We start from the raw sequence: 67,628 nt of genomic DNA on the forward strand, positions 1-67,628 counted from the left end.
ATACCAAAGTTTTTGTTTCATTCCCTACACATATTTTTTTTCATGTAAATACATGGCTCACCCCTTCATATGGTTACATTTCTCCAGTAATTAAGTAGCATAGACCAGCAACTTCAGAACAAACAACCAGTGTGCAGATCCTGGTTCTCCCCCTTACCAGTGTATGATCTGGGGAAAGTTCTGTAATCTCTCTAAGCTTTACATTTCCTTTTAAGATGCAAATCATCATTGATGACAATACAGAAAACTGTGAGAATTAAATGAATTAATATATGTACAGCTCTGAAAGTATCACCAAGCACATAGTAAATGCAATATAAATGTTGGCTATTGTTATTTTTCTTGGGGAAATGGGGAACAATGACTGTGTATCTATCTGTTCTATATGATATTTTGTCATGTGAATAATATTAACCTATAGAATACACAGCCATTTATATTCTATGCTAATAGATGTAAACTGAAAACTCCTTTGCAGTGATAGGTTAACATGACCTTCAGAGCAGTAAGGCACACAATTTCTACTAACACATGATGTCATACCACTACCCTTTCTTATTAGTGAAGTGTATTCTAGAAATAAGGAACAAAAGGGCACAGGACTCAAGGGATAAGACATGACACTATCAAAGTTCCCCCCTGACACTGTTCACAGGTAGAGCAAATATAAAACTTGACACATACTGTAATGATGAAAATACTTCAGTGATGCTCAACCCAAGGTATTGTTCACAAATACTGATTTTTGATGCTTACTTTTTTCCTTTCAGCATATACTACCAGTTTATCTCACCCAGGAAGTCAATTATGGGGGAAAATTATATATATATACATATACATATACATATATATGGCAAGGGAGATATAATACATTTTTTAAAATGACATCAAATCAGAAAAACAAATCATTTAGTGGCAATGAAATTTTTACAGTGTATCAGCCCTCTAAGCTTGATGGTTTTACTCTGGCTTCCACATCAGTGACAATTTGACATTTAGATCAAGACCTTGAGGACTGGGGGCGGGGGGGGGGGGTCTGAGACAGTCACTAACTCTTTATACCATGTCATATGAAATCAACTTTGACATGAAAGCATATGAAATCTAACTTTGACAGGTGGCAGAAACATTCACTTTGGCATTCTTAAGTATAGTGCTCAGTAATCTAAACAGAAATGTATTTTCTAAATCCACTGAAGGCAAGGATCCTTCCTTTAAAACATTAAAAAATAGCAGAGGAAAATTTTGAAAGTTCTATAGGATATGGAGTGAATTCCTAGAAGAGAAAAAAAAGAAAAAGAATACTAGTTAAAATAATAACATTGAGTTATTGCTACTTACAATTACTTTCTGCTTGCACAAAGTTCATCTGAGAAGTTGAGTAATTTAGAGTCCAATTAGGAAACTCATACAACCAGAAATCAAAGATTTTTAGCAGCATAATGAAACCTTCACTAAACACACTGAATGTGCTTTCATGATGTAATCCTGTTTTAAGAAACAAAAAGTTATATTTTCTGGGTTTTAAATAAATATGCTATTATAGTTCATTTCTGACAAAGCCACCAGGATATTTTAATTTATACTCAAATTTGATCCTTAAGGGAAATAAGTATTTTAAGGACAGATTCTACTTCCTCATTTTTTTTCTCAATAATTTTATAAATCAATCATTGCTCCAACTGGATGCCTAGAGGTTCTTATTACAACAAATGTTATTGCTGTAATCCTCACAAGCAGGTATCATGCTGACTTGAATTCTAATTAGCCTTTAAGCAAGAAGACTATTGTTTGGTTAATGCATTCAATGTCAAGACACATTAATCAAAATTATTGGTGATGCTTTTAGCACCCAGGCAACTCAGTACATATATGTCAAGCCCCGTTGGACTATTTTTTGGGCAATGAAAATAAAGTTGGATCTGCTTGGGAATAATAAATATCATGGAAAATCTGACTTGATTTAAGCTGGTATATTACAGAATTTTTCAGACAGGTTAAAAAATAATATTTTTTGATGGATATGGTAAATTCTTCTTGTAGCTTTCTATGTGTACATATTATCAACTAATAAAAGAAAAGGGAGACAGAAATAGAGATATACCCTAATGAAATACCCTAACTCACAATGAAACTATTTTTTGGTATGGACATAGAATTTTTAAAATACGGTACATATTAGTTACTGTGACTTACATTCACTGAGTTTAATACTACAAGGTGAAAGTAGTGGCTGCCCAGTTGGTTAGCTGTAGTTGATAAGACCAGTGTGAAACCAATAGGCCTTCCATGATTGGTCACATGAAGAGGCATCTCTAATTTCACTAATGTTTTAGGTTGTTGTTTTGTTTTGTGTTGTGTTTTAGACTTGGTTTGGTATTTTTACACATCTTGGCTATTAAAATTAGACTTGATTCAAATTAACACCCTGTGTCAAATCATCTTATTTCTTGCTGCTACTCCCAACAGTTGACTATCAGGCCTCTGTTGTGCATCAGCCTAAGTTAAGAGCATTTCCTCTGCTCTACCTTAACACCAGTTTAGATGCCAAAATCATAGCTACCTCATTATTCATCTTTTCTACCTGCTCAGCCCAAGGAAGTATGCTAATCTTGGTACTGAGACCTATTTTTTTAAGTGATTGATAGATAAAAACTCATGAAATAACTCGAGAAGAAATTAGGTGCAATATCCAGAACAAGACAGAAAGTTAGACCAAATTTTCTTTTATTTGGAATTTCCTGCCATATTAGTCCAATTGCACTAAAACCAGCAGAACTGAGATTTCTGATTCTCTGAGAGTCACTTAGTTATCTGTTAACATGTGGCTGAAGTAGCAGAACAGAGTATCATCTGTTCATTGTGGCTTAGGAATTAAAATTTTAGTTGTGTTAATGGTTCTGATAAATAATGTATATCTTTTATTCCCAGTTTGGTTAAATCAGTTCTCTGCTTACTTAGAGTTAGATAATATATTGTTTATATTTTTGTTTGATCCAAGAATAAATTCAACTGGACTTTTCCTGGACCATAAAACAGCAACATAAAAAGGAAGCAGATTAAATCTGGATTCCATGGTTATGGTAATGGAGAGAGGAACAGAAATCCTTAAGATGGAGAAGTTCCTTTCCACTTCTTCTCCCCCCTCTTCTCCTCTTTCACCTACCTTCCCTACATTCCTCCACTGCTCCTTCTCCTCTTCCTTCTCCCCTCTTTTTTCTGTTCTCTCCCCTTTTAGTTGGATGTGAAGTTTGCAAGCAAAGACTTTGAATTCGGTTTCCTTCACTCTTCCATTCCCCTCCACACGCAGTCAGCATCACCAGTGTAAGAATAGACCTCGTCCTCTTGTTAATCTCACTAGTAGCAAAAGTAAAAACCTCCAATGCTGCCTAATGTGAGAGGATGAGTTTATAGAAAGATGGAAAAAAGTGCAACAAATATGATGTCTGTAATCATATTTCTATTTATAAACACATATACCTCTCTGTGTGAAGCTAGAGGGAAATATATTAAAGAGGCTCTGAAAAAATTGGTACCCTGCTTATTCTGATGCTGTTTATTGTAACCCTGGTATGCATAACAGGCCAGATGTTTAAAACCTCTGCCTTTCCCCCATTTATCTTGAACATTTTTGTTATTTTCTTTTTAAAAAGAAAAAGCACTAAGAGATCATTAACTTAAAAAATTAATAATTTCAGAAAATATCATGTTCAGTTGTTTTATTTTAATGGTCGAGCTGTTGTGCTTACTGTTTGCTGTTTAAGTCTATACTTCCCTAATTAAGATTGCCAGCCCCTGTCCTCTTCAGAGGATCTTCACTTTAAGGTCCTATGTTATTCCTAAAATGATTAAGTGAAATTAGAAATTGGATTTTCTAATTCAGCAATTGCCTAGTTTGAAAAACCCTCTAATTTATATTTTTCTTCATTAAAAGTAATGTCAGAGTTTAATTCCATTATAGTTCGAATTTCCTCTGTTGTATTCTCCCCACTTTGTCTACTCAGATGAATACACGTGAATAAGTTTCAATTTAGCATTCTTCTATTTTGTGTTCATTCAATGAGATTAAATATGCAAAACAGCTTTTAGAATCATATATTCCAGTATAAATTGTTATTTTTCTTGTTTGTTGCTCTGCAGACATGTATGTAATATTGTTCTGGTATAGTCTGATTTTTCTCTAAATATGATTATTCCAAAGTGCTATGACTTTGAATCATTTCAGCTTCTTATTTTTTCCCCTGACCTTCTCCTTTGTCTATCCTGCAAATTAGGAATTGTGACTAGAGCAGAAGAGTCATTTGCTTAATTTTTATATCACAAGAGAGTATTTACATAATTTTAGATTGTCATTGTCCTTCTCTAGAGAGTTTAGAAAATTCTAGAACATTTACACTATACATCACTCCTCCACAAAGGAACAAGATTTGTTTGAAAGGATTACATTTATTTAGGGAAATTCAATGGGTATGATTCTTATCCTCCTGTATTAAAAGAAAGACAACTCACTCTTAGTAATCCTGTCTCTTCTACCTTACATGGTTCTGATATGTTTTAAACTTCTTTTGGTTTTGCAATCTTAAATGCCTTGGCAGGTGGGTTCTGTCTCATAAAATGGTATGTTCACATGAGAAAATTTAGGATTACTTCTTGAAAGAAATCGAAGAGGTATTGAGCATGTTCCTAGTATGGTTGAAGGTGTTAAGAGATTACTTTTAGGTGATGTACCAGTTAGGATACATAAATGTTGGAATATTAGCTAATATTAATGATAACTAACATATTTGAGCCCATAAAGAAAAAAAAATAATAGGTATATGATGTGCACTTTATTCTGGGGAGGATGCTGTGTTGTGCTCACATTATCCTACATTAAGTCTTGACTAAGCACCCTTTGGTGAAGCCAGAATCTTCCATTTCTTCGCTTCAAAGACTCCAGTTTGCAAACGTCAGACTTCATCTCTACGCTCCACTTCTGCACCTACAGTTCTCAAACACTCAGTCTGAGAACCCCTGTACTCTGCTAAAGAGCTTTTGTTTAGGTAGGTTTTATTTATTGAATTTCTGTTAGAAAATTTTATTATATTAAATAACATTTTATTAAATATAGCAGAATTTTTCAAAATGAGACTGAAAAATGTTTCTTAAGGAGAATAATGTTGGTATGCTTTTTTTTGAGGGGGACTGTCTGGCTTAATGGAATCTCACATCTGCTTCTACAGTCAGTCTGTTCAGTTAGCTGTTCTGGCTGATGTATATGAAGAAAAAACAGCCTCATAGTGATATGTAATTGGACACAAGAAGGTTATTTCAATAGCCTATTAGATTACTGTTGATATTCTTTGCTACTCCCAAACTCCATAGTGACAGTTTCTTAAACATTAAGTGCAGTATAAAATATAAAACCATATCATGAAATTTTCATAATTTGCATTCATAAGGGAATGAAAATAGAAAAGCAAATAATGTCTTTGTACTATTATGAAAATAGTTTGACCTTTAGGATTCCCTGAAAAGGTCCAGAGCATACTTTGAGAACCTCTGCTATAAGTTTAGGGAGGTAAGAAATAGTCCAAATGTCTCAAGATCACAAGTAGACATACTCATGCCATGTTTACATTAATAACTGTTTTTGAAGCCTGAGAGAGAAAAAGATACCAATAATTAGCTCCTTCCTGTCCCCCCAAGACACAGAGAAAATGGAGGGTATGTCCTTAAAGTGACTTAAAGCTCCGGAAATAACTGAACTTAAAACTGAGATCCTAAAAGTATGCTATTTGACTCCTTGAATAAAGTAATATAAGAATATGAATCTCAGAATATATCAATATGGAATAATCAGATAAAAATGGTCATAATCAAAGCCTATAAAATTAGCAAATATTAATAGTGATAAAATCGTCAGTACTATCAAATGCATCTAATTTTATATCTTGAAATAAAAATTTACTCCTGAACATTCTATTTATAGGAATTTTTTATATTCTAAGAAAAATTTAATATATGTTCTGTTTCCAAAAATGATGAAAAAACACTTGTCTCAGAACACTGAGGTCACAAAGCCTTACTTATTTGTGAATTATGTAACTGCATGCTTCATCTTTTTATAAACTAAACACTAACCTAAATGAGAAATATGTTTCCACAGCATTTACTTTTCTTCTTCTTTTCTATTAGTATGTGTTAAGGGGGCTACAACTATTTGATATGCTAAACAGATCATTTTATTTCTCCTTGAAGATATGTAAGGTTCCCTTCTAATCTGAAATTTTCAACCTATTAGAGTGTATAATTTTCAACCTATTAGATTGTATCACATGTTCATGACAGTAAGTCTTTATTAATGAATTTATTGTGGACTTCAGTGAGCATTTTTTTTAGAAAACGAGGGAATATTTATTTGTACATATCATTTTATTAGAAATATTTTACTTTTAAATGCATGTATTGTTTTTTGTTTGTGAAATAAGTTAAACTCTCTTAATAGAAGTATAATGGTAATCATTTATTTTTTTCTGAATAGAGTTTATATTTTTATTTTGAACTATGAAGAGATCCACCCAAAATGATTTGTTCTAGTTCTCCATTCCATTAGATGGAAGACAATGGGATACGTAGAGTAGTTGTAAAAGGTTTGTAGGCAATAAACCTAAAACATTAGTGTTCCACCTAATTTTCTTAGATTAGTACTAGGAGCACCTAGGTCAGAATAAATCTGTTTGAGCTGTGTATCAGCATGCATTTTGTGGCATGATAGCCTTTGTTCCCCACCCAGTACCCCACATTTTGCACAGTAGATTTTAAAATTTACTTGTTTGAAATATATTACATAACATTTTAACATGTCTTCTAGAACATCCTCTCAGTACTTTTATGCTTAGCTCCAAGTATCATAAGATCAAGGTTGAAATATTGCTGCATTAGGAAAACATCAAGTGTATCAAACAACATGAACAACTATTCCAGAACTAATCCAAGGGGCAGGGAGTAAATATGGGAACAAAGCCATTATAGGTTTGCTTGAAATTTTTGGTATAGGTTTTAGGTAGTTGGACCTTGAGCTTTCATAGTTAAAAAGAAAATAAAACTTAATATTTATTCAAGACAATGTGAATACTGGTTCAGGTTTTTGTTATTGTTCTTCTTCTCATTTTTGACACCAAATATGTGGTGTCTTTTCCAACACCAGTTTTCCAGCTTTCTGACATGAACAATTTGATCCTATTTTGACAATACTCTAATTAGTACCAGACCCCACACATCTAAGGACTCAGTCCCACAAGAGTGACCTCATTTCCCTTTGCCAGTAACAGGTATGAAATCCCCAGGTTACTGGCACTTACATCTGACTTACTGCAAACTTACAGGTTCTCACAATACCCCATTCAGTTTTGCTAATTTGCTAGAATGACTCACAGAACTGGGGAAAATGCTATACTTACTATTTCAGTTTATTATAAAGGGTAAAAGGAATAGCCAGGTGAATAGTACAGAAGCAAGGTCTAGAAGAGTCCTGAGCTCAAAAAGCCTCTTCCCTGTGGAGTTGGAATGGTCTACCCTCCTGGCATTAAATGTGTTCACCAGCTTGGAAGCTCTTAGGTCCCTGCTGTTTGGGGGTTTTAATGAGCTTCCATTAAATGGGCATGATCTATGAAGTCACTGGCCTTTGGTGATTAAACTCAATCTCCAGACATCTGCCCCTGATGGAGATCAGGAGGTACAGCAGTAAGTTCCAACCCTCTAATCACAGGGTTGGTTCCTCTGGCAGTCAAATCTCCATCTTGAAGCTAATTAAAGGCCCAACAAGAGTCATCTCATTTGCATAAAATCAGGTATAGTTGGAAGAGACTGTTAAGTGTAACAAATGTCCCTTGCCTCTATCATTAAGAATATCCACAGAATATTCTTAAATATTCACAGAATATTTAAGAGATCTGTGCCAAGAGTTGGGGACCAGGACTAAATGTAGGTCCAATTACACCACAACTGGAGTTTCTACAGATGATGGAAATAATGATTCTGTAGCTATGACAAGGAAGATTTTTATCTTTCATGCTCTCCATTCCTGAGTCTCTTCCCTAGCTATATATATCATGACAGTTATCTATTGCTGCCTACCTTCTTACCCTAAAATTTAGTACTTTAAAACAATGTATATTAATTATCTCACAGTTTCTGAGGGACTATAATTCAAGCACAGAATGGCTAGATGCCTTTGGCTCACTGTGAAGTTGCAGTGAAGTAGTCAGCAAGACTGTGTCTTACAGAATATTCTACAAGGCTGGGGCATCCTCGACCAAATTCGCATGTGTGGTTGTTGGCTGGTGTCATTCTATAGTGTGGGCCTCTCTAAAGGGCTGCTCACAATAAGGTAGCTTCCTTCCCCAAAGCAAGAGATCCAAGTGAGAAAAAACAAGAGAGGTTCCCCAAGTGGAAGCCACCTCTGTCTTTTTACAGCTTATACTATCCCATCACTTCTTCATGTTCATAGCTGTGAGTCAGTAAATCTGGTCATACTCAAGGGGAGGGAATTACACAAGGGCAGATACACAGGAGTGGGATCACTGAAGCCCATCTTAGAGGACACCTACCACATCCACCGAATCACAACAGGTCTTAATTTGGTAAGTGATTTAAAAAAAAAAAAAAACATTGGAAAACAGATGAGGGAAAATAAAAGGTGAAACAATTGATCTAATTTTCCAGAGTATTTCTCAAAGAGTTTTCATTAGATTAAAACCAGTTCTGATTAATTTTATAGACAATAACTTTATCTCAGCAAAACTGTGGTATACTTTCAAGGATACCAAAGGGAGGAAATGAATTTAGCTTTATTTACTGTCAAATTAACAATGATCTTGTATGCCCATCTTTTCAAAGGGAGAACCAGGTTTCATTGGTCCTCAGGGGGAACCAGGCTTACCAGGATTACCAGGAACAAAAGTAAGTGGAGTCTTTTCTTCTGCTGCTTTTTTTTTAAATTTTTGTCATACTTGTTGAAAGAGGTGACCAGATATTTCTGTCTTAAGAAATAAAGCAGTCTAATGTGCCATTAATGGCACTTCTAGAGAGATCACCATTACTAAATAGAGCAAAGGAAAGTTAATTCTAGTAACCCTTAAGCAAGACAACAGACTTATGGAATGTATTGTTAACTTGTCCTCCAGATCCCTCCTAAATTGTTATGATGCTATTAACCTTCTGGCCTTATGGAACAGTAGAGGAACTGTGAAGAGGAGGGAGATAACTCATTAACTCCTGCTGCTTATCACCCACTTTAGGATACACTTGTAAATCAAACATTATTACTATTCCCATCACTCCCTAGATTTCAGAGGCAAGTACAGATGTCATATAGATTTCTAAGTGCTTTTTTTCCAAAAGGCTCCACCCTGAATGATAACTGCAGAAATATTCTGTAATGAAAACCATCTCATGCTCCTTGACATGGCATCCATAGACAGGACTCTAAAAATCAAAAGGTTTATATGGTGCTGCAGAGACAATCAGACCCAGGATTCTCTTTATCTACCCAGTAAGACATGAAAAAAAGTTCAGCTCTGATGATAGAACTGGACTCATGACAGACCCATGAATCAAAAGGGAGGTGGGAAATGACATCAAACTACATTCTTTTATTTTTATACCACTTTTATATAGTCTTTGCCTCAATGAATATTGTGTTCCCCAGAAGTAAGACAGGGATGATTTCCAAGAGTTAAAGAAATATGTTCATGGTCTGTTCTGACAGGACTAGTCCTCATTTCCGCTGGTCAAGTAAAAATAACTCTAATCCTCATACATGGAAACTATATGTGGCCAAAGGGGGTCTGAAACTCAGTGGAATTATGCAAAATTGTTATTTTCTTAAGAAATTTTTTTTTGCCACATAATGAGCTGTAAGGCTTATTAGTGAAGTATGAGGAATGCCTGTTTTAGCCTGAACAGATTCACACAAGAAAAGCCTTTCTGAAGAAAAAGAGAGAAAGCAAGAGAATAATAAGCATTCCCTTTTGATCTAAGAACTGCTGTGTGTTAGGGGAGGAAAGGAAGCAGCCTTGAAGATGAGCAGGACACACACAGAGGAGGGCTGGTCACTGTAGGAGAAAACCAGAATGGACTGCATCTGTAAGTGCTGGTGCACTTTGTTTATATACATGAGAAAATTAAAGAAACCCAGGCAGTAGAGAGTGGAGTCGATCTCTAAGTATCTCTTCTTTACTTAACTGATCATAAATTACTCTACAGTTTCAAATTTTAAAAAAAAAGATCCAGACATTAAGAACCTAGCATGATTCTATAGACCATATACTTCATGACAGATACTACTCTGAACCCCAAGTAAAAGAATGTGCTGTCCTTGTTTGGGTTCACAAGCAGAGCTGTGGATAGGAAATTTCTTTCATTAGAAATATTTTGAAGTTAATTGACAACTGAAATACCTGTCTTGAGCTCAATATCAAGGGTAAGAGTCATGATTATGTTAAAATCTCAATCCAACAGTACTCTTTTCTACTCTTACAGCCAGTCTGGATTCAGACTTAAAAAATAAAATAAGATCGGATTTTTTACTCCAAACACCAGCAAAGAGAAATCATAGTGACTATTTTAGAATACTCTGAGTAAGATCGTGTATTTATTAAGTCAGTGAAGTTTTTCCAGAATTTTTTGTTTGTTTGTTTTTTTGGTATTGAGAAAGAGGAGTCAATGCAACAAAAACATTCTCTCCCCTCCTAAAGCTTGCATCCACTGTGGGTGAGGAAGGGGGCAGAAGGAGAAAAAGAAATAAACAAACAAATAGTATTTCAGGCAATGATGGGAAACTAGTTAGGGGCATTGTGATTTAAAAAAGAAAAAAAAGAAAAAAAAAAGTGATTCCATGTAAAGATATGTAGGCTTCGCTACCATAGGAAACTGCAAATGCATTGATTTTTTTTAGGTTTTTATTTTTCCATAAGATAATCTTATAGTTAATTTTTAAAGGGTTATTCTGTAATTTTTAAAGTAAAATATTGAGAAATATCAAATACTGTCATTTAAAAAAATAAAAATTCCATATGCTAAGAGAAGTCCTTCAGTCTCACTCTATTACAGAGGGATCAAAAAGAGAAAAACAGAAGGAAGTCCCTTGGCTTCTGAACCATCTTTGGTATCTTCTGTGTCCAGGCAAGCCCCCGGCCTTTTTCTCAGCCTCCCATCTTCACACCCTCCTCTGTTGCTGCTCAGACACCTACTGAGTCTTGCATTCCTGCCCCACATCACCTGCAAAACCACAAAGGCTTCCCAAAGTGGGCATGATGCAGAAAAGGATTTCTGAATTTGAAGCCCTGTGTTACTCATCCTGAATCCAATCCTTCTTTCTTATCCTTTCCAAAATGAATCAGTTTCTTCAGTGAGGAAGGCAACTCTTCCATAACACACCATCCACTCTCTGAATTCCAAGTCTGATTATTGAAATTCTACCCATCTTGTAGGAAACAAAACAGTCTCTAGCAAACATAAAATGGCACCATCTTTGGCAAGACTTAAAAACATTCATATTTTTAACCCAGGATTTCCCCAACTAGTAATTTATCTTATGAAAATGATTAGAGAATATACAAAAATTGGTATACAATTATGCAAAAATTGAAGATTGAGCGTAATCAGTTTTAAATTTCAGCTCTTCTTCTTTAACAGCTTTATTACTTTGGGCAACAGCTCTCATTTTTTGTTTCTTTGTAGAATGTGAATATCTATCTGTCTTGTTTGTCTTGAGAATTAAACAGGTTAATGCATGTAAAGTATTTTGTGCAGTTCCTGACCTCATCAGTGGTTATAGAGTAAGCCCTATTGACCCTTTAGGATGTGATTTGAGTCTTACCTCCAGAGAGCCAGTCAACTAAGGTTCAGTGATGTTTCCTCTTCTGTCACATAGAGCCTTGTATTACTCCTTAATTATTAATGGGTTTGTTCTTGTGGATCTTGTCTAATTAGGTCACTGGCTCCTAGAGGACAATAAGCATCTTTAGACTTCACAGAGCTACTAATATTTGAAAAAGCTAAAATTCTTCTGTCTTACACCATTCTGAAATTTTGAGATCATGGTAACTGAGGCCTGAAGAATTTAACAACCTTGTCCCAGAACACCAAGTTGGCAAATGACAGAGAATTAAAATCTTGCATGTTACAAAGCCTGAGAAATAACCACTATGTCATGCTTCTTGACAATAATACTTAAAAAGTGACTGCAGAATGAGAATTAATGTCAATTCCTGTCTTGAGATAGATGATAGCTTTTATCAATTCCCTTTAAAGGGCTTTCTATTTAACAACATAGTCATCTGACAGGCATTTGCCTAGCCATTTGATTATGTAATGGAAATGCTGCATAATTGTATGTTAGTTTGGAGTTCTCCTGAGAGACAGAACCAAGATAGATGGAGGGATAGGAATTTATTAGGGGAATGGACTACTGTAATAAGGAGGCTAAGAAGTCCCACAATAGGCCATCAGCAGGCAGGAGGGAGTCCAGAAAGGCCAATTCTTGTGACCCAGTCCAAGTCCAGAACCAGGGCAGCTGACTGTTTGATTCTTTAAGGCTCCAGGCCTGAGAACACAGAGAATATTGGTACATACCCTGGAGTCTGAAGGCTGAACTCTGGAGTTCTGATGTCCAAGGGCAAGAAAAGAAGGGTGTCCTTGGTCTAGGATTGGTAGCGGGAGATTTTGCCTTTTTGTTTTGCCTAGCCCCCAGCCAAGTTGATGATGGCCATCCACATGGAAGGTAGATCTTTCCCCCTATGTCCACTGACTTATATGCCAATCTCCTCTGGAAACCTTCTCAGACTCACCCAGAAATAATGCTTTACCAGATCTCTAGGTATTCCTTAATCCAGACACTTAAATTAACCAGCACAGATTGTTTTTTATTATTAAATGAGATAATTCAGTTAGGAGATGAGAACAGTGCTGAGTACATAGTTAAGTAAATGGTGACTCTCTGCTCATTTTTATTTTATTCAATTTATTTAGTATCCACACTGACCCATCTGGGCGTGTCATTTACCTGTCTTCTAATTTGTTACAGGGTGAACGTGGGGAGGCAGGGCCTCCTGGAAGAGGTGAGCGAGGGGATCCTGGAGCCCCTGGACCAAAGGTCAGTTATGCTTACATTGAAAGAGAATACTCTTTGATTTAGGAATGCCTGCCACTTGCCTGTAGAACATTTTGTAGAAAATTCCTCAACAGGTATTAAAACAGCTAAAATTAGAAATAACATATTGAAATGTATACTGATTGCTTGTTTTCAAAAGGGATTTTATAATTCAACTTTTCCTGTTTACTCTGTTCAGTTCAGTGAACAAATTTAATGACACATTCAAGTGTAAAGAGAGAATACTGTCATATTAACCTGTTATCCCTTGATGTGTATTAAAACCTACTGAGAAAAATCTCTGTTGGTAAGTGCTGTGCTCATTTCCATGGTAACTTGATGGAGTGTAAAACCTTGAAAATATTAGAGCTAAGGATTTGTTTACCTGTTCAATCTTGATTCATCTAAACTTCCTGCAAACTAATGTGGCCACACTTTATTTTAATAACCTATCTGAGAGCTATGGGAAACGATTTACTCTCTGATGAAAAGGAAATTTATGCAAACGAGCATTGTTGAGACTAATGAGAATTACTTACAGTACTCTTCCCATCCACTGATGGGGGAGGGCTGTTTTCAGAGTAATAATGGAATGAAGGCTGATGGAAAAACCAGGGAGCGAACTAATGATACGGTGATAATATGTGTGCTTAGTATTGTATTCACCAGCCATATACATATTGAGGCTGTTAAAATAAAGTGTTTCCCTGTTTCCTCATTATTCTGAGTCACTGCTAATTTCCTTTTCCTGTTCTTATCTCCTCTGTCATTTTCTCTTTTCATCTTCATCTTTTCCTGTCATAGGGGAAACAAGGTGAATCAGGAACTAGAGGCCCAAAGGGGTCCAAGGTCAGTAACTGGGTAACATTTTAATGTAACTTGAGACCTCATGATCTGTCCTTTTTGCCTTTTCCATGGAGAATCATGTTTTAGATTAAAATATTTCACACACAGAGATTGCAATAATTTTGTCCCTATGATAATATCAAAAAATTATTTTATCTTTTTGTTTTTGTATGTTCTTGTGCTGTAGGTCTTTCTTTGATAAGTTATATTTTCTTTTATTTTTAGCACTTCTTTGGGGGGAAAAGTACTTAATCATATAATCTTACTTTTCACTTCCTGCCTATATTTATGATAAATATTCAAGTTATAATTTGCCTTTAAATAAGGTGACTTCCTTCATTGCATTAAAATTTGCCCACCAATTAAATTGCTTTTCTTTGTCATGTTCTTTATCTTGTCTGCAAGAATATATGTGCTGTTGGCAGAATCATTAACAGTTAATTAAAGTACCACTGGCTGATAACATGGAAAAATGGGTACAAAATGAAGAAAGCAGGGATTAAAGATTATTAATTCTCCATTCACGCAAATTACATTATTATGAATGATGTTATTAGCATTATGTGGATGGGTAAATTTATAATCCTTTTCCTTTCTTACCTTTCTTACCCATTTCATAGAGATAGGTAGAAAGACAAAAATGTTTTGAATTCCATGTAGGAAAAGGTCTCTAAATTTAAGCTGTTTTCAAGAACCTTCAAATCCATACAGTTTGAAATGTTTTTCCCAAAGTTACAGTTTGGACTAATTTTGAGGGCTTAGACTATTCATAGTGTCTTCCCAAGTGGAGTTCTGACATCATAAATAAAATTTCAGAGATTTTTATATTGGATTGAAGGGGGACGGGGAGAAAGCACTGCCCTGCCCCTGACCTTCATCCCTGCCAACCTGTTCCCACTGGCTGCTGTCCACTTCAGCACCAAGGGTTAAAATGCCTATACCTACAGATGAACTTTGCCTTAGATCTCCACCATCAAAAGGAGGTGTAGTCTGTGACCCTACCTTGATAATTCTCCCTATAATGAGCTCTCTGTTCCTCTCTGTCCCAATTATCTATATGTTTCTTCTCTGAAAACAGGCAACATAACTGTTTGACTTTTTTCCCCTTTGCTCCAAATCCCTCTAACTAAAAAGAATATAACTCAGTTAGTATGACTTTGGGTGCTTTAGAAACCACTTGCTTTGTTTATGTAGATTCCATCTAGCAGAGTTACTATATAAACTATACTACTGTTCCAAGACAATAATTATCTGAAAGGGAAGTTGTGATTACCTGTAAGGTGCATGTTTTCATTTTTAAAATATTTTAAATTGTAGATGCACACAATATCTTTATTTATTTATTTTTATGTGGTGCTGAAGATTAGTTTGCCACTGAGCTACAACCCCAGCCCTGCAAGGTGCATCTTAAAAAAAAAAAAAAAAAGCATTTGCACTGGTGCATTGGTGGTGATTATTATTGTTTTCCACATCAGAAGTTTATATTTAAAGGGATGCACTATGGTATAAATACATCCTTAGACTTGAGAAATTTCTAGACCATTGGTCCTACTACTAATTAACTTTTTTCTTTTTTAATTGGGAAGGGGTGACCGTGGTGACAAAGGAGACTCTGGAGCTCTGGAACCAAGGGTAAGTGAACCCTCTCATATCAACTTTTTTGTCCCCTACAAACTCAGACTTGATGTAGTATGTGTGTATGTGACCTTATGAGTGCCATCTGGACTAATAATGCCCAATAACAGCATTGGAGAAGGGCCACTCTAAATATTCCTGCTGCCTTCCATGCCCCCTTATCTTTATTTTTGACTTTTGTTTCCAGGAGCAATGAGTGTGGACATTCTAGCACAAGCAGTGAGTGTGGGCATTCTAGCATGTTGCAATAAGCTTTATTGAGAAGGTGGAAAACACTTTCCCTCTGCCAAAGGAGTAATAGCAAGCCCACAGCTATACAGCTAATAGAATTTCCCATGTTTCAATTAACCTGATCATAAAGAGAGCAATAGCCCATTTGTTTAGAGTATTTTTTAAAACAGGCAGGGAATTAGGACATGACTAATGGAAATTATGTAGCAGATATAATGAGTCAAGTAGAAATCTCTTTTTGTTCCTTATTTGGCTTCGTTTTGATGGGATTCTATTCCCACTAGGAAAGCCAAGCATTTCCTATAGAACATTATTCTATCTTCTTAAGGAATGAGAAGGTATAATCTATCAGGTATAGATGAGTGGAAAGCAGATAGGAGTTTTTTAAATAAATGTGAATAAAGCTAATAAAATTTTGTAAATCACATCAGATTAGCCTGTATTTTATAATGTTCAGAAAATGATTTCAGAGTTTAAATCATAGGTCTTTCAAAAATCTTTTACCTACCACAGACAAGAAGTTAGAAGTGGTTTGTACTTGGGTCCTGGCAAGGAAGCAATGGTCAGAGAGAGTCACAAGATATTGCTTCTGTGTTTTTTTTAATATTTATTTTTTAGTTTTAGTTGGATGAAATACCTTTATTTTATTTATATTTATGTGGTGCTGAGGATCGAACCCAGGCCCTCATATGTGCTAGGCAAGCATTCTACCACTGAGCCACAACCCCAGCCTTGCTTCTGTGTTTTCTATACTCCTGTTATACACCAGCCTAACTCCCATGGTTTTTCCTCAATTCATTTTTGTTATAGGGTCCACCTGGGCAAAAAGGAGATCAAGGAGCCACTGAAATCATAGACTACAATGGCAACCTCCATGAAGCCTTACAGGCAAGTGACTGCTCCCTGCCCTGAGACACAAGGAGAACAATGATGGGTGCCATATAGCACATGCCAGCATGAGCTCCCATACCCCTTTAATCTTAGAGCACTCCATTCCTTGAAGAACACCTGCTCCCTGTCATCTTGAGCCCATTCCTGTATCTGGCCCCAGTAATCTTCACTTCATAGGAATTTGAAATCTCTTTCTCTTTTTTTTTCCTTCTACCTTCAGACATTCCTAAGCCTTATCAAGTATAAAATTTGTGTTAATTTGGTTGACTTTTACTTCTTTGCTTAAAGAGGGCGCTCTGTGGCTCTTATTTACTAAATGCATGACCTAGAACAAGTTATTTCATTTCCCTGTGCCTTGGTTTTCCCATCTATAAAATGAGTTGATATCTGCTTCATAGGGTTCCTGAACAGAGCAAATGACCTACATAGCCTATGCTTAAAACAGTGCTTAGCACCGCATAACCCCCCTGTAAGTATTTCTTACAACTGCTACCATTCAATTCTTTTCCTTCCATTAAGTCAAAAATAAACTAGATGGCTCCACCACCTTTGCTTCTTACTCCTCCTCTTCAGATTTAGACTCTTTCACTTGAGTCCCTGTCATTCTGTTGCAACTTCTCTTACAAAGATCAATGGTGACCTCTAGATAAAGCCCATCATATTTGTCATTCTTGACATTTCTGTGACATTTGTACCAAACCACCTTCCTTTTAAAATTCTTTTTCTTCAGACTCTACTTCCATTTTCCTTCATGGTACTGTTCTGTGTTGGTGTGTCCAATTTCTCTGTCCACACCCCAGTTTTTGATATTCTGAAGTATCTGATATTTTCTTAATGACTCCCTCTGTGTTCCTCACATCAGGATTCCAATTCTGTCATTTTGGGATCTGATCTTGGTGTACTTGTAAGACCAGTTCCCTATAGGTGCACCATTGCCCATCGATTTCCACCAATGCCCATGATTGTGCTGGTTACTCTGCCCACCTACCAAATGATCCCCTTTCTTGACTAACCAGTTTCTGTTAATGACACCATGAGTCTTTGTATTTCGTGGAGTAGAAGATTTAGAGCCATTTTTACACTAGTCTTAGTCCTTCATCCATTCTGTTTTCCATCTTCTCCATTCCCAAGGAGGTCCACATCCTGTTTACTGCATACCTAACACCATAACAAACCCTTGACCAATACATCTTCCTGCTAGTGCCTCCTTGCCCTTCTAATCCAAACTATTTCCCTCTATATGTAATCTGATTTTTTTCTCTTGTGGCTTTTAAAATTCTCTCCTTATTCTGTATGCTAGACATTTTCATTATAATGTGCCTTGGTGTGGATCTGTTGTGATTTTGTACATCTGGTGTCCTATAAGTCTCTTATACTATTTGGTTTTGCAATTCATTCTTCGTGTTTGGAAAATTTTCTGCTATTATTTCATTGAATAGATTGTTCATCCCTTTGGTTTGGAACTCTCTATGCCTTTATCACAATAACTCTTAAATTTGGTCTTTTTATGTTATCCCATATTTCTTGAATGTTCTGCTCATGGCTTCTTACCATCTTCACTGTGTGATATACATTCTTTTTGAGATTATATATTTTGTCTTCATTGTCTGAGGTCCTGTCTTCCAAGTGGACTAATCTGTTGGTCATGTTTTCTATTGAGGTTTAGTGGTTAAATGAGTATGTGTACTTTTTATGTACAAGTTCCTTTTTTAGTTTGAAAGACAAACTAATTTTAAATATTTTTCCATTTTATACCTCTTTAAATCATTTTTTCAGCCTCACTAATGTGATCTAACTTTGGTAGATTTACACTTCTACGTGTCCTTTTTTACTACCACTATTTTTAACCAGTAAAGTATTTATTATTAATGTGTACAAAATCTGTCTTCAGCTCAGCCATTTTTTTCTAGTTACCTCCTCCCTTCCCTTATTTCCTCGCCCTCCCTCCCTCCCTCCCTTTTTCTCCCTCCCCTCCCCCTCCCTCCCTCCCTCTCTCTCTCTCTCTCTCTCTCTCTCTCTCTCTCTCTCTCTCTCCTCCTAAATGCAAAGAGAAGCATGTTTCTTGGCTGGAGAAACCTTGCTCAGACAGTGTATTCAGGCAACAATGTGACTGGTTTTCTCCAATATAAGTGGCTTACACATAAGCAGTGGCCTCAGTGTTATGGCTAAATTTTAGAACCAGTGGCCTCAGTGTTATGGTTAAGTTTTAGAACCAGAACTGTTCCCTTTTCCTCTTAAGCCAATAACTGCTTATGGATAGAAAGAGAATACACAAATTTCTAGTGTACCTACTATGTTTTCAAAATCTTAACTTATACATCAAAATATAGGGACACTTTTAAAACTTAATTTATCAGCAATGCTGTACATTTCTCTTAAACTAATTCCAAGGACAAGATAATTTCTACCTCCACCTATAAGAAGTATCTGCCCTCATTGAGTGTGGTGGTGCACTCCTGTAATCCCAGTGGCTCGAGAGGCTGAGGCAGAAAGATTGTGATTTCAAAGCCAACCTCAGCAAAAGTGAAGTGCTAAGAAACTCAGTGAGACCCTGACTCTAAATAAAATACAAAATATGGCTGGGGATGTGGCTCAGTGATTGAGTGCCCCTGAGTTCAATTCCCAGTACCCGCCAAACCAAAAGGTATCTGCTCTCTTATTTTTCAACAAAATGTCCCAATGTAATTGATCATTTTCCACAAAATTGTGGAAGAATTTTTAAAGCATTCTTTGCAAGAACAGGGTCTGGCTTTTAGCTACTCTTAGCCTAAAGTGGAAATATTTGTTTCAGTCTTCCCTCTACTACTAATGAGCAGGGTCATTTGGGGGAAATCATTGTATCTGTGCTTCATTGATCTTATCTGAAAAATGAGGATATCTTTGGAATAGATACTTTGCTAGGAGTCCATGAAATATAATATTATCTCAGGTTGTTTTTAGAAGCTCCTGAACACTTTATTGATGTACCTAAAATCACTGTCCTTTTTTAAAAATCTGATACCTGCTCTTTATTCTTTTTTGTGCTCATTTTTTAAAAATTTTCATAAACAGTGCACTCCAGAGAAATGCAGGCTGAAACTGGAAAATGTCTTCTGTTTCCCTTTGTCATGGATGTGAATATAAACTTCAGATTATTTTTTTTTAATTTTTTGGTCTTTTTAGTTATACATGACAGTAGAATGTATTTTGATGTACTATACAAGCATGGAGTATAACTTCCAATTCTTGTGGTTGTACATGATATGGAATTATACTAGTCGTGTATTCTCATATGAACATAGGAAAGTTATGTTGGATTCATTCTACTGTCTTTCCTATTCCCAATTCCCCCTATTCCCTTCATTCTGCTTTGTCTAATCCAGTGAACTTCCATTCTTCCCTGCCCTGCTCCTAACATGAATTAGCATCCTTATACCAGAGAGAACAATCAGCCTTTGCTTTTGGGGGGATTGGCTTATTTCACTTAGCATGATAGTCTCCAGTTCCATTCATTTAACTGCAAATGCCATGATTTCATTCTTCTTTATGGCTAAATATTATTTCATTGTGTATATATACTACATTTTCTTTATCCATTCATGTGTTGAAGGGCACCTAGGTTGGTTCCATAGATTAGCTATTGTGAATTGAGCTGCTATAAACATTGATGTGGCTGTGTCACTTTAGTATGCTGATTTTAAATCCTTTGGATATAAACCAAGGAGTGGGATAACTGGGTCAAATAGTGATTTCATTCCAAGTTTTCTGAGGAATCTTCATACTGCTTTTCAGAGTGGTTGCACCAATTTGTAGTCCCACCAAAAATGTATGAGTGTGCTTTTTTACCCACATCCTCACCAACACTTATGGTTACATGTATTCTTGATAACTGCCATTCTGCCTGGAGTGAGATGAACTCTCAGTGCAGTTTTAATTTACATTTCTCTAACTGCTAGAGGTGTTGAACATTTTCCATATATTTGTTGGCCAATAGTATTTCTTCTTCTGTGAAGTGCCTATGCAGTGCCCTTGCCCATTTATTGATTGGGTTGTCTGTGGGGTTTTGTTGCTGTTGTTGTTGTTGTTGCAAGTTTTTTGAGTTCTTTATATATCCTGGAGATTAATGCTCTATCTGAGGCATGTGGCAAAGATTTTCTCTGATTCTACAGGCTCTCTCTTCATGTTCTTGATTGATTCCTTTGCTGTGGAGAAGATTTTCAGTTTGATTCTATCCCATTTATTGATTCTTGATTTTACTTCTTGCAGTTTAGGAGTCTTGTTGAGGAATTGGTTCCTACGCTGACTAATGGAGTTTGGGGCCTACTTTCTCTTCTAGTAGGCGCAGACACCTGCTTTTTGATATAAAAGGTTATGTGCTCTGTTTCTTTTTCTTAACTCAAGTTCAGTGTGACTATAAGCATATGAATTCAATATTATCATGCTGAAGTTCAAACCTTAAGATTTATTATCCTTATGAGGTTGTTAGGGCAACCATGTGTTATGCTTGTAAATAGAATATAATTATTTTTTTTCACTTCAAAACTATTTATTGGTTTTCCAAACATAGTACTCTGGTGGATTAAGAGCCCCTAATAAAATCAATTCAGTTAGACAGCTATTGGATTTAGAAGAGTTGGTAGACATTTATTCTTCTGATTTTTCTAACTAGTAATGGATGTTTATAGTTTTATAGATATAATTATTTCCTTCTACAAAATGTTTGCCAAAAATCTCTAGGATAATTAGATAAAGAGGACTATATTACAGTTATAATAATATCATGTGAGGAAATATAAAATTTTATATTGCTTCTATTGAAAAATATTCTATAAAATATCAGAATATGAAAAATTATCAAAAATAGTATAAACTTCTGTGGGTCCAGAACCCAATTTAAGAGAGACAACATTACCCAATATAGTTGAAACCCTATACATACAGTATGCCTGAGATATTTGGTGTTCTGGATTTGATGTTTATAATTCTCATTTATAGTCAAATGAAAAGCTTTCAACCCCTATAACAAAGTACTTCTGTATCATTTTAACTGGAACTGAAATTGTGGAGTGAAATAAAAACCTGAGAGATTTCATTATTTTTTCTTTTGACACAAGACAAAATCAAAAAGAGCCTATTTCTATTTTATTTTTCCCTTCTCTGCCCAGGACTACTCCAAATTTCTTTTTAGGGTGTTTTACTCTGTCCCTCTTCCTAGTACTGAACCTGTTCAGTACTGTTATTATTTTGTGCATTACTCTCTTATACCCTGTTAGAAAGACTATTAAATTGCATTGGTCTATGAAAAGAAAATTGTTATTTATATATAAACATTGATCTAAGTTCTTTATTTTTATTTAAGGTAGTTGAATTTTCACCATTTGCAATAAAACCTGTTTCCTGATTCAGGTTTTAACAAATTCTCATCACCTTCTAAAATAACCTTGTTCTTTAGTGTAAATCATGAGATATTTTAAGTTAGCATCATTATCATTATGAGAAATGAAAAAAATAGGGAGTTCATGGAAGCGTCTCAGGAAATAAGCCACAATGCAGCCTGCTAGGCTTCCCCCATCTGCAGTTGCTCTAAGCCTCGCCTTCCTTGTTCTTCATGTGTCTCTGAAGAAAGTCATATCTTTCTCCACCACTGCCACAAATTCTGGGTTTTTTTTGTTTTTTGTTTTTTGGGTGTTTTACATTATTACTGGAGTTTGAGAGAGACCCCTGCTAGGTTTATGTAGCTTTAACTTAGAGGATTCAGATATAAGACATCCAAACAAGCAACCATCTTTATGACTTTTCTGTGGGTGTACATGCTGGTACTTCCAAAAGGTGATCAATGTAAGGTGCTTGTGAAGTTAGCTGAGTTTTTAGGTCTTACAAGGAAATCATGTACATCCCATCTGTTAGTTCAATTACCATTAATAATGTCCTTTGTTACTTGTTCATTGTAAAACATGTTGTTATCCTTAAATTTTTTTTTAAATGGACATATTAGCCTTGTGTTTATTTAGATGAAAAAGTGAATTCATACATGGCCCCATGTTGGAAAATCTGAGTTCACATTATAAACGTTCTTCCCTTTGTAAGTTTTTGGGACTCTGCTTTCCAGTTAAAAATATTGGAAGGCAATGATAAAGAAATTATTTCTGTTCTGTAATTTTCTAATAGCCTTGTTTAAATGACTCATCTTTATTGCTGCAGCCGGACTGCAGCACTATACAAGTGAAGAAGCTTTCTATAAATGTAAATCCAATTCTTGTTCTAGGTAAATCCCTTAAGTATAAAGTATGTTGGCTGGGTACTGTGGCACATGCCTGAAATTCCAGAAACTTCAGAAGATTGAGGCAGGAGGATCACAAGTTCTAGATCATCCTCAACAACTTAGTGAGACCCTAAGAAATGTAGTGAGATGCTGTCTCAAAAAAATTAAAGGGGCTAACGATGAGCTCAGTGGTAGATAAAGCGCCTGTGGTTTTAATCCCCAGTACCAAAGGAAAAAAAAAGGAAAGAAAGAAAGTATGTGTTACCTTACATTACACAGGTATGCTGTTATTAAATTCTGGACCCTTATTTATAAGGATATATATATACCCTACAGAAGACTGTCATATGACTGTCTTCAGAAACTATTGAATGGCTTCACCTTGCTCGATCTCCTCCAAAATCTTTACTTTTTTTTTAATCAGTTTGTGTCCATTTTGTCTGTTGTCTTAGAATTGCTTAGTGTTTTTTTCCTACTTATTTCTCTGAAGTTATAATAACCATGATTACTTTTATCCTAGAATAAAAATTTTAACCAGGTGTACACATGTATAAACATTGTTTTCTAAGGAATGATAGTACCATGTCATGAAAGACTCAAGTGATTGAAGTAAGATTTACTTTTTAATTTTTTTTACAACAACAATAAAAACAACAACACCTTGAGTCAGAGATTGGAACAGAGTAATGGAAAACAAAGAGATGGTGTTAATCTGATATCCACAAGTTTACATGTAATCAGATAGTTTCTCTATGACCAACGCCCTTAATGGAAAATGTTCTCCCCTCTCTGGTTTCATTAAAGTGGCTAATAGACCCTGCTGAACTTTTAGTACAAGATGTAAACTAGAAAATAGTTATATAAGAACATGATTCATAGATTAGGAATCATGTTTTTTGTTAAGGTGCTCTAGCACATTAAGAAATTAGATTAACTCACTATTAATTTCTTTACTTATGGCACATATAACAAAAACGTTAATTCTAGCTCAGCAAATGAGCTACAGACTAAAGGACAAAAGAAATGCAATTGGATATTTCAGTTTTACTCCTAGAGAGAACACTTTGATCAATAGTAAATTTCTAATTTCACAACTATGCTGACAGGCCTGTAGTGTATATTACTTTACTATACATTATTTAATCAGATAAATAGAATTTTGACTCTTTTTTCATTTCTAGAGCTGAAACCCAGGTAGGGCCATGCACATTCTAGGCAAGCTCTGTACCACTGAGCTATATCCCTGGCCGGTTTTTTAGAGACAGGGTCTTGCTAATTTGCCCAGGTTGGCATCAAACTTGCAATTCTCCTGCTTCATCCTCCCCATTAGCTGGGATTACAGGCATATGCCACCACATCCAGTTACCCATGGATTTTTTAAAAATACAATTATAAGGATTTTTTTTTAAAAAAATCTTAACAATTATACTCTATTGAAAATAGGATGTGTTCTAAGAATCTTGTCAGTTCCTTATAAGACATTAGATCTGTCAAAACGTTCAAAGTTGATATTTTGTCTTCTGAAATGTATTATTGTACAGGCACCTTGGCACAGACCTGTAATCCCAGCAGCTCCAGAGGCTGAGACAGGAGAATCTTGAGTTCAAACACAGCCTCAGCAATAGCAAGGTGCTAAGCAACTCAGCGAGACCCTGTCTCTAAATAAAATACAAAAATGGGCTGAGGATGTGGCTCAGTGTTCAAGTGCCTCTGAATTCAATCCTTGGCAAGTCATTCCCCCCGCCAAATAAAATCAGTCCCTATGAAATAAGTAGACTTCATTTCACTAATGGATCATGATATGTAAGTGGGGGGAAATGTGACTAGTGTCAGTGAGTGACTTTTGATATGGAGCACACAGGTAGCTTTTCTTTTAATTTATTTTTTTCTAATTTGTTATATATGATGGCAGAATGCAATTCATTTTATATTACACATATAGAGCACAATTTTTCAAGTCTCTGATTGTACACAAATTATTTTCACACCATTCGTGTCTTCACAAATGAACTTAGGGTAATGATGTCTAACTCATTCCAGAGTCTTTCCTACCCCCATACCCACTTCCGTCCTCTTCTTCCCCTTTCCTATCTAAAGTTTCTCCATTCCTCCCATGCTCCCCACCCATCACCACTATGAGTCAGTATCCTATATCAAAGAAAATACTTGGCCTTTGGTTTTTAGGGATTGGCTTACTTCACTTAACATTATATTCTCCAACTCCGTTTATTTGCCATGATTTTATTCCCTTTTATTGCTGAGTCATATTCCATTGTGCATATATACCAAAATTTCCCTACACATTCAACTACTGAAGGTCATCTGGGTCGGCTCCACAATTTAGCTATTGTGAATTGTGCTTAGATAGTTTGAAGAGCTTGCTAAAGCTATGGAATGATGAGGGGATGATGAGGGGATTCCATTAGATTCTTTAATAGATTGATAACATCCCTTTGAAATAATAAAAGTTAAATGGTATAAAGCTATTTACAGTCAGAACACTATATAATACCTACTTATTATATTATCAACTTTATTTGTATTATCTCATTTAATCTTTACAACAGTGTTTTTAGATTGGTCAAATTATACCCCAGTATTATAGTTAAGGGAATTAATGTTCAGTGGGAGGAAATGCTTTTTTTTATTCACCAACATTATAACAATAAATAAAATCTTAATACAGAAAGTTTGACTACAAAATTAATTTTAAGCTTGCAAAATCCAGTAAGATAATTTATTTCTTTTCTTTGTTCCAACAAAAAGATTTCTTCATGACCTTCTCTGTGCCATGCACCATGAACATAAAAGTAACTGACTGCTCTGATAGCATTCATTGTAAAGAGAAGGATAAACAGAAGTCAGGGTTGAAGGGCATTCCAAAACTAACAGAAGAGGCAGAAAAACATACTCAGTTACACATTGACTATGAAAATAAGGTAATTCCTTTCTTCAGAATTTTTCTTACAGAAGAAATCTGTAAGTTTATCAATAGAAGAAAAAACCATGCTGGATTTGATGCCTTCCAACTCTACTCTAGGTATCAGCCACAGTTTTCCTACTGTGAAATATTTGGTTTGGAGTGGTACACTATCATCGGGTCACCTGGTAGGTCTCTGGCCTCATGTACATTCTCTTGAAAGTCAACATTTTAACTCTAGAGTTGCTGTTCATAGTAAGGAGATTAATAATTGCTCTTAGTTGTAGCCTATATGAAAATCTACACAGTCAGCTGCTGCTGTAGTCATGTCCTGGTTATATGAAAAGGACTCAGGTGATGAAGGGCTGTGATTCATTGCTACTAAACAATTTCAGTAAAGTTCAAGGTCTTTAGGTCTAAGTGTAACTCATGAAACTTACCTCTTACCTGTCAGCTTCTCTGACAATGTAAATAAAAATTTAGAATCACAGCAAATACAGAACTCTGCACAGAATCACCTTATTATAAAAGGCAATTACTTATTATAGTAGGCAACAGAACTCAACCTACAAGGTAAAAGCTTACTTTCCTTTTGTAATTTCACACAAATTTTGATAGAAACACCTTTGCAGCAGAATCGTGCCTAACACATTATTATTATTATTATTATTATTATTATTATTATTATTATTATTATTGTTATATGAATACAATGAATGTAGGTAAAGAAACTAAGAGTAACTGATTGTTAGTGTTATCTGCTAAAATGTTTGATATGATATGAAAGTACTTAGATTTTAAGATAATGTCAAACTAATTATAAAAGCAAAGTTAATATGGGAAGTTACAACTGATTTCAACTATTCTAAATGTTCTTCTTGAGTGTTCTTTACAGTCAGTTAAAAGCCATATGGGAAATTATGTCTACTTGATTTCTAGTCCTTTCATAACCTTTGTCTAATTTTGAGCCCAAATTTATATACCATACTTTGCTTTTTGGAAATTTAGTTACTGCTGAAAATTAATTAATTAATCTTTAGAGAACAAGACGTGTCACCATTCAAAAATTTCCAATAAACTCTGAAAAGAATTCCAAAAGAAGGGCCTTGCAACATGACTACAAAGTGTTGGGTGCCTGAGGCAGATTTCCGGAGCCAGCCTATTCCGCCCCCCCCCATAGGGTTCATATACAACTCAATCAATCCAGCACCACAACTATTATATACAGCTTAACTCAAATCATCATCTCAATGGTTCGCTGGCAGCACCTTTCAACCATTCCCTCTGGCAATATGCTAGGCATCATTCTGACTTTGGCTGTGGCTCTCAATAGGTTCCAAAAAAATTGTGCTGTTTTAAGTCACTACCTTTGTGCTAATTTGTTACATGGGGATTGAAAACTGACAGTTACTGGCATTCTTCATTAAATGTGGGGAAAATTGAATCCAATGGGGGAATTCCTCTACGTTAAGTCCCCGGGCCCAGGAAGATCCCACCTGGATTATCTCTGCCCTCTGGGAGCTTCACTGTGTCTTCTTGCTTCTGCATGGAAGGGAGCTTGTGTTAGTAGCTGCGTGGCTTGCCCAGCCCCCTCCTGCCAGAGATCTGGATAGTTCTGAGCATCTTTCCTGTCCTGAGGTCTGTCCCTGTCCGTTCCCATGGGCCGCTCTCCTGCTGATGAGACAGCCCAGTCCCTTGTGGGCCCCTGTGGATGCTTCATGAGACAGAACATGTGCTCACATCTTGCTGAGGTCATTCGTTTTCCATTTGCAGCTTCTTCTGGGGTGGCTGAAGTATCATTCCAAGAAGCTCCCTGGTGGCTCTCTGAAAGGACTGAGGAGACCTACAGGCATAACTTGAACCCCTGGTGTTGAGTGCTGGGACCTTTCCATCTTCCTGAGATTGCAGTAAAGGCCTGTACTGCTCCACCCCTTCAGCTCTTTGTGCTAACCTCCAGAGCAGCTATCTCTTATTTTTCGCACCTTTTGACATCTGTAGAGGATGAGGATTTCCCACATTGACAGCTCTTTCCTCAATTTCTCCCTCTCTCTCCCCACCCCAAAATTTTACTATAAATATAAAGAAGAAAACAGTTTTCACTTCAATACTTTGCTTAGACATCTCCTCAACCCAACTTGTAAAGTCACCAGTGACAGGTCCTACCTCCTAAAGGACTGCAGGGAACCATTTTCCTAAGCTTCTGGGCATGGTGGAACAAGGGTCTCCCTTCGTGCTGTTCCAATAACATGAGGCTTTCTTTTTTCTGAGCACTCCCTTGCAGTCCTTTTAGGGTCCATAGTTATAGCAGTCTTTAAAGCAATCAAGGCTTTTAAAATTATTATTATTCTCCTCAAAATTCCAGCAGGCTTAGTTTACCACCAGATTCCAAAACACTTTGCACATATTTGAGGTTTTGTTATGGTAGCATGGCCGGTACCATACCTATTATCACAAACTTAGAAACTAAAAAAGGACTCACTCCTTACCTCCCAGTTTCTGTGCACCAGACGTCTAGCTGGACTCAACTGGGTTCCCAGCTCAAGGAGTTACAGCAGGAACAACTGAGGTCCCACTGGCCTGTTTCCCTCAGGAACATCAGGTCCTCTTCCAGGCCCATTCTTGGGACTGGCGAAATATAGTTCCTTCAGTTGCAGACTAAGGTTCCCGTGTCCTCCTGGGTATTTGGGCAGCAGTCACTCTTGGCTCCTTGCAGCCATTCTCCAATCCCTACTTATGGTCCTCTCCATCTTCAAAGGCCAGCAACAGCAGGGCAAAATACAGTTGAACAAAGATTTTCCCAGACAGTCACCCCCAAGTTGGGTTTAGTTCTATAACCTTGCTTCAACTGGAACTTTATTTCATTTTCTTTCGTGTGTGATAAATGAGTTCCTGATATAACCCCCTACCATGAACTTTACCATGACGGTCCCTGCTCCCATCTGAGCATACTTTGATTATGCTATTTCTCTCTACAGGTTCCCGTGTGGCATCCAATGGCAGCACCTTGATTCTCCTGAACTTCAGGAACTGTGCCAGGTTTTTTTTTATGTAACTTGTGTACATATCCAAAAGTCCTGTTTTTTTCTCATCCATCACAAATTGCAGACTGAAGTGCTAGGCACTTATGTAATTGGAATTTCTAAATTCTTCCAGAAGCAAATAATGAATGCACATAAAAATAAAAGTAATAAAATGTTCTTCATTGATTTCACTTTAAAGTTAGCCCAATTAAACTAACAACAGGGATTATAAAATCAGTTCACTTCAAAAATTCTATCAAATAAGAAATGTATCTTGAGAAGATTTAACTGATGCCAATTATTAAGTTACAGTAATTATTAAATTATCTTTGCAAAATGCTCATATGCTTCAACATATTTTTAAAGCACATAAATTAAGCAAAAATAATATCTGCTTTCTTCTTTGAGGGAAGCTCCTTCTACCCATGATTGCAGAAGATTAAAAACTATTTGCTTTTAACCTCCTTAGATTAAAAGAATGTAATCAGAGACAGAATGACAAATTGATTAAAATAAAAAGCTTTTTATAAAACTTGAAAAGTACTATCATCTTGTTATGTATTCTTTCATATGAGTAATGTTCCATTTGAGGTCAAACAAAATATTTTCCAAAAGTTGAACTACTATATATCAAGTTTCTCAGCCTTAACTTCTGTAAAAATCATGTTATATTGAATAAAAATGCAATTTTTAATAAATACAGAATCTAACACTGAAAAAGGTACAGATGGACAATTGTTTTTATCTTGTGGTTTTCCTGTTTATTTATGTTAAACAATATGTAGAATTAAATCCATAAAAATGGAAGCTGTTTGAATCAGACCATCCTGATTCTAAGGTAACACAGAAGATCAGCTTTCTTTAAAATGGACAGAGAACTGGTATATGTGTGCTTTTGGTTTTTCTCTGGTGGAGAATTAATATGAAATATCAAGTTTTCAAAGGTTTCCATTTGTGGTCTTTAAAAAACATAGCTGTAATTTTGTGAACCTTATGCCAATAGCAGTGGGATTTGCCCCCACCTCTGATGCTGAGCTGTCCTGGTCAATTGCCTTGGCTTTTATAAGATGTGACAGGAAGCTATGTAGGGCAGTTTCAGAATCTAGACCTCACCAGCTTTCAGAGCTTTTCACAACCTCCTTCCTCACTGCCCCCAGCTCTTGAGGAACTCTGGACCCCCAGAAAAAGAAGAAGACCCAGTACCAAATTTTAGGGTCTCTCAGCTGCTAAACTACTCATGCAGTGACCTCCCCCCACCCAGGACAGCTGCATGAGGGAGCCCAATAGGCATCAGAGCAACCAGTTGGACACAGCATTGTGAGAAGTATAGGTAAGAGTTGTTTTCAGCCACTAGGCTTCAGGTTAAGGGATTCAGTGCAGCTACACAGTACAAAAATCTAATCCTCCACCAAAAGCTGGTACAAAAAATGAGTCCTCTTTCAAAAGCTCCACTTTACCATAGCCTTCTTTAGCAAACTGCTGTATATGAAGAGATTCTGTACCAACATTTTAATGATCTTTTTCTATTCAGTGAGTCAAAAGTAGGTAATATTATGTTCATCATTTTCAGAAAAATGCATTAGAGAATAATATAAATAGAAAAGATCATTTTTATACTTTGAAAATTTGTAATTTCTCCTATTCAAAAATTATACTCAGTGTATTTTTATCTTTAAGTGAATTGAAATTTACAGTATCGTTTTATCAGTGTAAGAGCTCGCAGGCTTCAACACATCTTCAATTTCTCAGGGACAGGCAGCCAATTCTGCAGGTAATATTTCCTCCATTGTACTCTCATTGATTTCTTCTTTTTTTTTGAGAATATTTTTTTCTCCTTGGCTTAGAGGAGTGAGAAAATATATTGGGGTAAAATTCACCTAGACCAATATGAGAAATGGAGCCCACAAGTGGAAATCTAGGCTCCAGCTTGAGACACAAAAGCCTCCTGCCTCAGTAGAGTGCAAACCAGAGCGGGGCTGCTGCAGGGGCCCCGCAGCTCTTCTGCTGCCGACTCTGTGGGCCTGGTTCTTATTTATTCCAGAGGGTTCCATCGTCAGTGGAATGTCTTGGCCTTCCTTAGTCAAGTGTACAGAATCTTCAGGTTGGAGGTTTAAAAGCTCTCATGAGGAAGGATTCCCCCTCTGAGAAATGCATCATTTTATGTTCACCAGGTCTGGACTCAAGCAATTATAAATCTGTATCCTCTACGCTAAATGATGATCACCCACAGTGATGATGAAAGAAACAATTACTATTTAATTTAATAGTTAGTATTAAATAAAATGAGGTCCACACACAGAACATCAAATTTCTGTTACTGGTTCCTAGAGCATTGTCTTATCTTCCACCACTGCAGCTGTGACACTGGTCTGTAACTATGTTGAGTCATTTTTATTTTCTTATTTGTAATATCTGAATAACGACTGACTTGTTTTACCGATTCCTTAAAGTATATTTACATAAATAGCAGTAGTTCTGGATTTCATTTATTTAATCCCTTCTATTATTAGTAGGGGAAATTGAAATATGCAATAAATACTACTTCCCCTAGAGGGATTGTTATGGCTCTTGCTATCCCCAGTCTGATAAGGGCATATATTCCTAAATGTGCCCCAACTTAAGTAGGAGGTGGTGCTTCCAACTCAGCTGTCACTTCCGACAACTGTCAGTATTCATTTAAGACAAATGGTTTCCATTTTCAATCAGTGAGCTATCCTAATTTTCATGTGACACTAAAATTTAGTTTAGATTCACACACACACATTTTCATTAAAATACATTTAAAAAAATTCATCAGTCATCTAGTTACCATCTGTTTTTCTACTAGATTTTGCTCTTATCATTAAGATTTATTTATTGATTTATTGTTATGTGATTTCTCCTTTTTCTTGAGAATATTTTTTCTCCTTGGCTTAGAGGAGTGAGAAAATCTATTGGGGTAAAATTAACCTAGACCAATGTGAGAAATGGAGCCCACATGTGGAAATCTAGGCTCTAGCTTGAGAAACAAAATCATTGTGACAGAAATAGGTTCATTTTAGCACAAAATTTCATCCTTAAAGTTTAGATTTTTTTCACTTTATTTTATTTGTGTATATATGTATATGCATATATATGTGTGTGTATACACACACACACAGACACACACACACACACACACACACACATATATTTTAATGAGGTGCAGAGGATAAAACCAAGTGCTTCACATGTGCTAGGCAAGTGCTCTACCACTGAGCTGCAACCCCAATCCCTAAAGTTTAGAATTTTTTAATGAGCAAAGCAGAATTACTTGACGAATCTCAAATTAAATGCAAACATTCTTGCATAGGCCAAAAAGAAGTAATATTCATTTACCTCTTTGAGATCATTGATTTTCTCAGGTAGAATTTTCCCCCAGTATCTGAAAGTCCAAAAGGAACCTTGCTACCTAGCCTACCGCCTATCTCACTATCAGAGCCCTGCCTGGCTGTCTGGCACTCCTTCCCCAGGATGCACTTCAGGATGGACAATTTGGCTTCATCTGGCTCTCCGCTTGCCTATTTCTGCTCCACTATGCTGAGCTACATAGAATGGCAGAAGAGAGACATCAGGGTGGTTTCTGATGGCTTAGTACACCATATAAACTAGGCCTCCCTAACTTCTTGTTGCCCAAAAACACCCCCTAATGATCAAATCATTGTTTGGGGGCTTTGTTACCCATACTAAACATAACCTCTAACTATGTTCCCAACTTGATGCCCTCTAGTCCCTGAGAAGTGCATCACAGTCATTTGAATAATGTCACCTGAAGTTGTGCAATATCCAGCCTGTGCAGTTATCTGTGGTGACCCTACACTGTTCTCAAACCATGACGCTCCTAACATTCAAATATGACTCCACCTTAAAGTAAATTCAAAGACATACTCCTTCCTGAAGGACGTACAACATAGCTCCTTTTTTATTACTATCACTTCATGTGTTCTCTTACACAAAAGGATTGCTTTTTTCTTTCTTTCTTTCTTTCTTTCTTTCTTTCTTTCTTTCTTTCTTTCTTTCTTTCTTTCCTTCTTTCTTTTCAGAAAGGGCTTAGTAAAAATTAAATAAAAAGACATTTTAACTCCCCAAAGGAAGGATTATGAATTAGGCCAACTGACAGTGCTAAGAAATATGGGAACCTAGAAGAAATTGACGAGTAAAAAATGGACACGTTACACTAGGGGGACATGTAACGTCCAGCCTAACTCAGACAAGGTGAAAGGAAACATTCAGAGAAACTGAGGACCCTGCATGCGACTCTTGGTGATTCTGGGTCCTAGGCCCCATCTGAGCCATCGCCACAGGGAAATGTGACAGTACCCTGCCACCTTGTGGGATGGAAAACATGGTCTCCCAGGAGCCTCTGTGATCTTAGGAAAATGTCTCACCCCACAGACTCTGCCTTCCAGTTTATTTTTGCGTTTTCTAGAACATTTTAATAATTTCCAAATGAATCTGATCGACCTTCCCGAGGTCAACAGTGCTAAGGCATGCCTGTTGAGCAAGTTATGGAGACTTGGGAAAAGGAAAGAAGGAGGTATGGTTTTAGAAGAGCAGAGACTGAGGACAAGAAATAATCCTTTTTATTTTCTTGGGAACTTGTCAAGTTAATAATAAATTGTGCACAACAAGTGAGTAATTTATCTGATTCACAGAAATTTCATCAGAGAATGCATAGTGGACATAATAAATTATAAATGTCACCTTAACAAATGACATTTACCATTAGGTTCAAAGTAGTATAATTATATGCAATTATTGTTATTATTTTATATGACCACATGACACGGGAGTCAGGAAAGCAACTTGTTACTAAGTCTGTTTCTGCTAGTCTCAGATACTTCAAATATAGTTCAGAGAATACTCATGAGTGACATTTATCAGTATGAGGCATCTGATGTAGGCTGAGGGAGACGGCTGGCATTAAGAGGTCATTTAAGCTACACAGAAACCTGTAGTAGAAGAGGTGGGAAAATCAGTTCTGAGAATCCAGTGAATAGACATACATTAGAGGATTCTAATTTCCTTTTTAAAATTCCTTGCTGTATACAAGGAATGGACAAGAATGTGAATTCATGTTATCATGTGTACTATAGATGTAATTTTGAGGTTTGACTGAGTTTTTGCACTAGCTTAGGTGTCTAAGGTACACAGGTAAAGTGTTTTAATCAGCTATTTGATAATCATCGTTAGCAACTCTTCATCTTGCTTATCTGGTAATTCTGCAAAATGAATCATATTTGGAGGTACTTTTAATTTTTTGAAGGAGAGGCTTTTTTCTTTCACATTTTATAGGTAAAGACTATTTTAAGACATGCTTTCAAGAACAGCACTGAATAAAGCTGGCACCTAATTTTTTTTAAAATGTGAAATTTAAATAAGGGTTATTTAAAAAGAGTACTTAATAGAGCAACACAATTGGCTATCCCTATCAATACACTTATCATGCCAATCAAATCTTTTGCATGGTCTAGGTCTCCCTCAAGACCCATCAACATAACTAACAGAATGCATGTGTTTGTGTAGATAAGACTCTTATTAATATCAGCATTAAAATCATCTGGGATGAGTTTGATAGACCTTTCTTGTCTTAGTTCCAGCATCTGGCATGTTTAATAGTGTGTGAGAAGACAGAATTTAAATTTGTGGGGAAATATAAAAGATGGCCAGTGAGAACTTTTTTCCTGAACCTTTCCAGATTCAAAGTAACTAGAATACTGCGCAGGGTGCTATCTGAAAATAAGTAAGTACATATGGCTTGATATGGGAGGTGGTACATTTGCACCTCCAAGCAGTCCTGGGCTTGGTCCTAATCAGAGAAGCTTGGAAGGCCACTGACGCTGTGTGTCACAGTCACACGCTGTGTGACTTTGTGTGTCAGCCTAGCGTCTAGCGTGCTGTGGATTGCTGCTGCCACTCTCCACACACATGAGCCCCACTGGGCTGCTACTTCTGAGACCCACTGGTACATGTGGAAAATCTTGTGAGGTTTGTCTGGAACATGTGAAATAGAGATGGTTTTGCCTACAGCGGAACGGGAAGCAAGTATGCTGAATGCTTTTGTACCCTGTGGCCCAGTCGGAAAGCCTGCTGGGAAGGCTCCTGAAAGCACTCTGTTGTGAGTAAACCTATGGACCTACTAGTTAAACTGGAGGACTGACACAAAGCCTCTACATTTTCATGCATTTCATTCAAAATCATTGGCACTCTAAAGTCAGATTATTCACCTTCAGCAGCTTTAAAGTCTTATAATGACTGAAAACTGAGCCTACAAATAAATTGAAATTTATCTCTGCCAAAAAAAAAAAAGAAAATCAATGTACTCTATGAAAAGGGCATAAACTTTATTAAAAAAAACTAATTTTGAAATGTATAATTGTACTTTGGTATACTTGAACTTGTGGGGAGAATCTTTTGATGGAACTGCTGCTTCTAATTGGAAAAATCTGTATTTGGGGCTGGGGATGTGGCTTAGTGGTAGGATGAATGCTAGCACACAGGAGGCCAAAGCTTCCATCCCTAGTACCGCAACAACAACAAACTATATTTTGTACACAAATGTGCTAAAATTGAGATGTCAATCTGTACAGTCTACAAATTTGCTTAAGATCATCAAAGCAAACAAATTTAAAATATATGTTGAGCTGCCTCTTTTAAAAATATATGTTGACGTGTGTAGCTCCAAGTGGATTTTAAAAAGACAATTTCTAGGGAAAGATTTAATCTGAACATTTTTTTTTCTTTTTAGTATAAAGAAACCAGAATGGAGAATATATTAAGCAAAGATTGCTTTGAACGTAGTAGATACCTTCCTACAAACAGCAAAAATTTTTGATTTAAGATTATATAGAGAAGCAGTAATTGAAGGTGTCAGTAACTTCAAATTTATGCAGTTGTGAAGATAATTTCAGCAAATCTTATAAAGAAAAATAAGAAAAGCCATATGAAAAAAAAAGGCATTTTTCAGAAAATGCCAGTACCTACTATTGGAGAAAATAATGGCTAAGAAACTGATTAAACAATGTGAATAGTAGCAGGAGTAAGAACTCTGCTCATCTATTTTTAGCATGCAGGTAATTAACAAAAAGAAGTATTATAAAATTGTTATTATTAAAGCTTTTCTATTGAGGAAAGCAAAAAGCAATAAAAAATGAAATAAACTATTTGTATGTGAAATAAACTTTATTTTTTTTTAAATTACTTTTTAGGTGTAGATGGACACAACACAATGCCTTTATTTTTATGTGATGCTGAGGATTGAACCCAGGTCCCGCCTGTGCTAGGCAGCACTCTACCACTGAGCCGCAATCCCAGCCCCTATTTTTTGATATATACATTTTTTAGCTGTAGATGGACAGGATACCTTTATTTATTTATTTATTTTTATGTGGTGCTGAGGATTGAACCCAGGGCTTTACACATGGGAAGTGAGTGCTCTACCACTCAGCCACTATCCCAACCCTGAAATAAAACTTATTTAAAGTAAAAAATTAAAATTCTAGATGGGCTGAAGATTATTAACAGCTTAGATGTAGCTGATGTTACTATAAACTGTATTCCATTCTGGGGGATAGTTATTAGAATGGCCCACCAAACCAAGTTTCTGGAATTTCCCCTTCAGGTAGAAACTATTTTAATTATCACACTAGCAAGTGGCTTAATGGAAATGAAATGTGATATATATGTTTCTCATTTAAAAATTTCAGTAAACATATAAAGTGACAACTGTGAAACTGGAGTCAATCAGTGTTGCATGGCAAACTAAGTCATGATTAAAACTGCTCCATTTACGTATGAGGTGCCAAAATGCATCCTGCTATCATGTATAACTAATTAGAACAAATAATATATTTTTAAAAACTGCTTAAGCAAGCAAAACTACACTGAAATTTCCCTTTACTCCAGTTAGAACATCAGCCATTAAGAGTAAAAACAATAATAAATGGTGGACAAGATGTGGAGAAAAAGGAACACTTTTATACTGTTGATGGGATTGTAAATTAGTACAACTAGTATGGAAAATTAGTATGGAGGTTCCTCAAAAGATTTGGCATGGAACCACCATATGACCCAGCTAAACCACTGCATAGTATGTATCCTTAAAAATTAGTCATACTACAGCTACAGATGCATACCCATTTTATAACTGCTAAATTTACAATTGCCAAACTATGGAACCAGCCAAAGCGTCCATCAGTGAATGAATGGATAAAGAAAATGTGGTATGTATACACAAAGGAGTTTTATTCAGCCAGGAAGAAAAATGAAATCATGGCATGTATAAGAAAATGAATAGAACTTGAGAACTTAGGTTAAGTGAAATTAGCCAAACTCATAAGTTCAAAGGTGGTATGTTTTTTCAGATATGTGAAAGCTAGAGAGGAAAAAGGAAAATAAAGGTGTGTGTGGGGGGGGAATCTCATGTAAATCTATAAATCGAGAGAAGATATCTGTTGAGGGGAGGGAAGGGGGGGAGGGAACAAGCGATAAAAAGGACAAATACTGGTTAATGCTCCTGGCCAAATTGATACATTGTGTTCATGTAGGAATATGTTACAACAAATCCCCCATTATGTACAACAATAATGTGCCAGTAAAACTATTAAAACAATAAGCTGTTTAAATCATAATTTATAGTTTCATAAAATCAACTTTCATCTAATTATGGAAAAATTAAACTTGACTGTCATTTTGGTTGTGTTCTGGAAAAAGAACCACCAAATTAAGGGTACATAAGTTAAAGCTAAAAATCAAGCCGCATGCCATGAATAAGCAATATGGGAGAGTAAGCACATTCTACTTATGAATGCTTGTTATATTTTGAAATTCCTAAAACCAGGGAGACTGGCTTGGTATTTTGGGAAACATACTGGAAAATAGGAGAACTTTTTATTTTAGCAAAAACAATAAAAATAATAAATGCACCACGTTTCCTGCTCCGTTGGTTGACACACACCTCTTTTCCCAACAGAAACCCGGAATCTAGACCTCTGGAGGGCGCAGGGTGAGCCAACAGCGAGCTCAACCTGCATGCAGCGAGGTGGTGGGCGGCGCTGCAGCGGAGTGTCCGGAACCGGCGGGCGGCTGCGGACAGGCAGCGTTCCCCCCGCCCATCCCTCGTGGAGTTCTGGGCTGGGAAAGCATCTCCGCAATTCAGTGGACGGAAAGGCGACCAGGCCCGTGTGGGGCTGCGAGCTCAGTGGCCTCGGAGGCGCGCAGCAATGGAGGGACGTGGCCCGCAGGACAAAGGAAGGCTCGCAGCCGAGGTAGGCGGCGACTAGGAAAGTTCAGGTTGCGGTGGAAAGGCGGAGCACCGAAGCCCGCCCCAAAAGGCGTCCCCGCCCAGCATGCGACGGCACGGGCCACCAGGGAAGCCGGGAAAGGCCTCAGGGGCGGGGCCTGTGCAGCCCAAAGGGACCTGCCCTGGCGAGCGAAGCTAGCAGGGCCACGGGGGCGGGGCGCTCGCCGGCGAGTTAGGAAGGGCCGATGCCAGGGGTGTGGCCTGTCGGGCGGGTGAGGCCAGTCCGACGGCGGAGGCGGGGCCTTGAGGGCGGGCGGGGCCTGGGCGGGCGAAGAAAGGGCGGGGCGGGGCCTAGGGGCGGAGCTTCGGCGGCGTGGCGGAGCGGGCGGGTCCCGGCTGCCAGAGACAGTCACTGCCCCAATGGCGGCGGTGGCGGCCGCTGGCAGGTGGGGTTGAGGAGCTGCAAGGCCTGGGCTGCTGGGGCAGCCGGAGCTGGCTGTCGCCGGGAGCCAACAGGAGGCTCTGCAGCTGGGAGCGCACCCCAGGCCGGCAGAGGAGGCGGCTGCAGCCGGATCCGAGAGTGCTGCTTGCGGCGGTGTGTCGCGCAGCCAGTGCCTGAGGCGGCGGCGGCGGCGGCGGTGGGGCCTCAAGTACCGAGGGGCGGCGGTGGCAGCGGGAGCGAGGCCCTCCCTTGGTGGGCAGCGCGCGGCTGTGGCGGGGCTGGCGGAGACCCGCCTCCCCTCTGCGCCACCTCCGCTCTGGCGCACCCCGCACCGCGCGGGCCAGGAGGGTTGGGGGCGCCTAGCTGGACGCGAGCCGCGGCCCTCACAGGGGCTCCAAGGACCCCGCACCCTCCCGCGGACACACCCCAGGGGCGGGGCGGGCGGCGGCGGGCGTGCGGGGCCGCGGGACAGCGGTGCGGGGCGCGGTCTCTGCCAGGTGGCTAGCCGCTGCGGCCCGGGCGCCGGACCCGGACCCTTTTGTATCCCGGCCGAGCTGGACTCGGGCTGTCCCACCGGCGCCACTGCCCCGCGCCCGTGCTTGGGAGGAGTTCGCCGCTGCGCGTGGCGAACTGTGTGGCGTCTGACCCTGTCCTGCACGTCGCCCTTGGTGCAGCGTGGAGAAGGAGTCACGCTGTAGTGTGTGGTACCAGTTCTGGACATTTCTCATTCAGTGTTCATCTCAATCAGCTAGTCTGAAAATTGGAACCAGAAATACTTGACAAATCACTAGCTACATCATGCTTACAGGTGGTGACATATCTCTGCTGCTGCTGCTTATTCATGAAACTGGAGGTTAAGACTTCATTTTGGAGATGGAAACTAGGGAAAACCCCACATAAAGTACCAGCGTTGGACAGAATATCAGACAAACAATTTTCAACTGAAATGCTGGTTATTAGGAGTCATGTGGAGTCAGAAGTTGCCGTGGAATCCATTTGTTTCTAAACCAGCTCCTCCTCTGGAATCGTTTCTCATTATCATGTCTTTCTGATGGGAGGAGGGCGGGAATCAGGAGAAAGAGAAAGAGAGGGGATGCTATCTGATATCGAAATGTGTTATAATTTCAATGCAGCCAGGCTCTTAAATAAATTAGATATTTAAAAATTAAGAAGAGTTAATATAAAATTATAAGTGATTTGGAGTAAATCACATTGTCATCAAGGTTTCATTTTGTGACTTTTGATTATTCAGAGAGAATACATGATGGCTTATGGTATGACATTTATCATTGAAAACAGGTTATTGGGTTTCGAGAGTGAAAATAAATATCAGAGCAGATCTAAATAAACATAGGCTGCACATTTGCAGTACACTTGCTTTCCTCTGTTTTCTCCTATGCATCATTTTTATTTAGATCCTTAACCAAAACATTATGGCTTTCTCTCTTGTGAAACTGATGCTAAGCTGAATCTATCCCCTTGTTTTCTCCAAGTTATTTGTTCAAATCATGAAAAATGGCCAGCATATGTCACTACTTGAGCTTTTGTTGTGGTAAAATCCCTGTGTGTTTGTAGGTAAAATACAGAAAAAAGGTTGATCAAATGTCAATTTGGGGTGACTGAATTTCAAAGCAATCAGAATCCAGAAATTAACCACAATTTTAAAATATGTATGCATAATATAATTTATTATAATTAGTCAGGAAGTCTGTAGGATGAAGACATGCTGGAACTATATTTGCATATTTTTATTCTGTGTTTTGCATTAGAGAGTGCTAAATATTTTATATGAAAAAAGTGTTGGTAGATGACTTCTGAACTGATTATCTCCACTTGTCAGGTTGATTAGTGAGCTCTGCTCCCAGGGCTTCAAGAAACCCTCATCTCTTTTTAAAAACCTGGTTCTACCTCTTCTTCCTATTCAAGGGGCTTTAACCAATTAAGAGCCAGAGAAAGCTCCACCTTCAAATGTTTTGGCATTGACAGTTCACAAGTGAGAAATTCAAATGGCTTTTAGGCTGAATCTCCCTAATAAAAGAAAAACAAATTAAAATGATGACTTTTACCCATCAATGTAGGGGGTGGGGTGTGATAAGATGCTTCAGTACTAGAGCAAACAGTCGTCCTTCCACATTGTTGGTGATAATGTCAATTGGCACAATTCTCATGAAGGACAATTTAGCAATGTATATCAGAAGTACAAATCCATGTAAACTTTGACCCAGCAACTCCACTTTTGAGAACTCTTCTGTGGGTACATTCATTTGTACACAGGTGAATGGCATGTATACAGTGTTATTCATTGCATCATTGCTTGTGATAACAATAGCAGAAAACAAACCTGATGCCTTCAGTTGTAAATTGTACCACTATATCCTTAAAACAGAATGCTACATGGATGTTTAGGAAAGAAAGGATAAAGAAGATCCCTGCATACTGTCATGAGAAGTATAAAATAAAAAAAAAAAATAGGTGCAGAAGAGGGTATAAAATATTAATCATAGTGTTTGCTTTAAAGAAATTCTAGAAAGATATTAGGAACTTAAGTTATTGTATAGCAGCAGAGAAGAATAGTCTAAATATGCATTTGCTTGGTTTTCATCAATTGGATTTCATGGAATAATTTGGATTTTCAGGTAAAGAAAATGAGTTACACAGGCCGGCTGTTAAGATAAGATGATGCTGGTAACCTAATTGTCTGGATTTTTCTACCCAGTTTTTTGGGTGGACAAACTTTTTAGTAGATGTACTAAGGAGCCAACCAGTTTCATACCAGATATGGAACTTGACTCAGAGATAAATATCCTCATTCCAAACCCCTCTCTAGATTTCCTAGAGGCTTAAAAAAGTCACAGCTGGAAAGAGGCATGACCAGCTTCCTCACCCTTTCAGGAGCAACGCTGACTTACCCGTTTTGCACATTAGCCACATTTCCTGATCCCATGTAATTTTATGGGTTATGGGAATGTTTTAACTTTAATTTCTTTTATAATCAGAATAAAAATAAACATAATAATAAGTATATAATAATAAATCCAGCCTGAATTGCATCCATCTTTATACCAATAGTTATAAAATATAATTTAAAATGTCTTCTTATGGAGGAAGGAGCACATAAAAACATGTCAGAAATTCCTAATTGCCAACAAATGTTGAGATGTGATCTGAAGAGGAGGGAGCAGGCCTAGACCTCCCCGGCCCAATGTCAGGGCCTCTTTCTCTATGGACTCTTCCCCTGCACCAATACCACACATACCTTGGACCCTTTATCCATACATGTTCTTTTAAAATTAGGAAAACAAATTGGGACCCACAGAAGAACCAGTGCCTAGTTTTGTCCTGAATTCTCTGGACTTCTTCCATGCAAGAGCTGAAAACCCCAAACCCTGGAACATTCTAATGGTGGCAAGCACTTCTCCGTTTTTCTGAGGTCAAAATCCCCATAGAAGTGTGGTCTGGCTGGAGTCACGGCCTCCCCTCCCTGATCTTGAGGCCATGCTCTTTCCTTAGAAAACAGGAAGGAGCCACCTTCAGAGATCCCATCACTTTTCTAGAGGATATTTTCTCTCCTGGGCCTCATCCTGTCAGGCATATCATCCCATGTCATATGCCCTAGATACTACAATATCTTTTCCCTCCTTATCAAAGAAAGACTGAGATCATGTACAAGAATGGGATCCTAATTAGAATAAGTTATACTCTATGCATATATAATGTGTCAAAATACACTCGACTGGTATGTATATCTAAAAAGAACAAATAAATAATAAAATAAGACTGAGAAAAAGCAGACTAAAGCAATGATTCTCTAAGTGTGCAGCAGCAGCTCCTGAAAAGTTGATCACTGGGTCCCACTCTAGTTCTACTGATCTTGAACTCTGTAATGGGACCCAGAAATCTGTATTTTAACCAATACTATTGGAGATTTCTGTGCATGCTCAAGTTTCAAATACACCACGCTAAGCACCCAGCATTTCAAGGACAGATAACGGGTATCCTTGGCCCAGAGATAAAGATGGACCTAGGGATGTGCTACCTAGACTTAAGGCACTTGATCTCTGGCCCAGGGTGCTGGGGCAACACCACAAGAGCAATTGCAGGCAGCAGCTACTTTTGGCTCTTGGCCAGGAGATTCAAAGACCTCGGTCCTGCAGTGTGGTAGTCTGGCTAAACTGCTGCAGATCCCTGCCCTCTTACTGAGCTTCAGGAGATGCACCCATGCCTCTGGATCAGTGTACCCTTACTCCGGCTCCCACCCACTTTCGTGGCTGCCTGGTGATCAGATTCACCTTGCCTCTCATCTTACAGAATGCCAATTTGGGAGTTCAATAGGAATTTCTGATTCCTAAATCAGATAGGCCCAGACAACCCATATTTAAAATCTGCCTTCCTTTCCCACCTCTGTCCTAGGTAACCCTGAGGATCAGCCAGGTCTGGAAGTAAAGAATCTGTTTATGGATTAAAAGGATTCACCTCACCAGAATCCCTTACTCACTCTGCCTCAAGAGTGCAGGGCTAGGTGTTTGTGACATAATTTGGGGGTGCACTGCCACCTGGGTCCCTACAAGGGGACTCAGAGGTGGAAACTCTCTAGAAACCTAGTCCAAAGGGTCTCAAAGGTTGTGAAGAGTTCGTGTTAGAGACCTGAAGTTACATAGGCACCTGCCCTCTGAATCCAGCCCGCTCTCAGCGATCTCAGCCTTTCCCAGGCCAATGACATTACCCCGTCCCTCTTGGCTGTTAGCAGGGTCCCCCCATAGGCAGTTTTACCAAGATGGTAGTTTCCTCTGAAATCCAGAAACAATTTAGGAATCAAAGTATCTTTCAACCTGAAGTTGTTAGTCCATGTTCATCACCAGGTTTGATATCTCTGTTTTGTTCCTGTGTCCACCATTTCTGACTTATGTGCACACAGCATTCTTAGTTGATTTCTGGAAGGAGAAAAAAGTGTGCAAATGGCCCTCTCTGGGAACAGAAGGCATCCCACCTGACTCCCTCTTCAGAATAAACAGATTCAGACTTTCCTTTGCAGCTACTGCAACTTCTAATAACTGTTTTAAAGCACTCTTTTGTCAGTAACCAATTAAAGGTTATGTTTTAGAATATGGTTTGAAAATCTGGATGGATAAATATTACCCAGAATATTTAGAGAAACTGCAGAATCCCTTCTTGTATTCACCACTCTTATCTTTCAAGTTGCTTTATTTTCTGTGTGTGTGTGTGTGTGTGTGTGTGTGTTGTGTGGTTTATTTCTTTATTTGGCAGAAAATATACTTTTCAAAACTTCCTGATGAAAGAAGTAATATTTCCTGTAATTTTAAGACATTAAGAATGACCCCTCCCCTTTATTTTGTTTCTGCTTCTCCTTTCTTTTCTGGTGGGCTTATCCCTTCTTTCTGCTTCAATATCACAACTTCACAGAGTTGTCAACATCTAAATATGGTAATAAAATAGGTCAAGGATGAGATTAACATTAACTTGTTGAGTCCCATCCCCAGTACCACAAAAACAAACCAAACCAAAGCAAACCCAAAAACCCACCTTGTATACATGGAAGAAAAATGGGAGTATTTATTTCTTAAGACCTTAATGTTTTCTAGATAAAATTTCCTTTTTCCGTGGTAAAGAGTGAACATTTGGATATAACATACCGAGATGTTTAAGTGGACGCCTTTGGATTTTTCATCTTGATTATAAATATATCCCTCATTCTGACCTTGATCATTGAGTAAAATCCATGTCTGCGTTTTTTGTGCATTTGTGCACACGTGATGTGAGAAGATGTAACTGTGTCTTTCTGGCAGTTTTAAAAAGAAAAGCGTCTGAAATCACTCTTATTTTGATTAAAATGTTCAGATAGCTGGGAACAGAGAGGAATTACACGAAGACAGGACGGAGGTCTATACTGGAGCAGGATCGGAACTGCAATGCACCCAGGTCTGTGCCACAGCGCTAAAATCCAGTTTGGCAGTTTGTTTTGGGATTCCTCTTGGCACTGACCTGTTCTTTTATAATACAAGGTACAGCATCTCTAGTCTGGAGTTGGCCTGCCGTTGAAAAGGTCAGGTGGCCCTCTTTTTCTTTCTGAGGCATGCAGTGTGCGAGACTTCTCAGGCACGGGCATGATTCCGAATCCGCCACAGCGAGCTGCAGAGTTCACCCCACCAGAGCCCTGGGCTTATGCATGTCCAGGTGTCTGGGCCACAGCTGCTAGCAGGTTCCATGAAGGCAGCATTTCAGGGAGCCCCAAAGGTGGAAGGGGCTCTCGGGAAACAATGTCATGCCTTTTGTTTGTTTGCCCTTCTTGGTTGGGGGAGATGTCTGTATAGATCAGGATCAGGGGCAGTGTAGACCACCTCTGGACCACAGGGCTAAGTTTTAATACAAAGGAGGCGATGGCCTAGATTCTGTAGAATCCCTTGGTGTGGGTGGCTCGCTGTGCCCATCTCTTTGCTTTCCTCTTCTATTGGAAAAGAGGTTAGTAGGATTAGCCTCTTAGTATCAAGAAACTTATTTAAAATTTCCCATGCTGGAGGCAACCGCAAACTCACAGAGCACGTGGGAGGCACCTGAAGTCCCTGTTCATGGTTCACGTCCCAGGCTGGCAAGGCGCACATGTGTGGGGGGCTGGTGGGTGGGTTCGCCAAGAGGCTGCGAAGTGGGGCCCTTGGGTAGGGTGGGGGAGTGAAAGAGTCCTTGCTCCAACCTGAGTTCAGAGATTAGAAAAACAGGTGTTAGGTCGCTGTGCTGATTCACTCTCTGGGTAAACACGGCTCAGACAGTTGTATGCCAAGGATTTAATGAGGGGCTGTCACCTCAGGGCCCTATGTTCACTTTGTTTATTAAACGACATTTACTGGGTTCATTGACAAAAAAGATACCTTGGGGCCTTGGAGTAACCCGCTAGGTACCCCACAACATCAGCCTTTGGTGCAAAGACTTCAATACTGATTTTGCCCCTTTTGCTTCTGAAGAAAAAATACTACATTCCTTCCATTTCAAACGTGCCCTGCATGAAAAGGGGGGGAACTGCAGACTCCCCCCGCCCCCCCCCGCCCAGAGTCCTTACAGAGGACAGGTTTCTGACTCCAGAAAAGCACCTCCACACCTGCACACTATTTGCAAAAGAGATACGGTTTAGAGCAGCCTCAGACTTCACTGAACTGTCTAGAACAGTAGAAAACTTCTTCTTAACCCTAAAGTGGAATTGCTTAGCCCGGTGGCTCCATCTTATCCTGATATCTGTCCACACTGGCAGAAAGAAGAGAGCTAGGAAAGGTTCTTTCACGCCCTCCAAATCCCTCCCACCTGTTCCCCTCACTACCACTACTGTGGTAGCTGACTTGACCTTATCTGATCTTTCTGGAATTTTGTGTAAAAGCAACCACATCCATCTCCATCTTCCTAACCATCTCTTGCTACAGTATACCATTCTGTGATCCGAACCCCCCAGAGTAGGTCTCTAAGGGGCTACACCCACTGGGGAAATGACTCCTCCTTCTAGATTAGATCCCATTAGCTGGTTCCAGTTTTGAAACACCCACAAAATCTGTTTAGTTCTTTCCCCCTTTTCTGTCTATCCCAAACTTTGACCTCCTCTTGCCAGGTGTTGCACAGATGTGTAAATAACCCCAGAAAGCTGCCATCAACTTAGAGTTTATGCCATTGGGCAGCAAGGAGATAGCAGATGTCTGTATTTTTAAACAAACACTCTTAAAGGTGTTCTGAATATCAGTAGAATGGCACACACCCCTCTCTAGAGTATTTATTTTTTCAGCAGCAATGAGCGCCATAAATGGGAGGATAAATACACCATTATTGGTGTTCTGACTTTTATGACAGAAATACCTCTAGACACATCTCTAGGAGCAGAACCGTGATCACCAGCAGCACCAAAACCAAGCCAGGAATCACATCAGTAAGGAGTGATCTGTGAGCAGCGACATTGTCTTGGGAAACTTAACTTTTTTCTTGTTGCTATCTGTTGTCAGATGACAGAAAGAAAGGGCAATCCAAATTAGAGGATCTCTAAACCACAACTTGTCAGCAACAATACTTGGGAGTGTTCTTTTAAAAAGCTCCTAGTGGGGAATTGTAGACATTTTAAGTTCAATTTTGCAGACTGTATCCTTTCTGAAAAGAATATTCATGTTGGGCTTTTATTTCTTGAAATAAAACCCAAAAGAGTCGGCTGATATCTAAGATAATGGATTATTGGGAGATATCTATCAATCACTTGTAACTCTATTTTGACATGAAATATAACCTCTTTTCTCCTAGTGTTCATTCGCTGCTTGCCATACGAAAAAACTCACCCAACAGAGATTTCCACAGTGAGCAAATCAGCCACTAATCCGACGCATTTCAGAAAAGCCGCTCTTCTTTGGGAGTAAAGACAGGCCGCTCAGTTATATGACCAAGCTTATGAACAGATCATCTGTGTTTGTACTGTATGGTTACATTTCTTTACAGTTTGATATTTGATCATTTAATACTTAATTTTTATTTGTGAAATGAGATATTTATTTTTCTTTGACAATGGCTAGCCATTTTTAAGGCTACTTATTAATAATATATCTTTCCCCCATTATTTAGAAAACTATCTTTGCCATAGAATAAATAGGTGTCAGTGATGGTTAAGAGGTGCATTTTAACCAAAACAGTTGTTAAAATAATGTTCCAGCTGGTTGTGCATCTGAGATCCTCCCTCTGAATACGCTGCACTTCCAGAAACTCGTAGAAGCAGGGGGTATTGTCCCAGGGCTGCCGGGGATGGTGGCCACATCAGAGCCCAGAACACACACAACCTCTGGGCCTGGGCCTCCTGCTTTCTTTGTGAGTTTATTCTGGAGTAAAATCCCCCTGAGACGGGCAGGTGGTCTAACAGTTACTGGTTTGTTGACTTGGATGATCTTTCTATTCACGGCCCCTGGAATGGTGCATCTGCTGGGGGTGGGGCAGCAGCGCGTCTTTGCAACACACTGCTTGGGGGGTGGAGGGGGCCTCTCTCAGAGCAGGCATTACTCTCAGGGATGCACCCTGAGCCCGATGGCATCCTGAGCTCTGGCTGCCTTCATCACTTTTTATGGAAATTCTTTTGAGATTTTTCTACAAAAGGGAGTTTATGTTCCTCCTGTGGTTAGTCTCTATTCTGTTTTCAGAGCATTTCTGTGTGTGGATTTTCTCGAACTGCAAATCCTATGAAGCTTTTATTAGTTTTACCTGAGAAGGTCTTATGCAGATGGTGTGAAATAAATAAGGGATTAAAATTCCCCGACATTAATATTGATTAACTAGGTACTTAGAGCATATCTGTTCTTGCCAGATCTAGGCAAATGAAGCTGGGTGGATATCACAGGCTGCTGGATACCATGGAGCCAGTCATTACTCATCATGTAATTACTGACCAGGTTTTCCCCAAAGGAAAAACAAGCTGCTGGCATGATCGATGTTAGCAGAAATTGAAAAACTTCTAGGTAAAAAAAAATAAGCTGATTTATTCTATTTACTTACCTCTGCCTTCTCTGGGCTCTCCAGGACATGCAGTTTATCACATAATTATCTACCGTCCTCTTGATTCATTATTTATCGGGTGTGTGCCTTTTTTGAATCATTAACTAGATTTTATGCTACTTCGGGGAGGACTCAGTCTTGCTCCTCACCTTCTCTTACCCTTGTCTAAATATCCCAAAGCAGTACGCTCGGCTCTGGTGGGGGTTGTTGGGGGGACAGAAGATGACTCAGCAATTAGCTTGAAGTGTGTCTCAGTCAGCTCTTGCTGCCTGGAAGTCCACCTCCAAACCTACCTCAAACCCAGCTGTCTCTTTAGCTTCCTTTCCAGTAGGCTGAGTGCGGGTTAAGCTTAGCAGGGCAGCTCTTCTGGTCTCACCTGGCCTTCGCTGCATGGCTCTGGCCAACTTTGCTTGCTAGGAGATGGCACTTGTAGGGAAGAGTTAAGGGCCATTGAGGGACCAAGAAAGAGAGCACAAGTATCGGAGGCTCCCCGACAGGAGGCTCAGCACCAGTTCACTGTCCTCCCCTGTCTTAGGCAAACTAAGTCACAAGGCCATCTGGGACTCAGGGAAGGGGAAAAAAATCAATGCACATTCAGATGAAATAATACGGAATCATAGTGCACAGGATACGGGTGCAGGAAGTGAATGACTGCAGCCACTTTGCAATCCACTCCACACTGGAACTGTATTTTGTCAGCAAAGGCTCAGGTCTACATTACATATAAATGAAATAATCTAAAAAAATTATTCCAGTCTTGGAATCAAGTGAGGCGTCCGAGGGGTGCGTGTGAGATGGCGTGCCCTTCTGTTTCTGCTACATTTCTAAGAGTCAAGTCTTAGGACTGACTCTATCTTATTTTTAGGGTGACTTTTCCAGTTCCAGGAAGGCTGGGGCCTGCTTCCGTCCCAGAGGCTGAGCTCTGGCCCAGCCCAGCAAGGATGAATAACGGAAATGGCTTCTCCAAAGCAACTGGACACTACCCACCTCTCCCACCCCGGAAGCTCCACTCAACGTGTTGATTCTGTGGTGCTGTGGGGAACTTAAGGATTTTAGAAAAGACAGGATGAGACTTGAAGCCTTGAGTAGTTGTAGAGCCCAGCGCGGCTAATGAACCTCCCTGAGCCTTGTGTTTCCTATTATAAAATTGTTGTTCTGAAGATTACATCGACAGCCTGGATTTGGCCACCAGCACATATTAGGTGCCTGATGAGTGTTGCCATTCTTCTCTTCATTGCTGGAGTTTTCTTGTTCTTGGGTGACCTGTAGGAGGGCGTTTTTATCATCCCAACGGTGAGGTGGCAGGTTCTGTGACCACACTGATGGTTGAGAGCTGAGCTGGAGTCCCCGAGCCTCAGCTTTTGTTCCCTTTGTGAGTTGCAGTGGCACGGAGACCAGTCAGACATGTGCGCAGTTTCCACGGACGGTTCCTCCCAGGCCTGAAAGCTCTGTTATGAGGAGGTCTAAGCCTCCATTTCTGGAACAATTAACTATTTGCTAGGGATGCTGCGTAGAAACTGGACTCAATCTCACTTTTTTTTTGCTAACCAGAGGAGCACACCAGGATTCTGGGGTTACCTGGGGCCTTGACAGTGGACTCTGGTGGGGCAGGCAGCTATGGGGGCCTTCTTCAGGGCCAGGCAGAAGTGCAGACAGAGGATCTTGCCTTCACATCATGACTTAAAAGTTCCTCCAAGCCCCACTGGGCCCCAACTCTTCTACTGCCAGTTACATGAGACGGGGAAGGAAGGCAATTTCCTTACAGCCTAGAACAGCACCAGCCACCTGCCCCCTGATTCAGAGATGCAAGACTCAACCATATACACATCTTTCCTCCTTCCCATCCCAGCAATGAATCCTGGTCCTGGGTCCCAGCTTTCAGTATCAGCTCAACCCTAGGGAGCACCTGTGCAGGGGGAAGACCCTGTGCCCACAGTCTCAAGGTCACTGTCAGTCTCTGAGGACAGGTGCTGAGTTTCAGCAGAGCTGGACCTCGGTACCTGATGATGGCAGGTGGGTACCCCGTGCTCAGCAGCTGCTCCGGTTACGGCAAGAAAGTAAACCGATTGGTTGACTCAGTTTCACTAAAATTCAGATGTGTTAAGAGAACAGGGGGAGGAGGAGGAGAGGGGAAGGGGAAGTACTGGGGACTGAAGTAGAGTAAATCGTGTTCCATGCTTTTATAATTATGTCAGAGTGAATCCCAACATTATGTGTAACTAAAAAGAATCAATTGAAAAAAGGGAAGAAAAAAATTCATCTGTGCTCCTTGGTTTGACAGGGAGTCCTCTAAATCTCGACGTTGACCAATCACTTCCCTGACTCTCTTTCAGGGGTTTCTCAAGAGATTGGAGGAGAGGGGCCCTGGACCAGGTGAGGCACGGGCTCAGTGCTCAGCGTGGCCATGAGCTGTGTCCCCATGGTGCTGTGTCTTAGGCGATGTCCACAGTGTTTGCGCACATTTCTCTCAAGTTTTTTGTACTTTACAAAAATCTACTGATTAGCACCTGGTATTTGCCTGGGGAACACAAATCTGCCCATTGTAGGGCCAGTGTGGGTTTCCCGAGCCGCCTGTGTCCAGAGCTGCCAGCCGGGGAGGGAGGCCGAGTCAGGCCTCCACCTGCAGCCGAGGGGGGGCCAGGTGTGTTGCATGGTGGCCTCCTCCTTGCAGTTCTGCTGTCCTGTCTGTGACCACTGAGGAGCACCCCGATCTGGAGGAAAGCCGGCAGGCGAGAACCCAGAACCACCACAGCTGTGTCGGCTCAGCACCCGCAGTGCATCACAGGACCCTGGAGATGAGCTGGCGATGGCCTCCGTACAAGCCCAGCAGCTCCCGCTGCCCACCTGGGAGGGTCCTGGACCTGCCTTCTCCTCTCTGGTGTCACGGCTACACCACGGTGGGGGGAAGTCCTGCACCTCACACTCCGTGCCTTCGCCCCTGGGAGGAGGCCTTGTTGGGGCCTTGTCTTCAGAGGGGCCAGAGGCAGGGACAGGGCCAAGACCTTCCTCCAGGAGAAGCCAGCTGTCACCAAAATCGTCCACACACCTGGGGAAAAAGATGTCCCTGAATCCCCAGGGGACCTGTAAAAGCCCTGTCCTCTGAGACTCTAGGAGCCCCTGTGAGACCAACTCTCCTGCCTCCCCTGGGGATGAGACCTGCAGCCATTGGTGCCACTAACCCTGCTCTGGTCCTAAAGGCAGTAGAATCCTCTCATCTGCTAGGAGGGCCAAGGCCTTTCATTACAGCAGACAGAAGCTGGCGTTTAGTTATGCTCTGACTGAAGTTATGTATTGTCATTACACGCTAACCATGGTGACCCATGCCCAGCACCAGGGACATCTCACCCCCCCCCCCAGCCCCAGTGTTTTATCCACATGAGACACTAAAGGCAGTAGAATCCTCTCATCTGCTAGGAGGGTCATGAGGTCCCTAGGTGATGTTCGGTGCCAGGTCAGTGGGTGCTGTCTCCCTGGGCATTGACATTTAGAAATGTGCTCAGAAACCTGGGGATGTCCCAGGCCCCTGGGAAGATGTCTTTACAGAACAATGGGTTGGAATAAGAACCACGTTTCCAAGGAGACTATCACAGGAAGGGACACAGTGTTGTTCAGGTAGCATAAACTTATCATCTGCTGAGCTATTTCCTGGTGACCCTCCTCCCTGAGCTTACCCTCCCCAAACAGGCTTAGTCAGTGGGAAGTGCTACTGTTATGACCAGCAGTGTGCAGGATTCCCAGCACTCCTGGAAGGACTGGCAACTCTTCCCTTCTGAACAGGTGGTCTGAGTGGACCCCTTAGAGGTGATATCCACAGAAGAATGGAGGAAACTGCCTGAACCAGTGAGGTTGAGCCTTGAGCCACAGAGACCCGTCCAGACACAGGTGTAACCGGGACTGACGTTCTGGCATCCACGTCTTCTGCTTCCACCTTAGACCTCTCCGGCAGCTCTTCCCTTAGCACCTTCTCCCCTAAACCCTGCAGCGGGGCCTTGCTTCCTGGGTCTCCAGGATGGAGCCTTCTTGACTCTCAGGTCCTCCAGCCCAGCACCCTGGTCAGTCTGATTCACGGCCCACCCTCGGCTTCACCCGGCTGCTTCCCTGGGGCTCCCAGGCACCCCTCTCTCTTCCTCTTCCAGGGCTGCTCGGCTCAGGACTCCACTCCAGCGCCACCTCTCCATGAAGCTCTCCCTTCTCCACTCCCTCTTCCACCTCTCCAAGGCCTTTCATTACAGCAGACAGAAGCTGGCGTTTAGTTATGCTCTGACTGAAGTTATGTATGGTCATTACACGCTAACCATGGTGACCCATGCCCAGCACCAGGGACATCTCACCCCCCCAATGTTTTATCCACATGAGACACTTAATGCCTGTTGAGTGATGGGTCTCTAGGACGTCATGAATATTTAGCAAACCCTTGGTCTGAAGTCTGCAGAGTCTCTTCCTGTGCATCTTATTCAGACAACAGCAAGTGCAGTTAATGAGGTGAGCACCACACCTGCATCAAAAGAGAGCATCACACCTGCCTCAGGAGAGAGCACCACACCTGCCTCAGGTGAGCACCACTCCTGCCCCTGTCCCTGTCCCCTCTCTGTCACAGGAGGGGACACTGCATTGTTCAGGTGGCACACACGTATCACCTATGGGGCTATTTCTTGGTGACCCTCCTCCCTGAGCTTACCCTCCCCAAACAGGCTGCCTTGGGAGAGAGCATCGCACCTGCCTCAGGTGAGCATCACGCCTGCCCTGCCCAGGCTGCTGGGCATCATGCTTTTCCTGAAATCGTCATTTCCTGTAGGTTTCACGTATTCCAGAGCCTGTTTGGGAAATTTTAAAGTGACTTAGTGTCTGTCTGTGAGCTTTCTAATAATCCGGAATTTCACACCTAAAATTGCTACCTTTATGAGATATCAAAGGAAGACTAATTCAAAAACACATGAGATCTTCTTACAAGTGGGTAAATTGCACATCATCAGGGCATTTGGTATTTTTAGCTTATTTATTAGTACTTTATATAATTTATTTCTAGTGCAATTTTTGCATATACTTTTGAGTGCTTTAAAAATATTCTTTTAATAGCCATTATTCAAGTCAATCTGTTTGAAATAGAAAACTATTTCTTTGGTACCCATGAGACTAGATGGGGACCAAAGATTTACCAGATGCTCTGCTGGAAGTTAGGGACAGAAATGTAAGTGAGGGCACAGTCCTGCTCACAGGGGTCCAGGTGACGTGGGAGACTCAGAAACAACCATTTCTGAGAAGACCCAGGACACCGCAGCTGCTCTGATGGAGGGAGCAGGAGCCGCGGCAAGGAGGGGAGCCTGCCGTGGCTGACGCGGTGGCCACTGGGCCCTGAGAAAGATCCCACATCAACCAGGAGCTAGTGACATCTCTGGAGATGCACACAGACCAGCAAGGCACTTTCTCACAAACGTGCTTTCCTGACCAAAACTCTACACTAGGGGAAACTACCTTGAGTGACCTGACAGCTTGCCATTGCACCAGGACAAAGCCACCAAACCCCAGGACATTTGCCATCCTCAGGGAAAAGCTGGGGATCCCTGGGCACCAGCTGCAGCACACATGTGGGGAAGGGGTTCTTCTACTTGGGGTGCGCCAGACACTCTGCAGGGCTATGCACACGTGAACTTCAGGGAGCCGCTGTCCCCAGCCCGGCCTCACCTGTCATCACCAGCCTGGGTTCTCTGGAATGTTGCAGGACCAGGCCTGGAGAAGAGAGGAAACCATTATAGAAATTGAAAACTAGGGAAGTGCATTAGTCAGCTTTTCATTGCTGTGACCAAAATACGAGACAAGAACAACTTAGAGGAGGAAAAGTTTGTGTGGAACTCATGGTGCAGGTTCATCCCAAGGTGGGCTGATTGTACTGCTCTGGGCCTGAGGTGGGGCAGGACATCATGTCAGAAGGGCCTGGTGGAGGAAGCCCACTCCCCAAACCAGCTGCCTGTGTTTTCTGATTTGTGATCTGTCATCCTCCAGGGAGAGCTCCCTGATGGCAGGTGAGTCACCTTAGTTGATCAAACCCAAGAGCAAGGAAAGGGGCTGCCCATCCATCCCCAAAGCTGCTCCTGCAAGTGGACCGGTCAACTTCAACCCAAATCCTCTGAGCAAAGACACTAACCCCAGCACTCCCAAGAAGCGGTCTTATGACTAATAATATTCCTGCAAAACTTAGAAAAGAATCGATTTTCTTAATTCCTTGGCCCAGTTTGCCTAACCCACAGTGTTTCCTTCGAGGGCAGGCTTGTTCAAGGCAGGGACACTGGGCATTTTTCATTTCTTTCCGGGCTCTTTTCTTAAGAGGAAAGATTTAAGCCAAGTGAAGAAGAGGACCCTGGAAAACCCCGATGTGACTTTCAGCTCATTGGACAAAGGACTTCACTCAGGTGCCCAGGTGGAGAGGTGCGGCTGGTCAAGGGCGAGTGGAGGTCCACTCAGTAAGCGAGCACCTCCGGGTCAGCAGGGCCTGATGCGCTGACTGGGAGCCACCTGCCCTGCAGTAGGTAGGGAGGCTCCCTGCAGAGCGTTCAGCTGCCGGGTGGAAAGTTCTATGGCTTCTGTTACTGAAGTTCTCCTATCCAAAGCTCTATTTTCAGGTAGAGTGGAAAGTACACTCCTTTATACCTCTCTCTCTCTCTCTGTCTCTTCCTGCCCCCCATACACACCTGCACATTAAGAGGAGCCGATTACCTCTCAGAGGCCTCTTCTCAGGCGTGGCCAGCTTCCTCTTCCAGCCCTTACTCACCCAGGTCACCTCCCCCAGGAGCCCACATCTACTCCTGGGTCTGGCTTGTTTCTAGGGTGCTCCCGAGGGTGTGGCTGCTAAGAGATTGGCACAGCCTCCAGATTCAGCTGATTCCTCCCTTGATCCTCGAAGGTGGGGCAGCTCCAGGCTGGGAATAATGGACACCCAGAAAGGAAGGGGAGCACAAAAGCTTGGCTGAGCTGGCTGTCTAGCCAGAGCTTTCTTCCTCTAAAATGGAATTGCCTTCGTAATAGAAAAGCACTTCATATGGCAATGAAGGGGAGGCAGGCATTTACACAAAGCATATGAGCTGGCACCACCAAGTTCCAGGCTGTGTGCCTTGCTTTCATTCATTTATTCAGCATGATCTTCACCTTTTAGAGCTACTGCTGTGTGCTAGTCAGTTTCCTGTTACTATAACAAAATAAATGGTGTAATTAAATAACAAGGAGAAAAGGTTTATTTTGGTTCCAATCCAAGATCAGGTGGTCCTAGGCTTTGATCCTTTGGCGAGGCCACACATCATGGTGGGAGTGTGTGTGTGTGTGTGTGTGTGTGTGTGTGTGTGCGCGTGCGCGTGCGCGCACGCGCGCGCTGGGGGGTGACAGCTCACTTTGCCAGCCAGGAAGCAGAGGGGAAGGAAGAGACCAGGGTCCCACACTCCTCTCCGAGGCCACACCCTTAGAGACCAAGGAGCTCCCTGTAAGCTCCACGTGCACGGTGCTCCACCATCCAGCCACAGAATACCCTGGGACCAAGCCTTTGACCTATCATCCTTTGGGGACACTCATCCAGTAGCATGAGGGCTTGTGTTTAAGACAGTGACTCTGATGTCTGAGAAGGTCTAGGATGTTGGCTCTTATGTACAGCACAGGAGATTCAAACCCTGGAGACGAAATCTCTTCTGAAGCCTGAGTCAACCACAGTGCTCTCTGAACCAGAAAGTCCACCTACTCAGGGCCCCAGATGGAACTTGGCAGATGCCTTTGGTGTTGAACAGTGGGAGTGTAACAGCACCCACAAAGCCTCGTTCTAACTGGAAATTATCATGTCTCACAGGACAGTGCAATAGAGGAAAAATGGCATTTTTGTTGACATAATTATTGTGGTTTATTTTCAGGGACATAAATTGTAACGATTCAACTGACTAAATTTAGCACAACTTAAAATCGCACATAGTCACCATAGACAGCAGCCTAAGAGAGGATTGTCAGAGAAAATGCAAGTCGCCAGCTGTTGCAAATTTTCCTAAACTTTTTCTTAATTAGTCCTAGAAATTTTAAATTAAATTTTATGCGGGATTTTCTTATTAAAATAGATACAGAGAAGAGTCTTCTCTTGCTGCCAAGCGTTCCCTGTCCCTGTGGCCATGGCCCTAGCATTGCTCTGGAGGCTTTGGGAGGGTGCACCCCGAGGCACAGTGCAATCCCCTGGTTAGCTTCGGGAGCCCTCAAGCGAGGCTGCTGGAACCCACACGGAGTCTGAGGCTTCGTAGCAGGGGGAGCTGGTTCCGGTTCTCTCATCTCTCTTGCCTGTTCCAGGGGTGATGAATGAACTCACAGGTGACACCGTACATCTTGGGGCAGGGCTGGAGTGATGCCCTACCCGGGCGCTGATGGATAAGCTCTTGTGATTCATTAATGAACTAAGAGGGACCGATTTTCCCACCGGTACACCAGCTCCCCACCACGTGGGTCAGCATGGAAGCTGCAGGGTCATGGCTGGCCTCCGCAAAGGCCAGGGGCTCTTGTTCCCCTTGGGGAGCCACTGGGAGGGGTGGGAACTGAAGGAGGCCGGGCCAGTTGGAGGAAGCAGGCCACTGGGGGCGTGTCCTGGAAGCCGTTTCTCCCTCTGTCTCCCCTCTCCCTCACCCTCTGCTTCCAGAGCCCTGAGGTAGGTGGTGAGAAGCTCTGCTCGGCCCCACCCCTCTGCCATGACCCTCACCACAGGCCCACAGCGAGGGAGCCGGTCAGCCCTGACGGAGGCCTCTGACCCGGGAGTCAGACTGAGTCTTCCCTCCCCTGAGCTGATTTTCTCAGGTTTTTTGTCACCATGACACAAAGCTGATGTTATATTCTGGATACGAAATGTCCCCTAAAAGCTCATGTGTGAGACCACGTAAGAATTTTCAGAGGGGAATGATTAGATTACGAGAGGTGTGACCTAATTAGTGGATTAATCCATGGATGTGGATTAACCCTGTGGTGACTGTAGGGAGGCAGGGTGTGGGGTGCGCCCTTGTGGTTTACACTTTGTCCATGATGCGAGGGTCCTCCACCCCTTCATGTCCCGAGCAGCTATCCTCCACCATGCCTTCCATCACGGTGTTCTGCCGCTCTTGGACCCAGTGCTATGGAGTTGACTGACCATCGACTGGACCTCCAACCCATGAGCCCAAATAAACTTTCATTCCTCTAAATTGTCCTTATCACGTCTGTGGTCACATCAACACAAAAGCTGACTCCCACAGCTGACCAGCACATATAGTAGAAACATAACATGAAACATTGGAGATGAGTTTCAAAATATATACATTTGAAATTATTTAAAATTAAGAATTTTTTTAAAGAGAGAGGAGAGAGAGAGAATTTTTTTAATATCTATTTTTTAGTTTTCGGTGGACACAAGATCTTTATTTTTATTTGTATGTGGTGCTAAAGATCGAACCCAGCGCCCCGCACATAGCAGGTGAGCGTGCTACTGCTTGAGCCACATCCCCAGCCCAAACTAAGAATTTTTTGAAGATTCATAATATGTTATTTTCAAATTAATATTTTCAACTTTTATGCCTACATTTTAAGGTGACAACTACCTTTACCTGGGCATTTTCTCCACTCCTTAAGAGGTCTTCCTGTGCACTGCAGGAGGAAATGTGCACCAGGAGATGTGAGACTGGGATGGGGGACAATGGGAAGCTCTTTCCCAGGGAGCTCCCCAGACCAGCAGCTTCCTGTGAGAGTGTTAGGTGCTCTGAGACTTGAACCCTTCTGTGATGGATGATTTGTGGGGGTGCACACAAATCTCGTAGGTTTTTTAATTTTGTTTTTCACTTCTTAGTTGCTTCTGCAAGAGACTATAGATGAGTCCTTGACTTGCCTGTTGAAACCTTGGAGCAATCTGCAGGGAAGTTCAAACTTTCCCTCTGAAGGTTTGCTTCTGGGACTGCTAGAAAGAACCCACAATAGACAGATTAACAGCACAAAAGGCGTATAAATTTATTGACATGTATATGCACAGGAGCCACACAAATAGGAAGCGCAAAGAGGAGCCAGATTGTTGAAGCTTAAATGTTCTCTTGCAATTGGGACTTAGAGGCTGCTTTTGCTAAAAACCTCTGGCTCTGAGCATGCTGCAGAGATTGACAGGTGGCCGAAAGCAGGATGAAAAGCTTGGCATCTCTGCCTTCATTTCTTACCTGTCTCCTTTGCCACCTTAGACTTTGGGAAAAATTTCTGCTCCACTCTGCACATAGAGTCCTTGATCATTTAGGGAGCATCAGTTTAAATCTGGAGGTACAAGTTTGACTAGCCCTAAGTTCACCTAACTCTCTCATCTCCCTCCAGGTGGATGCACACAGATAGGAGTAACAAAGGCATTTCTGAGGTTTGCGGCGACCTTCTCACCAATAGACTGTCAGCTGTCAACTTTGACATCAGCCTGTTGCAGACCTCTGAAACCATGCCTAGAAGTCCCCAGGCACTGCCCTAGAACTGAAGCCTAACCCGTCTTGCCTTCTGACTAGCCTTCCACTGGTCTCCTTGGATTCCAGGAGCAATAGGTCTGGTGGATGAACCTCCTGGGACCAGATTAATAGCCACCCTTCCCCAGCAAAGCAACTTTGTAGCTGCTGGTAATGGTCAAGCAGACCACAGGTGGAGCCCTGTGTACTTCTAGCCCTTGCTTTTGTTCCTGCCCTATTTAAGCAGAAGTGAAGGTGGGCTGACATGTGCATCTCCTTGTCCCCGAGCCTGGCGGTACTGGATAAAACTCCTTTCCTGCTTTGCATCATCACATTTTTCCATTTGCTTTTTGGGAAGAGTAGCTAGACCTGGTTTATGGGGATCCTCAAATCAGTTCCCTCCATCCCAGGACTCTGCCAACATTCTTCATAGGATGAAACTGGAGGTTGCTGCAGGTGATTTCAGAGGGTAGCGAGTGGGTTTTAGGGAAATGGATGTGTGCCCAGGGAACAATGACCTGGGAGAGTTCTTGTGGGCTCTGGGTAAGGTGTTTGATTTTCAGCCTCTCTCTCTCTCTCTTTTTTTTGTGATTTGAGCTTAATATTCCTTGGTTAAGGATGTTTCAGTAAGAAAATTTAAAGGAAATTGTGTTCCTTTTTGGTGGATCCAATTTTTAGGTCAAAAAAAGAACTTCAGAGTTCTTTTGCAGCCATTTGCTGCTCCCCAGGGCTCTCAGTCTGAAGTCTAAAGCAGCATATTTTGGAGTCTCATTTTCTGAACCTCAAGAAATCCAATGAAATTCTAAAATGTCCAAAAACATATCTGATCCCAAGGTTAAGATGCAGGAGTTCTACCATCTTTTTTTTCAAATGTTTTTTGTCCTACACCAAATAGGAGCTGGCTGTTGTCTTAGGGAGTTGCTGATGAGAGCATTGTTAACTGTGGTGAATCCCAGGAGGTGGAGCAGCCACAGGAGCTCTGCTGCCAGGAAGCCCCTTTCTGCCCCTTCCTGCCCTGGACACTTGGGGAGCCTCGGATCTATTTTGTAAAGTGAAGGCTATGGTAAGACCCACCATTCTCCGTGGGGCACTCCCCTGGTGTGAATCTGTGTTCTCAGCACTCCTCCAACCTTGATCTGTCCACTTCATCCAAGGTGAGCCTTTCTCGAAACACCAAAAACCAGAGCTCCCCGCTCATGCCCACCATTTCCTGCACTCTCCGACGCCTTTCCCCCTCTGTCTTAGCAACACTCTCTCCTGACACTGTAACACGCTTTTGCGTCTGTTTCCGCACTAGAATGTGAGTGCTGGGTGGGGAGCAGCCCCTGTTTCTTATTGCCTGGGAGGCCTGGGGTGCAGCCGGCCCCGCTACGGACAGTGGCTGGCACTACCCTCCCTGTCCCCCCCAAGCCTGACTGTGAAGCATTTTGATGTAAGAAAGCATTTTGTCTGTTTCTGCTGAAATGAGAACCAGTGGACTGGACCAAGCAAAAAGGCCAGCCTGGGCGACGAGGGGAAGGGCCTGCCTCCTTGACACGTTCTGAGGGGAAGGCTTTCCGTGACTTTGAAGGAGGCTCTTAGGGGAGAAAGCCTTCTCTGTCTTGGTGGCCAGCGAGGGTTGGGAGCAGCCTCAGACAATGCTCATAAAATAAGAAATTAATATTTTAATTCTTGGAACTGTTCTTCCTTTGTGAGGTCTGTAGCTGTAAGGCATTTTAATTTGCATTCGAATGTGCTGCTTTTTAAATAAACATGATAAAATCAATTATCCTCTTTTAGAGTATGTTTGTAAATCACCATTTATTAAACATACCCTTTAAAAGACAGAAATTAAAAATAAAAACAAACCATATACTAAATATTTTATTAAATTGGAAGCTGAACACGGTTGCTCATTCTGACTTTGTTTTCACAACAGCAAAGGCAGGAGGTGAGAGGTAGAGACTGTCGAGCAGAGCAGGCCCATGTGTCAGGTGACCAGCACCTGTCACCTCTGACCCTGTGCAACCCACTCCCTCCTAGGAGGGAGCACCATACTTCTGTGGGTGACAAGGATACCAACAGAGTCCTGAACGAGACAGAAACATGAGATGAGAGAGAGGTCAGAGCACTGGTCAGTGGTAGGGTTGTGTAGTGCAGAGAAGAGGCCGTCCCTCAGGAGGAGGGAGCAAGGCCAAGAAGCCGGGAAACCCGGGGGCACCCACGGGCTGACAGTCATCCTAAAGTCACAAAGGCTGACTTTGGGCTCAGTTTCTTCTTGGGTTGTACCTTGAGCTTGGGTTGCTTACCTGTGGTCTGTCTTCTTTCTAAAACAAAGGCCCTCTGCTAAAACCTGCCTCTCAGCACTGCTTGTGCCATATCTGCACGTTTCTGTATTTTGTATTTTCATGTCATCCGTCTTGGGTGTTCCTGGTCCTCCTCCTGATCTCCTGGCTGTCTAAGAACATGGGGTTTAGCTCCCTCCTCCTGATCTCCTGGCTGTCTAAGAACATGGGGTTTAGCTCCCTCCTCCTGATCTCCTGGCTGTCTGAGAACATGGGGTTTAGCTCCCTCCTCCTGATCTCCTGGCTGTCTAAGAACATGTGGTTTAGCTCCCTCCAAGGTGTGCATTTCCCATTTCCTCAGGTGGCTGGTTTCAGCCTCCTCCTGCTGTGGCTGGGGAAGACACCTGAGATGATTTCAATGTTTTCAAAGCTGCTCAGACTTATTTAGTGGCCTGGCATGAGATCCATCCTGGAGAATGCGTCTCGCATCCTTGGGAAGAAGGGGTCACTGCTGTGGGATGGCATGCTCCGAGGACATCTCCGAGGACTGTTTGCAGTGCTGGGTTCCTTATTGATTCCTGTCCACATGCTCCTGCTGTGCTCAGAGTGGGTCTGGGGTCTCCCATGGCACAGCATTGCTTTTCTTCCTCCCCCTGGTATCATCACCTGTGTACTCAGCAGCAAGGTGTCATCCTTGCTCGGGAATCCATCCTTCTGTCATTGCATCACGGTTTTCTTTGTCCTACGTGGTGGGGAGTGCTTGAAGTACTTCACCCATGTTTTAGGTAAAATTCTGCCTTCTGCTGAGATTAATCCAGAAATGGGATGAGTTAATCGTTGCTCTAGTTATGTCACTAATGAGCCATGCAACAGCAAGGAGGTAGAGAACCACCCCAACACGTAAGTTTGCTCATCTGTAAGTGAATGACATTCACTTGATTCATTTTATAGGAATTTCCAATTTTCAATGTTTCCAGCAGACTGAATGCAAACATGGCCTTGATTCTGGGCACGCTGCTAGATTTTTTGTAAACTGCTTGCAACGCTGCCTATTGTAGATATGAAATGAGTTTCTCTTGATCTGGGTGAATGTACTTGTTGGACAAGAATTTAGCAAATTCTAATTTATAGTGACATCAGAGACTATGGAGCCAGTTATTTGAATGACAACTTTATCACATTTATAAAAATGACACATGGTGACTATAAAACAGACTGGCAATTTAGAAAAGTATAAAGGAAGTAATCACCTAAGGTCTTCAAAAATAATAATGCTTTTATTTAATAAATATTATTTCTCTACAAGGATACATAAATAAAAGAAAATAAGGAAGAGAGAAAACATCTAAGCACAGATTCAGACCACAAATTTTTAATTTAAAAAGTATTACACTTACTAATCCTTGATTTGATCAGAGAGGAAAAACTAAGGAAGAATTCAGATTCTGATAATTACTCCTTTAAAAACCTAGTTTCTATGAATTTATTCAAAGCCAGAGAAGATGAGAAAATCACACTGCTTTCCCGCGGCGCTCAGATATTTTTTCCTTACCTGTCCTGCTGCCACATTGCCTTGGCTCAGACCTCTTTTATAACCTGCCATTCTGTGCATTCCTCCCCTACTCTGGCTTCCCTGGCGATTTCTGTGCAGCACACACGTTTCAAAAGTGGAGAGGAGTCTAACACCAGGGGAGATTTCTTGACTAATGGAAAACTAGTGCCAATGTAGACCTTCTGCTTCCTCCACAGTCCCCAGGCAGGGAGTCCTCAAGATGCAGTTCATTGGCTTCTTGGAGCCACATTCCTATGAATCAAGCCTTTAATTTAGCCAGCTGTGTACCTTGCCTCTGTGGACACGCATGTATCCCTAAAGAGCACTAGTACACACATGCATGCACAAGCATGCACGTGCATACACACACACACGCACACACACACACACACACAAACTTAAAACTAAATGATGATTTTAGCAAAGTTTCATGATACAAAAATCACTTGCCTTTTAATAATATAACAATGACCAATATAAAAAGTAACTTTGTAAGAGAACAATCCCATTTAATGTGATATCAAACAGAATTTAGGAATAAACTTAACCAAGACTTGAACAATAAAAGCTACAAAACCTTGTTAAAAGAAAATTTAAAAGATACAAATAAATAGTAAGATGTTTCATGCTTATAGATTTGAAGACTAAATACTATTACAAAACCCATAACACTCAAAACAATCTATGGATTTAATATAGTCCCTATTAATTTCCCAATATTTTTTCTCGTTCTAGAAAAAAATTCACATGGAATTTCAAGGGACCTCAAATAGCCATGAAAATCTTGAAAAAGTAGAACAAAATCGAAGGCTTCACAATTCATTACTTCAAAACTTACTGCAAAGCAGAGGTAAACAAGATGGTGTAGTTTAAAGACAGATGCATCGACTAATGGAACAGCCCAGAAATAAACCCCTGCATGTCCAGCCAGATAGCCATCAGCAAGGATGCAAAGGCCACCCCTGGGAATAGGACAGTCTCTTCAACAAATGGCATTGGGAAAATGGGTATTTAAACACACAACAATGTAGCTTTGTATATGCCACACATAAAAATTAACTCAAAGTAGACTAAAGTCCTAAGCATAAGTCCTAAAACAATAAATGCCCTAGAAGAAAATGATAGGGTAACATTGGGCTTGGCAAAGGTTTCCTGGACGTGACACTGAATGCACTGGCAGGGAAATCACACAGACGAGAGGGACCGTGTCATCTATGAAAATCTGCACATCACCACGAGAGTGAACAGGCATGGGGGAGACGCATGTGCAAATTATAAATCCATAAGGGCTAATATCCAAGGCATATGAGGGGGCTTTTACAACTCAACAACCCCCAAACTGCAAATAACCTGAATAAAAAAATAGGCCAAGAACTCGAACATATGTTTTTCCAAAGAAATATACACAATGGTCAATAAGCATATGAAAAAATGTTCAACATCCCCATTCACAAGAAGGATGTGAAACAAACCCACAACACCACTGCACACACATTAGAATGGACACTAGCAAAACAAAGGAAAGTAGTTAGCATTGGTGAGGGTACTGAGAAATTGGAACACCTGTGCCTTGTTGGTGGGAGTGTAGCATGAAGCCACCACTAAAGAAAACGATATAGACGTTCCTCAAAAAGCTGAAAATAGAATTTTTATATAATCCAGGTAGAAGCCACCAAAATGCTTGTGGTCAGAAGAATGAATAAAGAAAATTTGGAATACACTTATAATGGAATATTGTGCAGACTTCAAAAAGAAAGAAATCCTGTCACTGGTTGCAACTTAGATTCCTTGTGAGGGGATTACGCTAAGAGGACCGAGCCAGCCACACAGAACGAGTACTGCATGGTCTACTCCCGTGAAGAATCTATCAGAGTCATATAAATGGAAAGCAGAAAGGAGACAAAGAAGGGCCAGCGTGGCTGGAAACCAGACTTCTTGGGCACAGAGTTTCAGATTTGCAAGACAGAAAAGACAGGGATTTGGTGCATGGCACTGAATACACTCAACACTCTCAGCCGTATGCTTCAAGCATCATGATGGTCAACTTAATGTCAAGTGGCTTTTACCACGATGAAAAAAATAGAGTTCTGTCAAGTGGCGTGTCTGGGGAGTCCATGTCTTCTCCTGTTAATTTTCCTCTGGAACTTTTAAAGGGGTGTACCCAGTTAAATTCTCTAGGGCAAATATTGGTATTGACTCCTCTTTCCTTGTCACTCCTCCTAGCGGGTGGGGATGGGGACACAAGTCGAGGCTATCCTGAGCCCATTATACACTTTTTTTTTGGTTTACTCCCCTTGTATGTGGGCATCACGTACCGGTTTTCCGTTGTACATGTGGTCCCACCCCCTTTCTTGTCTACTCCTTGAATTTTTAATTGGGTATTTATTTACTAGGTACTCATGGGAGAGAGATGATGTGATCAGCATCATCCTGCCATGGGGTTACCGTGCCACGTGGGCATTGTCACGTGCACGATATTACATTATATTGCCAAGGTGCTCACTGCTGAAATTTATGTTACTTGTTCTTAAGCAGCTTAGTGTACACTGAGCACTTACTGAGACACCCTGAGGGCTGTGGTCTGAATGTTCCTATCCCCTCCTGAATTCCTGAGCTGAGATGGAATCTCCAGGGTGATGACACTGTAACTGGATGCTGGAATTTTTAAAGGGCTATACCCAGTTAAGTGCTCTAGAGTGAATATTTGAATTGACTCCTCTTTCCTTGTTACTCTTCCTAGGGGGTGGGGATAGGGACACAAACTGGGGCTATCCTGAGCCCCATTATACTCACACAGCCAAAAAAGCACAACCAAGAGCTAAAGGGCAGAGAAAGGTTATTACCTGCAGCAGGTAATGGGAATGGTGGGTTATTTTCAAGCCCAGCCCCTCTCCAAACAAAGGAAGCTCAGGGATTGTTTTGGGGAGCTCGTGCATAGCCCTAGAGGAACGCTCAGGTGGGGCGGGCGCACACCCGTGCATGGTCAGTTTAACACCCTGGGTTCACACACATGCTTCTGGGCACACTCAGTTCAGTATTATAAGGAGCCGAGTTCACTCTGGGTCGCCTAAAAGAAGAGTTTGGAGCGACTTGGTGACCGTGGTTGGTTCCCGTAAGTTTTTTAGCTGACACAAAAACAAAGAACAACCTTAAAAGTGTTAACAGTCTTATAAAAGGGGCAGTGCTTTCTCCCTTGTGAGTGTGGGAGTGTGCCCTTAAAGGTGCCCGTCTCCCTTAGCTCCTAACCGTATTTAAAGTTGAGACATGTTTTTAAAAAAACCCCGAGACAGAGGGATCTCTGAATCTCTGATCCTCTTACTCTACCCAATGTTCTTCCTACTTTCATAAGACCCCCTTGTTTTCTTTATCACACTCTAGTTTCCACATATGAGACAAAACATATGACACTTGGTTCCAAGCCTGGCTTATTATTTCACTCAGCATGGTGTTCTTCAGTTTCATCCATTTCCCTGCAAGTAACTTAATTTTGTTCTTCTTCATAGCTGAATGTATGTGTATATGTACGCCACATTTTTTTAAATCCATTCCTCTGATTTGATAACTTGGCTATTGTGAATTGTGCTGTAATAAACAAGGGTTTACATGCATCTGTAAAGCATGCTGTCTTTAATTATTTTGGTTAAGTACAGAGAAGTGGAATAGCTGGATAATATGGTAGTTATGTTTTTAGTATTTTGAAGGACCTCTATACTGATTTCTATGGCAGCTGTAGAAATGTACATTTCTACCAACAGTGTAAAATGTTGATTTCCCCCCCACCTACTTACTAGTGTTTATTGTTAATTGATCTCTTGGTGATTGTCATTGTGAGTGAGAAGGAATCTCAGAATGGTTTTGATATGCATTCTCCTAATAGCTAAAGGTGTTGAACATTATTTTATATAATTGTGGGCCATTTGTAGTTCTTCTTTTAAGAAGTGTCTGTTTAGTTCATTTGCCCATTTATTGAATGGGTACTTGCTTCTTTGATGTTGATATTTTAGTTCTTTATATATTCTGGGTACTAATCCTCTGCTGCAAGAAAACTAGAAAAGATTTTCTCCCATTCTGGAGGTTCTCTCTTCACACTCTATTTTTTTTTTTTTTTTTTTTGCTGTGCAGAGGCTTTTCAGTCTGATGTCATCCCATGTATCAATCCTTGAAATTATTTCCTTAGCTATAGATGAACTATTCAGAAAGTCTTTGTGCCTGTATGTTGGAGTGTTGACCCTATGGTTTCTTCTAGCAGTTGCAAAGCTTCTGGTTTTATACCCAGGACTTTGATCCATTTGGAGTTGACTTTTGTACAGGGCAAGAGATATGGATTTAGTTTGACTATCTACTCAAGGCTTCCCCGAAGTTTTCTAAAGAGGCTGTCTTCTCTGATGTATGTTTTGGGCCCTTTGGTCATGAATCAGATCATTGTATCTGGGTGGGTTTGTCTCTGTGTCTTCTATTCTGTACAACTGGTTTATGTTGGATGCTGTTTTGATATCCTGGCTTTGTAGTACAATTTGAATTGGGTTTTGTGAGACTTCTATATCTGATTAATTTAGCAAAATGGCAGAATATAAAATCAACACACAAAAGGCAGTAGGTTTTCTATACATCAAGAGTTAATGCATCAGAAATAAATCAATCCTATTCATAATAACCTCAAAGGAAAAGAAAATAGTTAGGAATAACTCTAACCAAGGAGGTGAAAGACCTTTACAAGGAAAACTACAGAACACTGTTCAAAGAAAGAGCAGAAGACACTTGAGTCCAGCAGACACCTGGGCTGCAGGCTCCCAGGACCGTGAGAGACCCGTGTCTGTTGTTTAAGCCTCCTCATCTCTGGTCCTTTGTCACAGTGACACACACCGACGGGCCTCTGAGTCAGTCCACCCAGGAAGTAGTACAGAAGGGGTCAGTCAGTGTAGGGGGCCGGGCCTGCCTTCCCCCTCCAGGCAAGGCCTGGTCCAGCTCAGCGGGGGGCGGGGGGGCGAGCGAGGACTCTGCTGTTCTGACCCCAAGCTGCCACGCAGGAAGAGCTGGTGCTCAACCCCGAGTGTCCACGGCTTGTCTCCTCGGAAGACCGATTTCACCCGCACAGCGACAGAGACCTTTTTCTGCACATAACAAAAAGGGTTATTTCTAAAAGACACAATGAAACCTAGAGAATCTCAACAGTGAACTTGAAGAGTTGATAATATCTAGTGCAGTCAGGGGCGGAGGAGACATTCTGCTTCCAT

The 67,628-nt window shown here is 40.8% G+C and overlaps 1 long non-coding RNA gene across 3 annotated transcripts; it reads left to right on the forward strand.

The window, feature by feature from the left end:
- The first annotated feature begins 1,048 nt into the window (after positions 1-1,048).
- Positions 1,049-29,459, forward strand: LOC144374490 (uncharacterized). Of its 3 annotated transcripts, XR_013433868.1 has the most exons (7): positions 1,049-5,042; positions 8,881-8,943; positions 13,070-13,138; positions 13,940-13,984; positions 15,568-15,613; positions 16,658-16,735; positions 28,875-29,459. It is a non-coding gene; the product is annotated as an uncharacterized LOC144374490 (long non-coding RNA). The 3 variants fall into 3 exon arrangements; XR_013433866.1 differs by lacking the exon at positions 1,049-5,042 and having other exon boundaries at positions 6,489-8,943; XR_013433867.1 differs by lacking the exons at positions 1,049-5,042; positions 13,940-13,984 and having other exon boundaries at positions 6,492-8,943.
- The last annotated feature ends 38,169 nt before the right edge of the window (positions 29,460-67,628 follow it).

The sequence above is a fragment of the Ictidomys tridecemlineatus genome, unplaced genomic scaffold (assembly GCF_052094955.1).
Source record: "Ictidomys tridecemlineatus isolate mIctTri1 unplaced genomic scaffold, mIctTri1.hap1 Scaffold_722, whole genome shotgun sequence".
NCBI classification, from domain to species: Eukaryota; Metazoa; Chordata; class Mammalia; order Rodentia; family Sciuridae; genus Ictidomys; species Ictidomys tridecemlineatus.